The following is a 72,089-nucleotide window of genomic DNA, read 5'->3' as shown; positions in this document are numbered from 1 at the left end:
TATATCTCTCCATCTAATTGTATCATCTTTAATTTCTTTCATCAGTGTCTTATAATATTCTGCATACAGGTCTTTTGTCTCCTTAGGTAGGTTTATTCCTAGGTCTTTTATTCCGTTTGTTGCAATGGTAAATGGGAGTGTTTTCTTAATTTCACTTTCAGATTTCTCATCATTAGTGTATAGGAATGCAAGAGACTTCTGTGCATTAATTTTGCATACTGCTACTTTACCAGATTCATTGTTTAGCTCTAGTACTTTTCTGGTAGCATCTCTAGGATTCTCTATGTATAGTATCATGTCATCTTCAAACAGTGACAGCTTCACTTATTCTTTTCTGTTTTGGATTCCTTTTATTTCTTTTTCTTCTCTGATTGCTGTGGCTAAAACTTCCAAAACTATGTTGAATAATAGTAGTGAGAGTGGGCAACCTTGTCTTGTTCCTGATCTTCGTGGAAATGCTTTCAGTTTTTCACCCTTGAAGACGATGTTGGCTGTGGGTTTGTCATATATGGCCTTTATTATGTTGAGGTAAGTTCCCTCTTTACCTACTTTCTGGAGGGTTTTTATCATAAATGGGTGTTGAATTTTGTCAAAAGCTTTCTTTGCATCTATTGAGATGATCATACGGTTTTTCTCCTTCAGTTTGTTAATATGGTGTATCACGTTGATTGATTTGCGTATACTGAAGAATCCTCGCATTCCTGGGGTAAACCCCACTTGATCATGGTGTATGATCCTTTTAATGTGCTGTTGGATTCTGTTTGCTAGTATTTTGTTGAGGATTTTTGCATCTATGTTCATCAGTGATATTGGCCTGTAGTTTCCTTTCTTTGTGACATCCTTGTCTGGTTTTGGTATCAGGGTGATGGTGGCCTCGTAGAATGAGTTTGGGAGTGTTCCTACCTCTGCTATATTTTGGGAGAGTTTGAGAAGGATAGGTGTTAGCTCTTCTCTAAATGTTTGATAGAATTCACCTGTGAAGCCATCTGGTCTTGGGCTTTTGTTTGTTGGAAGATTTTTAATCACAGTTTCAATTTCAGTGCTTGTGATTGGTCTGTTCATATTTTCTATTTCTTCCTCGTTCAGTCCTGGAAGGTTGTGCATTTCTAAGAATTTGTCCATTTCTTCCAGATTGTCCACTTTATTGGCCTATAGTTGCTTGTAGTAATCTCTCATGATCCTTTGTATTTCTGCAGTGCCAGTTGTTACTTCTTTTTCATTTCTAATTCTATTGATTTGAGTCTTTTCCCTTTTTTTCTTTATAGTCTGGCTAATGGTTCATCAATTTTTTTATCTTTTCAAAGAACCAGCTTTTAGTTTTATTGATCTTTGCTATCATTTCCTTCATTTCTTTTTCATTTATTTCTGATCTGACTTTTATGATTTCTTTCCTTCTGCTAACTTTGGGGGTTTTTTGTTCTTCTTTCTCTAATTGCTTTAGGTGTAAGGTTAGGTTGTTTATTTGAGATGTTTCTTGTTTCTTAAGGTAGGATTGTATTGCTATAAACTTTCTTCTTAGAACTGCTTTTGCTGCATCCCATAGGTTTTGGGTCATCATGTTTTCATTGTCATTTGTCTCTAGGTATTTTTTGATTTCCTCTTTGATTTCTTCAGTGATCTCTTGGTTATTAAGTAGTGTGTTGTTTAGCCTCCGTGTGTTTGTATTTCTTACAGATTTTTTCCTGTAATTGATCTCTGCTCTCATAGCGTGTGCTCGAAAAAGATACTTGATATGATTTCAATTTTCTTAAATTTACCAAGGCTTGATTTGTGACCCAAGGTATGATCTATCCTGGAGAATGTTGCATGAGCACTTGAGAAGATCTGTTGTTTTTGGATGGACTGTCCTATCAATATCAATTAAGTCCATCTTGTTTAATGTATCATTTAAAGCTTGTGTTTCCTTGTTTATTTGCATTTTGGATGATCTGTCCATTGGTGAAAGTGGGGTGTTAAAGTCCCCTACTGTGATTGTGTTACTGTCGATTTCGCCTTTTATGGCTGTTAGTGTTTGCCTTATGTAATGAGGTGCTCCTATGTTGGGTGCATAAATATTTACAATTGTTATATCTTCTTCTTGGATTGATCCCTTGATCATTATGTCGCGTCCTTCTTTGTCTCTTGTAATAGTCTTGGTTTTAAAGTCTATTTTGTCTTGATATGAGAATTGCTACTCCAGCTTTCTTTTGATTTCCATTTGCATGGAATATCTTTTTCCATCCCCTCACTTTTAGTCTGCTTGTGTCCCTAGGTCTGAAGTGAGTCTTTTGTACACAGCATATATACAGGTCTTGTTTTTATATCCATTCAGGCAATCTATGTCTTTTGGTTGGAGCATTTAATCCATTTACATTTAAGGTAATTATCGATATGTATGTTTCTGTTACCATTTTGTTAATTGTTTTGGGTTTATTATTGTAGGTCTTTTCCTTCTCTTGTGTTTCCTGCCGAGAGAAGTTCCTTTAGCATTTGCTGTAAAGCTTGTTTGGTGGTGCTGAATTCTCTTAGCTTTTGCTTGTCTGTAAAAGTTTTAATTTCTCCGTTGAATCTGAATGAGATCCTTGCTGGGTAGAGTAAACTTGGTTGTAGGTTTTACCCTTTCATCACTTTAAATATGTCCTGCCACTCCCTTCTGGCTTGCAGGGTTTCTGCTGAAAGATCACCTGTTAACCTTATGGGGATTCCCTTGTATGTTATTTGTTGTTTTTCCCTTGCTGCTTTTAGTATTTTTTCTTTGTATTTAATTTTTGATAGTTTGATTAATATGTGTCTTGGCGTTTTTCTCCTTGGATTTATCCTGTATGGGACTCTCTGTGCTTCCTGTAGTTGATTATTTCCTTTCCTATATTAGGGAAGTTTCCAACTATAATCTCTTCAAGTATTTTCTCAGTCCCTTTCTTTTTCTCTTCTTCTTCTAGGACCCCTATAATTCGAATGTTGTTGTGTTTAATTTTGTCCCAGAGGTCTCTTAGAGTGTCCTCAATTCTTTTCATTCTTTTTTCTTTATTCTGCTCTGCAGTAGTTATTTCCACTATTTTATCTTCCAGGTCACTTATCCGTTCTTCTGCCTCACTTATTCTGCTATTGATTCCTTCCAGAGAATTTTAAATTTCATTTATTGTGTTGTTCATCACTGTTCGTTTGCTCTTTAGTTCTTCTAGGTCCTTGTTAAACTTTTCTTGTATTTTCTCCATTCTATTTCCAAGATCTTGGATCATATTTACTATCATTCTTTTTCAGATAGACTGCCTATTTCCTCTTCATTTGTTAGGTCTAGTGGGTTTTTGCCTTTCTCCTTCCTCTGCTGTGCATTTCTCTGTCTTCTCATTTTGCTTAACTTACTGTGTTTGGGGTCTCCTTTTCGCAGGCTGCAGGTTCGTAGTTTCCATTGTTTTTGGCGTCTGTCCCCAGTGACTAAGGTTGGTTCAGTGGGTTGTGTAGGCTTCCTGGTGAGGGGACTAGTGCCTGTGTTCTGGTGGATGAGGCTGGATCTTGTCTTTCTGGTGGGTAGGTCCACGTCTGGTGGTGTGTTTTGGGCTGTCTGTGGCCTTATGATTTTAGGCAGCCTCTCTGCTAATGGATGGGGTTGTGTTCCTGTCTTGCTAGTTGTTTGGCGTTGGGTGTCCAGCACTGTAACTTACTGGTCGTTGAATGGTGCTGGGTCTTGGCATTGAGATGGAGATCTCTGGGAGATTTTCACCATTTGATATTACGTGGAGCTGGGAGGTCTCTTGTGGACCAGTGTCCTGAACTTGGTTCTCTCATCTCAGTGGCACAGCCCTGACACCTGGCTGGAGCACCAAGAGCCTGTCCTCCACACAGCTCAGAATAAAAGAGAGAGAAAAAAGAAAGAAAGAAAGAAGGAGATAAGATAAAATAAAATAAAGTAAAATAAAATAAAGTTATTAAGAAATAATTATTGAGAAAAAATGTTTAAAAAAGAAAAAAAGGGCAGACAGAACCTTAAGACAAATGGTAAAAGCAAAGCTATACAGATAAAATCACACACAGAAGCATACACATACACACTCACAAAAAGAGAAAGAGGGAAAAATATATATTTATCGTTGCTCCCAAAGGCCACCTCCTAAGTTTGGGATCATTTGTTGTCTATTCAGGTCTTCCACAGATGCAGGTACATCAAGTTGATTGTGGAGATTTAATCCACTGCTCCTGAAGCTGCTGGGAGAAATTTCCCTTTCTCTTTTTTTTGCACAGCTCCCGGGGTTCAGCTTTGGATTTGGACCCACCTGTGTGTGTAGGTTGCCTGAGAGGCGTCTATTGTTCGCTCAGACAGGACGGGGTTAAAGGAGCAGCTGATTCGGGGGCTCTGGCTCACTCAGTCTGGGGGTGGGTGGGAGGGGTACGGAATGCGGGGTGAGCCTACGGTGGCAGAGGCCAGCGTGACGTTGCACCAGCCTGAGGTGCGCCGTGCGTTCTCCCAGGGAAGTTGTCCCTGGATCCCGGGACCCTGGCAGTGGTGGGCTGCACAGGCTCCCGGGAGGATTGGTGTGGAGAGTGACCTGTGCTCGCACACAGGCTTCTTGGTGGCGGCAGCAGCAGCCGTAGCGTCTCATGTCCGTCTCTGGGGTCTGCGCTGATAGCTGCGTCTCGCGCCCGTATCTTGAGTTCCTTTAAGCAGCTCTCTTAATTCCCTCTCCTTGTGCACCAGGAAACAAAGAGGCAAGAAGAAGTCTTTATCTCTCTCTCTCTTTTTTAAAATTTATTTATTTTTTATTTTTATTTTATTTTTGGCTGCGTTGGGTCTTCTTTGCTGTGCGTGGGCTTTCTCTAGTTGTGGCGAGCAGGGGCTACTCTTCGTTGTGGTGTGCGGGCTTCTCATCGCGGTGGCTTCTCTTATTGCAGAGCACGGGGTCTAGGAGCACGGGCTTCAGTAGTTGTGGCACGTGGGCTCAGTATTGTGGCTCGTGGGCTCTAGAGCGCAGGCTCAGTAGTTGTGGCGCACGGGCTTAGTTGCTCCACAGCATGTGGGATCTTCCCAGACCAGGGCTCGAACCCATGTCCCCTGCATTGGCAGGTGGATTTTTAACCACTTACCCACCAGGAAAGCCCAAGAAGAAGTCTCTTGCCTCTTCGGCAGCTCTACACTTTTTCCTGGACTCCCTCTTGGCTAACTGTGGTGCACTAGCCCCCTTCAGGCTGTGTTCATGCAGCCAACCCTAGTCCTCTCCCTGGGAACTGACCGAAGCCGGGGCCTCAGCTCCCAGCCCCCACCTGTCCCAGCGGGTGAGCAGACAAGCCTCTCGGGCTGGTGAGTGCTGGGCAGCACCGATCCTCTGTGCAGGAATCTCTCCGCTTTGCCCTCTGTACCCCTGTTGCTGCGCTCTTCTCTGTGGCTCCAAAGCTTCCCCCCTCCACCACCCACAGTCTCCACCCACAAAGGGCCTTCCTAGTGTGTGGAAACCTTTCTTCCTTCACAGCTCCCTCCCACTGGTGCGGGTCCTGTCCTAATTCTTTTGTCTCTGTTTTTTCAATTTTTTTTGCCCTACCCAGGTACGTGGGGAGTTTCTTGCCTTTTGGGAGGTCTGAGGTCTTCTGCCAGTGTTCAGTAGGTGTTCTGTAGGAGTTGTTCCACCTGTAGATGTATTTCTGATGTATTTGTGGGGAGGAAGGTGATCTCTGCCTCTTACTCTTCCGCCATTTGAAGCTCCTCCTCTCAGCATCTTTATCTATAAAAAATTAAGATGGAATTCATGCTGAATTCTACAGATTATGGTAATAAATAGCATTTATAATTTATAAATACATGCTACAATTTTTTTAACATCTTTATTGGAGTATAATTGTTTTACAATGGTGTGTTAGTTTCTGCTTTATAACAAAGTGAATCAGCTATACATACACATATGTCCCCATATCTCTTCCCTCTTGCATCTCCCTCCCTCCCACCCTCCCTATCCCACCCCTCTAGGTGGTCACAAAGCATCGAGCTGATCTCCCTGTGCTATGCGGCTGCTTCCCACTAGCTATCGGTTTTAGGTTTCGTAGTGTATATATGTCCATGCCACTCTCTCACTTTGTCCCAGCTTACCCTTCCCTCTCCCCATGTCCTCAAGTCCATTCTCTAGTAGGTCTGCATCTTTATTGCTGTCCTGCCCCTAAGTTCTTCATGACCTTTTTTTTCTTTAGATTCAATATATATGTGTTACATGCTACAATTTTTCAAACGAATTTATTTCATTAAGAGAAGCTTTTGCAATAAATTTGTATTTTAATGTTTAATAATTATACACCGACATTTCAGTACAATTATGTTGTTTTGATTGTTTCTGTGTTAAAAAAATGTAATCACAACTAAATGCAGCAGAATTTTTTTTTTTTTCCAATACGCGGGCCTCTCACTGTTGTGGCCTCTCCTGTTGTGGAGCACAGGCTCCGGACGCGCAGGCTCAGTGGCCGTGGCTCATGGGCCCAGCCACTCCGTGGCACGTGGGATCCTCCTGGACCGGGGCACGAACCTGTGTGCCCTGCATCGGCAGGCGGACTCTCAACCACTGCGCCACCAGGGAAGCCCCCAGAATTTTTATTTAGAATTAAAAATTGAGGTAAAATAAAATTTTAAATGGAAATGAAAGAAAAAAAATATAGGCTTTTCTCTTCCAGGCTGGAATCAGCCATTTATCTAAGGAATCCTGGTTCTTTTTGTAGAGAATGGTATTTAGAAACTAATATCTCAGCACTAAATGAGTTTACTGCTTCTGGGGTGTCATTGCTTTTAGATTCTCAAATCAGTGAGAGCCACTTACACACACACACACACACATCTATATGTCCATGTCTCTATTTATCTGTCTATTAAAATCTATGAATTCATACTGATACTTCCAAATCCAATTCAATATCCCAGGGTTCCCTTTAATGGCTCTCTTCCATACTTTTAACTCTCTTCTCTCATAGTGAGAAATCTGTCTCCCAGCATATTTACTCAGTCCTAGAATACACTGAAGCTTTAACCAGACGATCAAAGTTAGCCTTATCAATGGTGGAACTAATTGACATTCTTTGTCTCTGATATAATACATTGAGAAGAATTTTTTAAATGCCTAACTCTAACTCTTCTAGATTTGTTGTTATTAACATTTCTATTAGTGCACAATCAAAATAAAATGATCATAATCACAATGAATTGTTGGTAAATAATTATTAAACATAAATGTACAATTTTATCAGAAAAGCCTCTTAATTAAGTGCGTTGTACTTTAAAAAATGATGGCATGTATCATAATGGAATGTTAATTATTATAAAATCAGAAAAACTTTTACAAAGTAACTGCCAGACACATTCTTCAAAAGTAATATACCCACAGGAAATTGGTTCAAGATGGCGGAGTAGAAGGACGTGTGCTCACTCCCTCTTGGGAGAGCACCGGAATCACAACTAACTGCTGAACAATAATCGACAGGAGGACACTGGAACTCACCAAAGGGGATACCTCACGTCCAAAGACAGGAGAGAGGCCATGGTGAGAGAGTAGGAGGGGCGCAATCACAATAAGATCAAACCCCGTAACCACTGGGTGGGTGACTCACAAACTGGAGAACAATTACAACACAGAAGTCCACCCACTGGAGTGAAGGTTCTGAGCCTCACGTCGGGCTTCCCAACCTGGGGGTCCAGCAACGGGAGGAGGAATTCCCAGAGAGTGTGACTTTGAAGGCTGGCGGGATTTGATTGCAAGACTTCAGCAGGAATGGGGGAAACAAGGAGTCTACTCTTGGAGGGCACACACACAGTAGTGTGTGCATCAGGACCCAGGGGGAAGGAGAAGTGACCCCATGGGAGCCTGAACCAGACCTACCTGCTAATGTTGGAGGGTCTCCTGCAGAGGCGGGGGGTGGCTGTGGCTCACCATGGGGACAAGGACACAGGCAGCAGAGGTTCTGGGAAGTGTTCCTTGGTATGGGCCCTCCCGGAGTCCACCATTAGTCCCACCAAAGAACCTGTAGCCTCCAGTTCTGGGTCACCTCAGGCCAAACAACCCACAGGGAGGGAACCCAGCCCCACCCATCAGCAGACAAGGGGATTAAAGTTTTACTGAGCTCTGCCCACCAGAACAACACCCAGCTCTACCCACCACCAGTCCCTCCCATCAGGAAGCTTGTACAAGCCTCTTAGATAGCCTCATCCACCACAGGGCAGACAGCAGAAGCAAGAACTACAATCCTGCAGCCTGTGGAACGAAAAGCACATTCACAGAAAGATAGACAAAATGAAAAGGCAAAGGACTATGTACCAGATGAAGGAACAAGATAAAATCCCAGAAAAACAACTAAACAAAGTGGAGATAGGCTACCTTCCAGAAAAAGAATTCAGAATAATGATAGTGAAGATGATCCAGGATCTCAGAAAAAGAATGGAGGCAAAAATTGAGAAGATTCAAGAAATGTTTAACAGGGCTTCCTTGGTGGCGCAGTGGTTGAGAGTCCACCTGCCGATGCAGGGGACACGGGTTTGTGACCTGGTCCGGGAAGATCCCACATGCCACGGAGTGGCTGGGCCCGTGAGCCATGGCCACTGAGCCTGCACGTTCGGAGCCTGTGGGAGAGGCCACAACAGTGACAGGCCCGCGTACCGCAAAAAAAAATGACACATGTACCCGAATGTTCATTGCAGTACTATTTACAATAACCAGGTCATGGAAGCAACCTAAATGCCCATTGAAAGACAGTGGATAAAGAAGATGTGGTACTAGATATATACAATGGAATATTTCTCAGCTATTAAAAGGAATGAAATTGGGTCATTTGTAGAGACATGGATGGACCTAGAGATTGTCATACAGAGTGAAGTAAGTCAGAAAGAGAAAAACAAATATCATATATTAACACATATATGTGGAATCTAGAAAAATGGAACAGATGAACCGGTTTGCAAGGCAGAAATAGAGACACAGATGTAGAGAACAAATGTATGGACACCAGGGGGGGAAAGCGGGGGTGGGGGTGGGGGTGGTGGGATGAACTGGGAGATTGGGATTGACATGCATACACAAATATGTATAAAATAGACAACTAATAAGAAAAAAATAATATACTCAAAGACAAAGATGGCAGAACTACTTCAGATTAAAGGGGACTAAACAGACATGGCAACTAAATAAAATGACATTGCATAATAGACCCGGTGGTAGTAGAGTGGGTGAAGAGAATATTTACATATTCTCCAAGCATCTTTTCACAAATTACTTAAGTACACAGTGGAGAAACCTGGGAGACATCACTTAACCAAGTGATCAAAGCAACACCTGGTCTGGGATTTTCTTTTGCTGCAGAAGACATTATTGAGAAAATTAGCAAAATATGATTAAGGTTTGTAGATTAAATAAGAGAATTGTACCCATGTTAATCTCCTGATTTTGTACATTTCTCCTGATTTTCACAATTGTACTGTGTTTGTGAAAGAGAATGTTATTATTTTTAGAAAACACACACACACACACACACACACACACACAAAACAGGAAATACTTCTCTGTTTTATGGAGATATTTAGGAGAAAATGAACAGTATGTTTTCTACTTCACTTTCAGATGACTGAGAAAATAAAATGTGTGAGAATATATGTACCCAATTGGTAACATGTAAATGTACATTCATTCTCCAATTTTTTTCCCCCATTTTTTGATATCAGGCCAAGGCTATTCCTTTTTTATTGGTTTCACTGACTATAGTTCTGCCTCCTTATTCTGGAATAATCTTACATCTATAGAGTCTAAGATAACCAGTTTTAGATTCTTTCAAATAGAGTCTGAGCTTAAACACATTTTTCAAGCAATCTGTATGTAGGGTCTGTATAGATTTTTAGGTTTTTTGCTAATCTTTTTCAATTTCTATTCACATTTAATCCAATAACATCTTTTTAGTCACTCACTTTTCCGAGATGATTCCCTCTTATAGAAACAACTCTTCATTGAATTCATATTTTATCCATTTGTGAAATGTTTGTTAACTATGTAGAGAACGTAAGGGTGCAGGGCCTAAAATGTCTCGACTAGTGACGATGTCTGTAGATAAATATTTTTGGAAGAAGGTTCCAAAGGATATTACTAATAATAAAATTAAAATAATGACGTTCACACCCACCAGCGCTGTGACGTTTCCAAGGCTGACCATAAAAGGCCAAAAAGTGGGCAATGGCCCAATTTCTGGAAATCTTGACCCCTTCTCCAAAACAGTTGGAATATTCTACAACTTATTAGCCTATGAAATTATCCAGCCCATAAAAACTAACCACCACATATTTCAGGGCCTCTCGCCTTCTGAGATGGTCCATACTCTGTGGAGTGTATTTCTCCCAGGGCCTCTCTTACCTTTTGAGACGGACTGCATTCTGTCTATGGAATGTGTGTCTCTCTAAATAAATCCACTTCTTACCTATCAAAATTAATTAATGAATTGATAATGTTCCAAAAGTGAAGTAAGGTGCAGTGTTACATGGATCTCCCCATCACTCCCAACCAAGTGATAATAACAATGAACAGCATCAGTTGTTTTGTATACTGGGCAGACTGTTATGAATGATACTAATTAGAATATTTGGCACTAACCTATTAAGAAAAGTTATAATTGAATCTCATTAGTCTACTCAGAAAATGTACCAAGCAGTTTTCTTTTCTTTGTTGAAATGTAGTTGATTTACAATTCTGTGTTAGTTTAAGGTGTACAGCAAAGTGATTCACTTATATATATATATACATTTGTTTTCAGATTCTTTTTTTTTTTGCGGTACTTGGGCCTCTCACTGTTGTGGCCTCTCCCATTGCAGAGCACAGGCTCCGGATGCACAGGCTCAGCAGCCATGGCTCACAGGCCTAGCCGCTCCATGGCATGTGGTATCTTCCCGGACTGGGGCACGAACCCGTGTCCCCTGCAACAGCAGGTGGACTGTCAACCACTGCGCCACCAGGGAAGCCCTGTTTTCAGATTCTTTTCCATTATAGGTTATTACAAGATATTGAATATAGTTTTTTGTGCTATACGGTAGGTCCTTGTTTATCTATTTTATATATAGTAATGTATATCTGTTAATCCCAAACTCCTAATTTATCCCTCCTTCCACTCAAGTAGCTTTCTAAGTGCCGGGAATATATCAGAGAACAAATTCTCTCCTCATTATGGAGCATATATTCAGATGTGGCAAGTGGGGGAAGGGAAATACTGATAGCCAGGAAAAAATATGCCAAATAAGTAAGTAAATTATACTGTATGTTAGAAAGTGAAAGTTATATAGATTAAAAGCAACCTTTTATAACTCGCTGAGAAGCTGTCTGAGTTGTGATTTGAAGAGGGTGAGGGAATTAATGTTCAAGACAAAGGAAACAACTAGTACAGTGGTCCCAAGACAAGCCTATGTTTGGTGTGCTTGAGGAATAGCAAGGTGGCCAATATGGGTGAAGATTAATGAGTGGGGAAGGAATTGAAGTAGATTCAGAGAAGTAAGGAGGGCGGTGGTGGTGGGAGCTGGTCAGCCCCCTGCAGACCACTTTAAGTAGTTCAGCTTTTACTCTGAGTGAGATAGAGAGCCTTTGGAGAATTTCAAGTAAATGAATGACACGATCTGATTTAAACTGTAAAAGATTTACTCTAGCTATCTTGTTTAGAATAGATACTAGGGAGGGGTAAAGAGAGTTAGAAGGCTGAGGCAGGATTCTAGGCATCAGATAATGATGACTCTGACCAGGGTCATTGTAACAGATGGAGATATATTTCTAAAATAATGCAAATAGGATTCCCCAAAGAACTGGATATAAGATATGGGAGAAAGAGAGGAAACAAGGACGACTCCAAGAATTTTTGTCAGAAGAACTGAAAGTTGGTGGTGTTTCCATCAAATACCTTTACTGTGACAGTGAGTGCTTGCTTTGGCAGAACATATACTAAAATTGGAACGAAACAGAGAAGATTAGCATGGCCCCTGCACAAGGATGACACACAAATTTGTGAAGCATTCCATATTTTTGGTGAAAGACTTATACTCAGAAAACCATAAAACACTGATGAAAGATATCAAAGGTGACATAAACAGATGGAGGAATATGCCATGTCCTTGGATTGGAGAATCAATATTGTGAAAATGACTATACTATCCAAAGCAATCTACAAATTCAATGCAATCCCTATCAAACTACCAATGGCATTCTTCAGAGAATTAGAACAAAAAATTTTACAATTTGTATGGAAACACAAAAGACCCCAAATAGCCAAAGCCATCTTGAGAATGAAAAATGGAGGTGGAGGAATCAGGCTCCCTGACTTCAAACTATAACACAAAGCTACAGTAATCAAGACAGTATGGCACTGGCACAAAAACAGAAATATAGATCAATGGTACAGGATAGAATGCCCAGAGATAAACCCACACACATATGGCCACCTAATTTATAACAAAGGAGGCAAGAACATACAATGGAGAAAAGACAGTCTCTTCAATAAGTAGTGCTGGAAAAACTGGACAGCTACATGTAAAAGAATGAAATTAGAACACTCCCTAACACCATACACAAAAATAAACTCCAAATGGATTAAAGACCTAAATGTAAGACCGGACACTATAAAACTCTTAGAGGAAAACATAGGAAAAACACTCTTTGACATAAACCACAGCTCTTTTTTGACCCACCTCCTAGAGTAATGAAAATAATAACAAAAATAAACAAATGGCACCTAATGCAACTTAAAAGCTTTTGCACAACGAAGGAAACCATAAACAAGATGAAAAGACAATGCTCAGAATGGGAGAAAATATTTGCCAACGAAGGAACTGACAAAGGATTAATCTCCAAAATATACAAACAGCTCATGGAGCTCAATATCAAAACAACAAACAACCCAATTAAAAAATGGGCAGAAGGCCTAAATAAACATTTCACCAAAGAAGACATACAGGGCTTCCCTGGTGGCGCAGTGGTTGGGAGTCTGCCTGCCGATGCAGGGGATGCGGGTTCGTGACCCGGTCCGGGAGGATCCCACATGCCGCGGGGCGGCTGGGCCTGTGGGCCTGCGCATCCAGAGCCTGTGCTCCGCAACGGGAGAGACCACAGCGGTGAGAGGCCTGCGTACTGCAAAAAAAAAAAAAAAAAAAGACATACAGATGGCCAAGAGGCATATGAAAATCTGCTCAACATTAGTAATTATTAGAGAAATGAAAATCAAAAACTACAATGAGGTATCATCTCACACTGGTCAGAATGGCCATTATCAAAAAATCTAGGCAATAAATGCTGGAGAGGGTGTGTTGAAAAGGTAACCCTCCTGCACTGTTGGTAGGAATGTAAATTGATACAACCACTATGGAAAACAGTATGGAGGTTCCTTCAAAAACTAAAAACAAAACTACCATATGACCCAGCAATCCCACTACTGGGCATATACCCTGAGAAAACCATAATTAAAAAAGAGTCATGTACGACAATGTTTATTGCAGTTGTACTTACAATAACCAGGACATGGAAACAACCTAAATGTCCGTTGGCAGATGAATGGATAAAGAAGATGTGGCACATATGTACAATGGAATATTACTCAGCCATAAAAAGAAATGAAAGTGAGTTATTTGTAGTGAGGTGGATGGACCTAGAGTCTGTCATACAGAGCGAAGTAAGTCAGAAAGAGAAAAACAAATACCGTATGCTAATGCATATATATGAAATCTAAAAAAAAATGGTACTGCTGAACCTAGTGGCAGGGCAGGAATAATTATGCAGACATAGAGAGTGGACTTGAGGACTCAGGGTGGGGAGGGGGAAGCTGGGGTGAAGTGAGAGAAGCATCGACATATACACACTACCAAATGCAAAATAGACAGCTAGTGGGAAGCAGCCACATAGCACAGGGAGATCAGCTCTGTGCTTTGCGATGACCTAGAGGGGTGGGAAAGTGAGGGTGGGAGGGAGGCTCAAGAGAGAGGGCATTTGGGGATATATGTATGCATATGGCTGATTCACTTTGTTGTACAACAGAAACTAACACAGCACTGTGAAGCAATCATACTCCAATAAAGATGTGTTAAAAAAATCTGACAGTGAAAACCTAGAAGCCATATTGGTAACCCATGGACTTTCCCTGTTTACCTCCTGTAATGCCTGGTATTACTTTGGTTAGAAAAGTTCCACTGAAAACTTTTAATATCAGTTTCAGATTGCCTTCTTTATGGAGTTGGCTGTGCTCAAAGAATTAGAGCTGAGTTTGAATCTGAATTCGAATCGGTCCCCAGAAATACTCCATCCAGAGTTACACAGCAGTCCATTTGGCACATTTCTTGGTGGCTGGTCGTACTTGTTCTCTAACAATTTTTTCCTAGCATCTAAGTCAAGTTTTTGATCTGGTGGTCAACATAACAGATGTCATTTATCTTGATCATAAAAGCTGTCACACAATAATTACAGTAAATTATTTTTTTGTTCGTTTGTTTAGGGCTTGTTTTTTAGCCACTGACCTTTGGTGGTTACTATCTAGGCACTTGTTTCTCTGTGTATTTATAAGTTGAGCTGATTGACAGGTCATGATCTATATGAATGATTCTTCTTTCTTTTTATCCATACTCGGATGATTTTCGTGTACCGATCATTGCAGTCAATGTCGAATCTCTCAAAATTTCTTCCTCTCTGACCTAGTTGCTTGGCAGAAAACCTAGGAGTCATCCACACCATTCCATTATCACTCTTATCCGTAACCAAGTCTATTTTCTTCTTTATTCTAATATCTGTTAGCTACAGTCTCCTCTCAATGTGCACCACACCTGTTTCAACTCATCCTTAACCTTTCTTTCTTGAATTACTTGTGTAGCAAATACAGCAAAAAATACTTATTTAAAAGCCGTCTCTAGTTACTTCAACATTCTTGGAATTGCAGAAGTCATCTTTAGGGGCTCATTTGTTTGGACAAACCCATTAATGGACCTCTGATTATAAAAGCTAAAGACAAGTAGCTGAAACTAGTAGGAAAGCTCTACAAACAAAGCAAAATAATCATCCTCAATGTGTGTCAAGATTATTATTTGGCTAAATTATGATGGATTATTACTATTTTTATGTTTCTTACTCTTTGAAGCCCTGGGACCTGGTAAAGAAGTAATATTAGAGCGAGACATCTGATTTGAGTAGAAACAAGTTCCAGAAACATGACAGAATGTTAGAGGAAGCCCTGTGACAGGGCAAGGTTAATGGACACAAGGGAAAGTACTATCTGAAACTCAATTTTAAGTTTTCAGTTTTGTTTTCCTAATGATTTCTTTAAATCTTTATTTAAGAACTATCTGCAGTAATATTAGGAAGAGACATGGACAAGAGAACAGAAGTAATCCTAAATAAGGGGGAGAGGTAGTTTGAGAGGTGATCAAAAGATGTAAACATCCGCCGAAAGTTTGAGAACTTTTAGGCACCGGGACTGAATTCCTTGATAGATCGCAGGGGAAAGTCTCAAATTACAGATGTTTGGGTATTAAAAGGAAAGTTAGCTTTAGATGTGTGGGTATTTTGTGCCCACTTGGGATACACAGCCTGCTTTCAATATTGTTCTTTGTTCTCTTTCTGAGCGATCATTCTGTCTTTCGTATATAACCCTATTTCCCTCTTGACTAACCTCTTTCATTAAATCCCCGTTATCTTCCATACAAAGCCAAGACTGCTTGCTTGTCCTTTTCTCCTTAACTTCCAAATGTAAATCCTTCCATATCTTTAGATAACCTATATTTTATTCATCCAGGTTCCTTAGTGTGTCATATTTTCACATGCTTCAGAGTCTTTGCACTAATTATACCTGTGATGGAAAGATTTCCTCCCTTATCTGAGTGACGATTATTGATGCAGTTACAGATTTAGCCCAAGACAGAGCTTTCTTGATCCCCTTTATGTCGAGTTAGGAGATACTTACCATGCTCTCATAGTATCCGTGTACACTGCCATCAAAACCTATGCCAGACTCTGCCGTAGTTGCTGATTTTCTTGTTCATGGTGTCATGTTCATCTATGAATTCATACCAACTATCCCAGATACTAGCATCTACCGGGTGTTCAGTAAATATTTCCTAAGTAATCAAATCAATAAGTTATAGTAGTTAGGGAGCCACATGATGTTATAAAAAATACTCATTTAGGGCTTCCCTGGTGGCACAGTGGTTGAGAGTCCACCTGCCAATGCAGGGGACACGGGTTTGTGCCCCGGTCCGGGAGGATCCCACATGCCGCGGAGCGGCTGGGCCCCTGAGCCATGGTCGCTGAGCCTGCGCGTCCGGAGCCTGTGCTCCACAACGGGAGAGGCCACAGCAGTGAGAGGCCCGCATACCGCAAAAAAAAAAAAAAAAAATACTCATTTACTTTTAATATAAAAATAAAATATTTAGTATAGATCAGTCATAAATTAAATACAATTCAATTTTTGTTTTATCACTTCAGAGCTTTAAGTATATGCATAGATGTATGTGTACAAATACAAGTATTTTCAGATATTTGTAAAATTTTATCATATTGTATCATAATATTCCTGCTTCTCTCACTTATAAAATAGTATGGATTTTCCCAGTCAGTACATAGAAAGTGAATTATTATTTTTAACAGCTACATACAATTCCATTGAATGGATGTTCTAAATTTTATTGACAATTGTCTCTTGTTAGACATATGCTTATTTGAAAACTTTCACTATCCTAAATGACTATGCATATTTACATTTGCATACTTGTCCTCTTGTTTCCTCTGGATCTATGCCTATGAGTGAATTCGTAAATATCTTGGACTTAAGTGTTTAATAGTAAACACAGGGGGAAGTCTGTGCTGTGTACACTTTGTACCCTTCTTATGGATATAAAAGGCTGAGGTTTTCTGCAAGTAACTGGGTGTGATGTTCCTGGTTTTTGCAACAGCTGCTTTCAGAAAGGGAAGAACATTACACTCTTTCGAAAAGAATCCATTTATGAAAACATTCCTCTCTATGCTGACAACATATAAAGCAACTTTACCAGAATGAACATAGCTCACATACCACTTTTGGAATTCAACAGGAAGAATAATTTTGGTTGTCACCTAACTTACTACTCTTTTCTTTTTTCTAGAAAGAATAAGAGAAATGATTCGTTTTACCATAAATAAGTGACAACATCCTTACACTGGGAACATTAACAATAAAAAAAGATACAAATATCTCAGAACCCCACCAAGTTATATTTGCCCACTTGTACTGGCACCTTATTAAGGATTTAAGTTTTGCTTGAAGTTCAAATTTTCCCTTCTTTCCAATTTTTTCATCCCAAATGCAAGTTTCTGGCCTCTGGGACTATGTTCTTCATGCTGGAAAGACATTGTATGATTTGCTTTCCCTTAAGGATTTCTGGGATCTCTTGATAAAGAGTTCAAAGAGTTTTCTAACTCTGAAGTAGGATATGCTTAAATGGAAAGGAAAGTGGGCATGGAGTAAAAATGTCACTGTGTTAATCCTTGTTCTTCTACATAATAAACAATGTTGGGTAAACCATTTAACTTACTTAAGTCTCAGTATTCTTATCTGCAAGATGAAGAAATTATTAATTATTTCACAAGGTAGCGGGCAAGAGTAAATGAAATGTACAGCACATTACCTGAGTAAAGAATGAGTCATTTGTGACTGTTAGCAGACGAGATTAGCTTGCCTTTCACAAAAGCCTTAGTTTCCTTCTCTTTGTTCTTTTGATGTCAGGATTCAATATTTAGTATTCCTCTTTGTCCCTGGGAATAGGTTTTCCTTCCTCATGTTCAATATCTGATTTTTAGAGTAACTTGTCCTTAATTTTAAAAGAAGAAGTCTAATTCTTTCCAATTTTGATACCCATTTCCCAGACCTTATGATTTTGTGGAAAGGAAAAAGACTTCTGCAATGTCTGCTTTCTCTTCTGGATATCCTATTCTGCAGCCCCCTCATACTGGCAGTCCTGCTATTTTGTGCATGTATAACAGCACCAGCAAATTTTAATAAACCAAAGGAAGTGCCCTCTTTCCTGCATTCTTGCCTAATGGCTACAACTGGACTCTACTCCTGCCTCATATCCTATGTTTCTGTTTTTAATACTCAAGGGGATGCTTGCTCTGTCCTGTGTCCTAATCCTCTCTCATTTGGTCAGCCTGCTATTTTCCCCCCCACTTTGATCATTCTTACACCTTCACTGTTTATTGGACCTAATTTTAAAATGACCTGCTTTTTTATTCTTTTAAATTTAAATCGTATATGCTTGAGTTTATTATTGTGTGCAACCTGACCACAAAATAATCCAGCTGAGAAAGCCAAAGCATCCAGCTCGGAAGACAGTTTTAGAAATGCAGTGAGGGGCTTCCCTGGTGGCGCAGTGGTTGGGAGTCCGCCTGCCGATGCAGGGGACACGGGTTCGTGCCCCGGTCTGGGAGGATCCCACATGCCGCGGAGCGGCTAGGACCGTGAGCCATGGCTGCGAAGCCTGCGCGTCCGGAGCCTGTGCTCCGCAACGGGAGAGGCCACAGCAGTGAGAGGCCCGCGTACCGCAAAAAAAAAAAAAAGAAATGCAGTGAAATTCCACTATCTGGGAGGGTCTCTGGGGTCAACTTCTAATAGAATAATATCCTCAGCGTAAATATTTTCCATTTATTACTTATGTACTCATATAATTAGTTAAAATAGGGTTATCTGACATTATTGGACTGGAATTTGTTTTGAACCTCCAAGTAGAGTACCAAGAGCAGAGTTAATAAGTTCTGCTTTTTGAATGCTCTCATAAAACTTTCTTTTGGTGACTCTCTAAGTTCTAAATTAGATAGTAAATTCTTCGAGGGCAGGGATCATATTTATTTTTATTTTGCACTTACGACAGATCTGGTATACACTGAGCTGCATTAGCTAAATTACATGGACTAATAGATCCATTAAATGAACATTTTCTCCATGGTATACGCAGACATTATCTTAGAACAAGACTCAAATGAGAGACTGTATAAAAAAAACTTTTAAACAAAATATTTGGAAACTACAATATATTCTTTTATTCATTTACTCAGTAAACATATTTTCATTTCGTGCCCAGTATTATGTGCCAGGCTCAAAAAAATTACTTACATTGGAGTGGTTTTTAGCTTTATCCTGTGACTTGTTTTGTTAAACTAAACTTTGTTTTTGATAATTTATCCTAAGATTCATATTCTACATGTCTATTGATATTTTTCTGTCTCTTGCAATTTTCCTTATGGGCCTTAATGACACAGTTTTACCTAGTATTTCATTCCCAAATCTTGACATTTTTAGAACTATGTTTTTCTTTACCTTTCCTGGGAGTTCCACATGCTATTACCTATTTATCTGGTAAAGAAATTTCTGCTAGATTGATTATTAACAGATCTTAACGAGCTCATATGCAATTACTCTCTCCTATGATGTTTGCGTTTTTGTCTAAGAATCATCTCATTAAGTTTTTTCACCATAATAGTTCATAATGCAGATATAGTTTTCCCCTAGGTCAAGTTGCTTTCTGTGCATACACATTTTACTCTTATGTTTGAAGAAGTAAATTTTTGATACATATTTCAATAATCCTTTGATCCAGTTGGTTAAATTTTATAAATATCTTCTCACCCAAAGGTGAAATTTTCAACATCTGAAAGTAATTCTAGTAAAAACTGTTGAAATGTATTTCTTACATAGTCATAAAGTAAATCGTAGGAAATGCTTTGGCAAAAAGTGACTAGAAGACAGAAATTCATGTATGATTGGAAAATTTTGAAAGGGGCTGAAATCAGAGAAAAATCAAATAAAAATCAGTGGAACTATTTTTCTAAATGAAAAATAAAAGTAAACAGTCAAAACATTCTAGAATATGTTTCTCACATACTGAGAACTAAGATTTACAGTGTTGCGACGCCCAGTATAAACCTCAAATATGCAGGAAGATTTACAAAGGTGTTTTTTAAGATGCAAGAAACTTGAATGAACTTTCAGGTACTGTAGCAGAATAGCAGGGCTCACACTTCTCCTTTCTCATCTTATCAGTTCAACCGAGAAGGTCCTGAATTCAAACTCATGTTGACCGTGATTCCCTTTACTTCTCAGAAAAGGGGATCGGTTAAATCCATAAATCATTTCTTGTTTCTTGGAGCCATAGATGCATGTGCTATGTCAATAGAGTACTGAAATTAACAACGCTGTAGGGCTTTCATCTGCGCTACATTGCTGTTTTTTTCTCTTCACTTGTCTAGTGTCCAGTTAAGTAAAAAATTATCTTTCTTGCCTAATTTCTAAGGCAATACAAGTTGAACTTTCTTATGTTCCTTCAAGATACATATTATTCCTGGTTTTGAAACCACTAACCCTTAACTCTCCTTTCAGTCAAACTTTTACTGTATCTGTTCCTGGAAATTGCAGTGGCCAGTTGCACAAGAAGAGAATTGTCATCTATCACATTTCTTTAGAACATTTTCACAGGGGCTAGAAGCAAATATTTACACAATGGTCTGGTGAAAAAAAAAATGGGATGGGAATAATGGGAAGTGGCCCCTTTCTTGTAGGATTGCGGTGTAATTGCTTCTGAGATGAGTAAGAATGATGAATCGTTACACAATGGTGGGGAAGTTCTGAGTGGGTGACCCAGAGAGACATTGTCGTTGGATTTTGTTCTGCTCCAGCTTATCTCCCCTGGCTGTGATCACTGCTGAAAAAAATGAACAGATAGGAACCATTGAAAATGACCTCAGTCCTCACCTGGGCCCTCAGTTCTGTCATTAGGCTCATTCTACCACAATCTGTGCTACGTCACTTTCTCACATTTCACAGGAAAAAAAAAAAAAATCACTTCACGGAAGTGCTTCTCACCAAATTCCTTATTGACCTCTACATCACAAATCAAAAAACTCATATCATTTTATTTGATATGTCAACATTATTTGACACATGGACTATTTTCTTTTTGTTTGTTTGTTTCTAACATTTTCTTGGGTATAGTGTTTCATTCTCCAGGATTTTCTCGTATATACCTGAGCATTTCTCCTCTTTGTTTTTTTGAAAACATTTTCTGCTTTATTTAACCACTCCAGACTGGAGTTTCTTGTATGTTCATCATTACCCATACTCTCGTGGTAAGTGACCTCTTTGATTTCTGTGTCTTCAGTTGCCATCCGCATACTCCCAAGCTTACATCTCCAGTCCAGTTTTCTCCTCCCTGATTCTTAATTGCACATGTATTGTTTACTCATTGCCTCCTCTTGGATGTTTCAAAGAGATTTCAAATGTCACACGCCCCGTTTTGAACTTGCTACCTTTCATTCCAAATCTGTCCTTTTTCCATCCAGTGTCTTTATCATAGTTAATGATAACCTTATCTGTTGTGCAATCCATAATCTTGAATTCTTTCACCCCTTCATCATCAATCATCAAAGTGTATCTTTTAGACTACCAGAATGTATTTTGCCCATATCCACGTGTTTTCTTCTCCCTCTATTCTTGGATCTCAAGAAGACATAATAGAATCACTGATATCCTTGAGCTGTGGCACGCCGTCATTATCCGTACATGAGTACACCTTATTTAGTTAGTCAGTCAGTCGTTTATTTCTAGGCATAATGAAATGTTGTTGAACCCACCACTACATCCAACATCCATCCCACATGTCATTTATTACTGAGCATCATTAAAGCCTCCTATCTTGCATTATTACATCTACTTTTGCCCTTTTGCAAGCTCTTTTTATCATGTGGCCAGAGTAATTGTTGAAAACAGAAATTTGACCATATTACTGTCTTGTTGGCTACCACTCAGGATATTCTTTATGCCCTTAAGAAAAAGCTCTTAACATGGCTTTGAGTATTCTGGGAGATCTGTCCCTGCCCTGCCTCTAAACTCATCAAATGCCAATCTCATCCTCAGTTTCTATGTTGCAGCCATACTGCATTTGTAACTCCTTCAATGAAACAGTCTATTTCTTACCTCATGAACTAGAAACATGCTTTCCCTTCTGCCTGGAGAACCTTCTGCTCTCTTACGGTAGCTATATAACTCATCCTTCAGAGCTCACCTTATAGGACAGTTTCCCTAGGATGTCATACAAACCCTCTAGAATTGGTTGTAAGAGGTTAAGTCCACTTGCTATGTTCTTGCTCTCTGTATCACATAGAACAATTTATTTGCTTATGTTTATGTCTACCATCCCTCCTAGACTATATGCTCAATGAAATGAGATGCCTTGAATGAATGAATTCCTAATGTATCCCAAGAAACTAACAGTATTTAATACAAGTAGACATTTAAATATATTTGTTTATTAAATGCAAAAATATAAAATATGGAGTGGAAACCATATTGTATTGAGTTCAACTGGATGAAAGGAAAAGCAAATTGTGAACATAAACTGCTTTCTCACAGAGAACTCTGAAAAGGGAAAGCTGGAATTGCAAGTCTTAACTGAAGAATATTGCAGAACTCAAATATCAGATACTGAGGAATGTCAAGTACGAACATGAAATCTCAGCTACCAGGAATAGATCAGAGTCTAGAGTTAAAGCAAAGAGTTTATATTACAGGATGTGTGGTGGGAAAAGAGCAAGAAAAGATTGAGAGCAAGAAGAAAGGTCAGTGTCGGATTATCCATAAAGTATTCAATAATTGCTGTGTACAAAAAGTGTAGTTGTGTTTGACTAGCTTAAAGAACAAATGCAAGGCTAAGCAAATGATCATTTTCAAGGGGATAGTGAACATGGAGGGGCATCCATAACGTAACTTGGTAGAGAAAAATAATTTATACTCAATATGGGTGTAATCTAGGCCAGCTATAAACCATAAAAGTGTGATATTAGGTAGGTTAGCCATAGCAATTGTTGGATGGGGTAAAGAGAAAGATAAGCAGTCTGTGGCTGGTGATAAAATGGTTCAAAGACAACATATTGCTTTTGTCTCATAAATATCTGTTGGAAGGCAGGACCCCCAGTTTTGAAGCACTCATTGATTTGGAGAGGAAGTGAAGACAGTAAGTGAAGCACAAGTGGATCATCTGGAACAAATGACTGGAACTGTTACATGACAAAAACTATCACAAAGCATGAACAATAGTAGAAGTCCATTTACTAGAATTGGGGGAAAAGAAAATCGGTGTATGATGGAATCAAAGCCAACTATTTGTCAATAAGCAGCCTGTAATGAACTATTTGTACACAACAAGCATCACATTATGCCACCATCCACACTTTATATGTTCAGTGTAAATGATGAGTTTACAAGTGTGAAGCTTAAATTTGTACTTAATGTGCTAGAATATTAGGGAAAATAATCTGAGAAAAATGACGATCTTGAGTTAATTAAGGTGAAGAGCACAAAGGAATCAGAACACCTTGCACTCTGGGGTTTTGACGGGGAAAAAAAATCAGATATGAGGGGCAAAGAACTTTCCAGAAAAGTTGAAAAATAATAGTTGAAGAATTTGAAACCAAGAGAGTCCTGGCACTCTATCACAAAGGATAGCTAGGTCTAGATGACCATTCTCCATGAACTGCAACAGAAGACTAGATAATTAATGGACTGTTTATTCAGTGATTGGTAGCGCCTAAAAAAAGAAAAATTGATCAACATTACAAAGAGACTATAACTCAGGCAAATTAGAAAGAGAACACAGATATTCTCAACAATTGGGTGGTGGAAAGCTGAGTAAGGCATGGGTGTGTTCCATGATTTGTATAATAATACTATAAATCTGCAATTTGTATGTAGAGATTTTTTAAAACAGCAATACAGAAGTTTATTTCATTGTAAAAACACTAGGTGATCTAACAAAGCTAATTACTTCATTTAGAGAAGGAATAAATGGGAGAAAGGACACAAGGACTTTGCTAACAAGCCCAAAATCTGTTCCAAAATCCAAAATGAGTTCCAAAATCTGGTACCACCTGTTTCTGTATTCCTGTTCCTTCTTCCTTTTGCCATGCACAAGCCCATATAAAAATATACAAGTTTTCCTACCAAATTATCTTCTAACTTTCAGGTCCACTCAAAATTTTTCACATCTTCAGTTTTCCCCAAAATGGTTCTCATTGAAGGGTTTGCCTTGCACCATGTATTGCTGTAAACCTGAAAGATGGGGCCAATGCTAGAGTTTTCCCTTTTCTTTATCCTCCATCAAAAAGCATTCACTGCGACTTCTCTGTTGGTGCAGTGGTTAAGAATCTGCCTGCCAATGGAGGGGACGCGGGTCCGAGCCCTGGTCCGGGAAGATCACACATGCCGCAAAGCAACTAATCCCGTGCGCCACAACTACTGAAGCCTGCATGCCTCTTGCAGAACAACTAAGCCTGTGTGCCGCAACTATTGAAGGCTGCGCGCCTAGAGCCCATGCTCCACAAGAGAAGCAACCACAATAAGAAGCCCGCACACCGCAACAAAGACCCAATGCAGCCAAAAATAAATAAATAAATTAATTTATTTATTTTTTAAAAAGCTCACTAAGATTTTTTTTTTTGAACATCTTTATTGGGGTATAATTGCTTTACAATGGTGTGTTAGTTTCTGCTTTACAACAAAGTGAATCAGCCATACATATACACATGTTCCCATATCTCCTCCCTCTTGCGTCTCCCTCCCTCCCACCTTCCCCATCCCACCCCTCCAGGCGGTCACAAAGCACCCTGTGCATATTTAAAGTTTTTTTTTTTTGATCAACAGGTGTGTACCTGTGAAACTATCAACACAATCAAGACAATGAACATATCAATTACCCTCCGAAAGTTGTGTCATTTTTATCCCTTGGTGTAATCCCTCCTTTTCACCCTTCCCAATCTATCCCTAAGCAACCACTCCTTCCAGTCACAATACATTAGTTTGCATTTTGCAGAATTCTATATAAATAAGATCGCAAAGTATAAGATTCATGGCTGTTGTAACACATATCAACAGTTCATTCCTTTGTAATGCTGAGTCGTAGTCCCACTGTTCGTTTACCCATTTACCAGTTGAAGGACATTTGGTTTGTTTCTAGTTTTTGTCCATTACAAATAAAAGTGGTGCAAACATTCATGTACAAGTCGCTAAATGGATATATGTTACCATTTTTCTTAAGTAAAACGTTAGAAGTTTGTTTACTGTTCAAAAAATAATTGCCAAATTATTTTTGAAAGTGCTTACGTCATTTAAATTCCATTAAGACTGTAGTATCTAGGAATCCTTTGTCTAGCCTAAGGTCACGAAGATTTTCTCCTGTTTTCTTTTTAAAGTTGTGTAGTTTTAGGTTTCATATTTATGTCTGTGATTCCTTTTAAGTTAATTTTTGTATATGGCTTAAGGATTGAAATTTACATTACTGCATATGGATAGCCAATTGTTCAACACCATTTGTTGACAATATTATATACTTTGTCAAAAATCAGTCATCCATATATGTGTTGGTTATGCTCATACAACAGTGTCTTCATTATGGCAGCTCTATAAATAAGTCTCAAAATAGGCTAGTGTTAATCCTCCAACGTGTTCATCACTTTCAAATTTGTTATGGCTATTCTAGACCCTTTGCAGTTCCAAATAAAATTTAAAATCAATTTTCCAGTTTTTATGAAAAAATGCCCACTGGGATATTGGTTCCGGTTACATTGAATTTAGAAATCAAATTGTGAAGCATTGAAATCTTAATAATATCTTCTAACCCAAGAACGCAGTATACCTCTCAAATTATTTAAGTCTTCTTTAATTTCTTTCAGGAATATTGTGTAGTTTAGAGTGTATAGGACTTTCACATTTTTGGTCGAATTTATTCCTAAATATTTTGTATAATTTTGATACTACTACAAATGGAATTTATTTTTTCAATTTCAATTTCTGATTTTTTTGTTGCTTGACTTTTGTGTATTGATCATGTATCCTGCAACCCTGCTAAACTCAATTACTAGTTCTAGTAGTCTTTTTGTAGATTCTATTATATTAGATTGTAATCGTCCTACACAGACGATTGTGTCATCTGCAAAACAAGACTGTTTTACTTCCTTTTCAATATGGATGCTTTTAGCTCTTTACCTTGACTGATTGTACTGGTTAGTATCTCCAGTACCATGTTGAATAGAAATGATTAAAATGAACGTTTTTGTCTTTTGATCTTAAGGAGAAAGCATTCAGTCTTTCAGCATTAAGTATGATTTTAGCTGTAGGTTTTTCATAGGTGCCCTTTATGTACCTAGTTCACTAAGAGTTTTTATTGTGAATTGATATAACACTTTGTGAAAGGCTTTTTTACATCTATCAAGTTGATTGAATTATTTTTCTGTTTAAGTGTCTTAATATAATGAGTTGTGTATAATGATTTTTGAATGTTAAATTAACCTTACATTTCTGGGATGAACCTGCTTGGTCATGATATATTATCATTTTATATATTGTTAGATTTTATTTGCTAACGTTTTGTTTAGAGTTTTGCATATATGTTTTCGAGAGATATTCATATGTAATTTTCCTTCCTTATAACGTCTTTTCTGGTTTTGATATCAAGTCATGTTGGCCTCATAGAACATGTAGGAAAGTAGTCACTACTTTTTATTTTCTGGAAATGTTTGTTTAGAATTTTTTTTTTTCCTTAAATATTTCTTAGAATTTACCAGTGAAGCCAATGGGAATTGGAATATTCATTGTGGGAAGATTTTTAGTAATTTTAATGCATATACATATATATGTATTAGATGTAAGTTTATATTTTTTCAGGTTGTTTCTTCTTCAGTGGTCTTTTGTAGTTTGTGCTTTTTAAGGAATTTGTCCATTTGATATAAACTGTCAATTTATTGGCAAAGAGTATTTATACTGATTTATACTATACCCTTACTTTCATTTAATTCTGTAGAATTTCCAGTGATTCCCATTCTTAATATTGGCAATTTGTGCCTTTCTTTTTCCTAATCAGGCTAGTTTTAGTTTTAACCATTTTATGCGCATTCTCAGAGAACCAGGTTTGGGTTTCATTTATATTCTCTATTTTTCTGTTCTTTATTTCATTGATTTCAGCTTTGATTTTTAGTAATTTCTAACTTCTACTTACTGGGTTGAATTTTCTCTTCTTTTTCTAGTTTCTTAAATTGATGCCATTAATTGAGACCTTTCTTCTTTTTTAATGTAGGTGTTTAGTGTCATAAATTTCCCATTAAGTACTGTTTTAGTGACATCCCACAAATTTTGATGTGTTGTATTTTCATTTTTATTCATTCCTAAATATTTTTTAATTTCTGTTTTGATTTTTTTCTTTTTGAACCCAACAGCACATTAAAAGGTTCATACACCATAATCATGTGGGGTTTATCCCAGGGATGCAAGGATTCTTCAATATATGCAAATCAAGCAATGTGATACACCATATTAACAAACTGAAGAATAAAAACCATAGGATCATCTCAATAGATGCAGAAAAAGCTTTTGACAAAGTTCAGCACCCATTTATGATTAAAAAAAAAAACCTCCAGAAAGTAGGCATAGAGGGAACTTACCTCAACATAATAAATGCCACATATGACAAACCCACAGCCAACATTGTTCTCAATGGTGAAAAACTGAAAACATTTCCACTAAAATCAGGAAGAAGACAAGGTTGTCCACTCTCACCACTATTATTCAACATAGTTTTGGAAGTTTTAGCCACGGCAATCAGAGAAGAAAAAGAAATAAAAGGAATCCAAATCAGAAAAGAAGAAGTAAAGCAGTCACTGTTTGCAGATAACATGATACTATACATAGAGAATCCTAAAGATGCTACCAGAAAACTACTAGAGCTAATCAATGAATTTGGTCAAGTAGCAGGATACAAAATTAATGCACAGAGGGCTTCCCTGGTGGCGTGGTGGTTGAGAGTCCACCTGCCGATGCAGGGGACACGGGTTCGTGCCCCGGTCCGGGAAGATCCCACATGCCGCGGAGCGGCTGGGCCCGTGAGCCATGTCTGCTGAGCCTGCGCGTCCAGAGCCTGTGCTCCACAACAGGAGAGGCCACAACAGTGAGAGGCCCGCGTACCACAAAAAAAATATTAATGCACAGAAATCTCTTGTATTCCTATACACTAATGATGAAAAATCTGAAAGAGAAATTAAGGAAACACTCCCATTTACCACTGCAACAAAAAGAACAAAATACCTAGGAATAAACCTACCTAAGGAGACAAAAGACCTGTATGCAGAAAACTATAAGACACTCATGAAAGAAATCAGTGACGATACAAACAGATGGAGAGATATACCATGCTCTTGGATTGGAAGAATCAACACTGTGAAAATGACTATACTAGCCAAAGCAGTCTACAGATTCAATGCAATCCCTATCAAACTACCACTGGCATTTTTCACAGAACTAGAACAAAAAAATTCACAATTTGTATGGAAGAACAAAAGACGCCAAACAGCCAAAGCAATCTTGAGAAAGAAAAACAGAGCTGGAGGAATCATGCTTCCTGATTTCAGACTATACTAAAAAGCTACAGTAATCAAGAGAGTATGGTACTGCAACAAAAACAGAAATGTAGATCAATGGAACAGGATAGAAATCCCAGAGATAAACCCATGCACCTATGGTGACCTTATTTTTGATAAAGGAGGCAAGAATATACAATGGATAAAAGACAACCTCTTCAATAAGTGGTGCTGGGAAAACTGGACAGCTACATGTAAAAGAATGAAATTAGAACACTTCCTAACACCATACACAAAAATAAACTCAAAATGGATTTCTTCTTTGACCACTGGATTATTAAAAGTGAGCTATTTTGGCTTCCAAATATTTGAGGTTTTCCAAAGATATTACTGTTATTGATTTCTACTCGCATGTGATCAGAGAAGATATTTTGTACGATTTGAATTACTTTAATTTGTTGAGAATTTATTTATGCCCCCAAACCTTATCTAAGGAAGTGTTCTGTAGGCACTTGAAAAGAATGTAAGTTCTGTTGTTATAGGAAGAAATATTCTATATATGTTGTTCAGGTTATGTTGATTGATAGTGTTGTTCAGTTCTATTCCTACTGATTTTCTTCCTACTTGTTTTACAAATTGTTGAGAGAGATTTTGAAACCTCCTACTATAATTCTGGATTTTCTATTTCTCCTTGCAGTTTTGTAAGTTTTTGCTTCATGGATTTTGAAGCTCTGACATTAATTTCACAAACGTTTAGGATTGATATGTACTCTTGATAAATGCACCATTTATCATTATGAAATGATTTTCCTTATTTCTGGACATATTTATTCTCTGAAATCACTTTGTGCTAATTTTAACATAGTCACTCTGTCTTCCTCTAAATTGGTGTTAGCATGGCATGTCTTTTTCCAACCTTTTACTTTTATTCTACTTTTTCTTTATATTATTTAGACATTATATAGTTGAATTTTGATTTTTAATCCAGTCTGACAATTTCAGCCTTTTAATTGGGTGTGCTCTATTTACATTTAATGTGATTATAGATACAGTTGGGTACAAATCTACTATCTTGCTCTTTATTTGCTACTTCTCCAATCTATTCTTTGTTCATTTTACCTCTCTTTTATGCCTTCTTTTGGATTAATTAAATACTTTTTATGATCTCATATTATCTACTTTATTGGCTTATTAGCTGTAACGCTTTGTTTTATTATCTTAGTGGCTGCTTTAGGTTTATAGTATACGATTTTAGCTCACCATAGTCTGCCTTTGACTACTTTACATAGAGTAAATAAACTTTATAATAATATTCTTTCATTTGTGTTTTCACCCTTTGTGTTATTATTTTCATACATTTTCCTTTTACATTGTTATAAGCTCACCTTGTATAACTGTTATTCTTGCTTAAACAATCAATTATTTTAAAAATATGATAAAAACCACATATTTACCTATGTAGTTACCATTTCTGGTGCTCTACATTCCTTGTGTTGAACCGTATTTCTATCTAATACCATTTTTATTCTGCCTGAAAGACTTCCATTAACATTTCTTGTGGTGTGGGTCTACTGGTGATGAACTATTTCAGCTTTTTAAAGTGAAACCAAAAAATCTTAAAATTTGTATGGAAACACAAAAGACCCCGAATAGCCAAAGCAATCTTGAGAAAGAAAAATGCAGCTGGAGGAATCAGGCTCCCTGACTTCAGACTATACTATAAAGCTACTGTAATCAAAAAAGTATGGTACTGGTACAAAAACAAGAAATGTAGATCAATGGAACAGGACAGAAAGCCCAGAAATAAGCCCACACACCTATGATCAAGTAATCTATGACAAAGGAGGCAAAATTATACAATGGAGAAAAGACAGTCTCTTTAATAAGTGGTGCTGGGAAAACTGGACAGCTTTGTAAAAGAATAAAATTGGAATGCAACTTCTTAACACATTGATTGAAAGTCTTACCTGAGCAGGTAACTTCTTGTAAAAGAATAAAATTAGAACACTCTCTAACACCATATATAAAAAATAAACTCAAAATTGATTAAAGACCTACATGTAAGACTGGATACTATAAAACTCTTAGAGAAAAACGTAGGCAGAACACTCTTTGATATAAATCGCAACAATATCTTCTTTGATCCATCTCCTAGAGTAATGGAAATAAAAACATAAACTAATGGGACCTAATTAAACTTAAAAGCTTTTGAACAGCCAAGGAAACCATCAACAAAACATAAAGGCAACCTACTGAATGGGAGAAAATATTTGCAAATAATATGACCAACAAGGGGTTAATATCCAAAATATATAAACAGCTCATGCAGCTCAACATAAAAAAAAAAAACATAAAAAACCCTGATTTAAAAATGGGCAGAAGACCTAAGTAGACATTTCTCCAAAGAAGACATACAGATGGCCAACAGGCACATGAAAAGATGCTCAACTTTACTAATTATTAGAGAAATGCAAATTAAAATCACAATGAAATATCACCTCACACCAGTCAGAATGGTCATCATCAAAAAATCTACAGACAATAAATGCTGAAGAAGGTGTGGAGAAAGGGAACCCTTCTACACTGTTGGTGGGAATGTAAATTGGTACAGCCACTATGGAGAACAGTATGGAGGTTCCTTAAAAAAATAGAGCCACCATGATCCAGCAATCCCACTCCTGGGCATATATCTGGAGAAAACCATGGTTCAAAAGGATACATGCACCCCAATATTCATTGCAATACTGTTTACAATAGCCAAGACATGGAAGCAACCTAAGTGTCCACCAACAGATGAATGGATAAAGAAGATGTGGTACTTATATACTATAGAATATTACTCAGCTATAAAAAAGAATGAAATAAAGCCATTTGCAGCAACATGGATGGACCTGGAGATTATCATAGTAAGTGAAGTCAGAGAAAGACAAATGTCATATGATATGGTTTATATGTGGACTCTAAAAAGAATGGTACAAATGAACTTATTTACAAAACAGAAATAGGCTCACAGACATAGAAAACAAACTTATGGTTACCAAAGGGACAAGTTGGGGGAGGGAGGGATAAATTAGGAGGTTGGGATTAACATATAAACACTATTATATATAAAATAGATAATCAACAAGGACCTACTGTATAGCACATGGAACAATATTCAATACTTTGTAGTAACCTATATAGGAAAAGAATCTGAAAAAGAATAGATATATGTATATGTATAACTGAATCACTTTGCTGCACACCTGAAACTAACACAACGTTGTAAATCAACTATAAGCCAGTATAAAATAAAAATTAGAAAAAAAATACTATTCAACCTCCTTTATTCCTAATGCAGAAAAAAAAACAGTGAGAATTGTCTTTATTTCTATTTTTTTTGTTTCTTATACCTTAAATCCCTTTCTCTTTTTTCCTTTTAGCAAAGTGCTTCTCATACTTTAGGATACAATTTAAGCATCTTATCACAGAAAAGAGTTTTCTAACTGTTTGTTCCTGTCTTCTAGTTGGTATGACTAGTTCTTTGTTTTTCACACTGTGCTTTGAAACTATGTTCATTATTGCTATTAGATGTATTTCTCTTACTTGAATTTGACTTATTTAGAGCTAAAATCAAGTCTTGTAAATTTTTATTTCACAATTTGTAGAATTTGTAACAGTCTTGGCTAATTTTATTGCTTCATCCCATTAGAAAAGAAAAAGGAATGAAATAATGCCATTTGCAGCAACATGGATGGACCTAGAAATTGTCATACTGAGTGAAGTAAGTCAGATAGAGGAAGACAAATATCATATGATATCGCTTATTTGTGGAATCTAAAAAAATGTTACAAATGAACTTATTTACAAAACAGAATAGAGTTACAGATGTAGAAAAAAACTTATGGTTACCGGGGGTAAGGCGTGAGGAGGGATAAATTGGGAGATTGGGATTGACATATACACACTGCTATATAAAAAATAGATAACAAATAAGGACCTACTGTAGAGCACAGGGAACTTTTCTCAATACTCCATAATGACCTATACAGGAAAAGACTCTAAAAAAGAGTGGACATATGCATATTTATAACTTATTCACTTTGCTGTACACCTGAAACTAACACAACATTGTAAGTCAACTATACTCCAATAAAAATTTTGAAAAAGGAAAGAAAAGAAATGCAAGTGCTGTCTATAGGTAATCTGCACAAAATTATTCATTAGACACATTTGATTATGCAAATAATATTAAAAGTTGTTATAACAATCAAGCTTTAGTGATTTAATTATATTTTGCCTATTTTACTTTAATTTTTTGACATAATTTAACTACAAAACAATAGCTATTTTATGCTTCTAATATATTAGTCCAAAACAAGGTGCAGAAATTTAAAATATTCAATTCAATAACAACAGTATATGAGTCAATATTTCCCCTTTAATTTTTATAAATCTGTAGTGAATGTTTCTCAGTTTTCTTTGGTTGTTTCATGTCCCAGATGGAAGAAAACATGAGCACGAAAGAGAACCTCGCTCTTTTAATTACTTCCCTTTTCTGGTTGACTCCACCTCCATTATGAAGTCTTCCTGTTTTTTTGTGGATGTGAAATGATTTTTAGAATTCTTAGTGGTCCTCTTCTTTAGGAGACCATTCCTAGGGAATAATACAAGAAGACTTAAGTATCATAAAACTTTGGAATGGACAAACTCAGAATGGTGCTACATGGAAACTCTGGATCTACTGGTAAAAGCTTCTCATTTGTTCTATTTACCCTTTAATGGAGTATAGCAATATTCTGGAAGTCAGTGGATCTGATTTAATAGTGATGGGCATCAGGTGGGTAAGTTATAGGAAAAGGGCAATAAGCCTGTAAGGCAGTACGTTTTATGTCCCATAGATTCGAAATTGAAGATGTGAGATAAGGATTAGATTTGGCATCAAGTCTGTACAACTGCTGAGGTGCAATTAAGTAAGGAACTAAAATTAACTGAATTGTATTGAGTTTGAAGCTAACGGTTGTTAGAAAAATAGAATAAGGAGGAATGCGTATTGATTGAAAGTTGCTTCCCTAGAGGACATGTAGAATAACACGCCTGAGTGTTGAAATCTACTTCGTAACCTATGTGGATGCATTAAACTTATTTAGCATTCTTACTCTTTTTTTTTTCAAGCTTTTAGACTGAGGTATAACATACTACATGAAAGCATAGGTCATAAATGCACAGTTCAGTGAGTTATCGCAGAGAAGTGACTATCATAGCATTTTTACTTTTAAATTACTGTTGGGTGAGAGTAAGAAGGAGAATTGAGTGATAGAGCATTTTATGCTATTCTTGGAGATAAGGCCCAATAGTGGGGTTTTCAAATATGATCTTTGTCACTTTTTCCTCCAATGTATTGTTCAACTACTATTTAGCAGCACTGTGCCAGGTACTGGTGAAACTGGTGAACATGATAGATATAATTCATTCCCTCATGGAACCTGCCATCTAATAATGTGGATCTGGTAGGCTTGGAGATAAGGGTATCCGTGGTTGAATATTGCTCTGTGCCTGAAGGGAGAACTGCCCGCTTCTAAGTTTCATCAATGCCTTTTCAGTTTTCCAGGTTTTAAGGCTCAATCTTGCAATGCTTTTCCCATCCCCAACTCTCTTCTAATTCCTCACCCCTAGATTGCCTATAAACATGAACGTTTTCAAAGCTACTTCACTGAGGCTGTATGATCCTGGGTACGAATTTTTCCTGCCTGCCTTGCCGTTTAGGGGGAAGGATATTCTGTCTTGGTTTGACCTTCTTTGTTAACCTCAAACCTCTGAAACTATCTGTCTCCTCCAAAGCCTCTTTTTGGGAAGACTCTACTTTTGCTCTCTTTCGTCTTTTCACAGAATTTAGGAGATGTTCTGCCCGCTTAAGTCCCTTCACTATTGCTGTGGTCTCAGTTCTCAGTGCCTGTTTGGTCACCAGTTCTCTTGGTGAGTACACTGTCAAATTTACTCACAACCTTAGCCCACTGTGGCAAGAGTCACTAAAAAGCAAATAATTCTCCTGAAGGCTAAATAGCATCTAAAAACATGCTTCATGGTTTCAAAGTAGAAGATAATAGGAAAATATCTCCATTTCAATTTCCATTTGAGTCAATAAGTTTCAGTCAGATTTTAACTAGCATTTGAAAAATTCATGGTATTTTCCATATATGTGTGAAATAGGCACTAAATTCCTTACAACTGGCCTTTTCATCCTCACCCTCAGCCTTCTTTCTACAGATCTTAGGATCCTGGAGAAACTTACATAGCTTATCCCTATAAAATTTTGTAATATCTTTTTCTATAGTAAACTATCCATGAGAATATATAGATTGACGTTACAAAGAATATCAGCCATTAAATAAAGAGATCGTACAGTATTGGATTACCCGGATTTACTGGGTTTATGTCACTGCTTAATCTGAAGCCTGAGATACTGAATGAAATAACATTCTCCTGTTGTACCATGGATAGGTCCAGAAATATTTCTCGAATCTGGCTTTGAAAAATAAATAAGTAATCGAAAGAATAATAATTTTCTACTTGCTCTTTGGATCTTGACCGATTGCTGCCCTTACCTGTTGTTACAGGAGGAACAGAGAAGGAGCTGAGGCTAACAGCTGGTGAAAACAAGTGTTCTGGGAGAGTGGAGGTGAAAGTCCAGGAGGAGTGGGGAACTGTGTGTAATAATGGCTGGGACTTGGCCGCAGTCTCCGTTGTTTGTAGGCAGCTGGAATGTCCAACTGTTATCAAAGCCACTGGATGGGCTAATTCCAGTGCAGGCTCTGGACGCATTTGGATGGATCATGTTTCTTGTCGAGGGAATGAATCAGCTCTCTGGGACTGCAAACATGATGGGTGGGGAAAGCATAACTGTACTCACCAACAGGATGTTGGAATCACCTGCTCAGGTAAGACTTGCGTAAGTCAAGCCTTAACATGAAATGCTTTGTGAAAAAAAATCTATGGGTTAAATTAAAATCTATGGGTTAACAATTAATAAAATCTATGGGTTAACAATTAACAATCTATGGGTTAACAATTAAAAAAAATCTATGGGAGCCAGTTTTCTGTAAGTAATCTAGTCCACGTATAAAATTACCCAATCCATTGCTAAAAGACCAGAAAACACGTGACAAAGCCCATATTTTAAAAAAAATCAAAAGAGATTCTGAGTACTACAATCAATGAGGAAGCGACTAGCTTCAATTTCATATTAAGTAATCCTACGATAACTTTCTACTTCTACATAAAAATATCATAATATCTAAGTTAATTCCTTGTCCCCTTTCCCCGTAAAATGCAGCTTTCATGCATTGGCCCATAAATCATGACCCTTTTGCCCATTAATTGATAATCAACTTTATCAGGAAATAAATATTCTTAGCACTAATCCTTTTTTGTTGGAGGAAGGATGTTTTGCAAAGTAGAATTGCTTCTTCCACTGTACAATGCTATTCATTTACTATTACAAGGTAGTTTTAGTTTTAATTTATAAAACATTTTATAAGTTTCATCTCACTTGTCCTTAGAATAGCCCAGACATTTCTGCTGACAAATCCCAAGGTCATGTTTCTGACCCAGTTCAGATTCCCGGGCTTCCAATTTCTCTTTGCTCATGTCGTTGACCTTTATGCAACTTTATCACCACCCAGCCTTTCTAGGAGAGATCATCTCCTCCGTAGGACTGATTTTAGAAAGGACTAATCTCTATCCAGGCATGGTGGTGTAATGGGAGCAACATAGGCTAGTATCTAGAAAATTGCTCAGCTGCTCATTAATGCTATTATTTTGAGCAAGTTGCTAAATCTTTCTAAACTTCAGTTTCTGAGCACCCAATGATATAATACACGTAAAGCTGCTGGTACACTGGTAGGTAATAGGTGTTAAAAATTAACATGAGTTTCCTCGTGGCTCACTGCTTCTCATTACCTAGACAACTCATTTCTCTTTCTTCTTCCTTCTCTTCCTCCATTCTTCTCCTCTTCCCCCTTCTTCTCTTCTTGTCTTTTATTGTTAATCATTTTGCAGGGAAAGATAAGAAATAACAACTGTAACATCTACGGCAAAGTTAAAAATGATGATAAATCTTGCCAGGCTCTTACTATAATTATTGCTGTCTATAGAGTTGACTGTTGAAGCTAAGACATCAGTGTAGTACTTTTTTTTTTTTTTTTTTTTGCGGTACGCGGGCCTCTCACTGTTGTGGCCTCTCCCGTTGCGGAGCACAGGCTGCGGATGCGCAGGCTCAGCGGCCATGGCTCACGGGCCCAGCCGCTCCGCGGCATGTGGGATCTTCCCAGACCGGGGCACGAACCCGTGTCCCCTGCATCGGCAGGCGGACTCTCAACCACTGCGCCACCAGGGAAGCCCCAGTGTAGTACTTTTAACTCGTGTTCTGGTTTTCATACCTTTACATAAGGATCCTTTATATAAGGAGGACATTAATCAAACTTGGTTTTTGAAGTTTATACACCTAAACCTCCAACTGGCGTGTAATAATAGAAAGGGATGTGTAGCCACTCAGGGACTCAGGAGTTTCATGAGGTTTCTGAATTCATATGTCTGAGGTTTCAGAGTCTGTATTTCTGAGATTCTCTACCCTGGTCAGTGCTCAATCCTCAGAGCATCTGCTTGGGAAATTCTATTATTGGGAAATTCTATTATTATCACATGCATAATAGTAAAGAGGATAGACTCTGGTGCTAGATTGCTTTTTGTTTGTTTGGGTTTTTTTACATTGTCTCTACTGTTTTCTGGGTGTTGGATCCTGTGTCAATTATTTAACCTCAGTTTGCTTATCTGTGAAGTAGAGATAGTGGTAATGACACATAATGCTTAATGTTGTTGTGAAGACTGAAGATAGCATAGGTAATACGTTTGGAACAGCATATGCACATTTTGATTGTAAGCTATTATTACTATTCATGATACAAAATCTTGTTGAGTAGAGGTCCTTGTCTGGAGTTCAGTGCTTTTAAAATTGAATTACTGTTTCAGAAAAGAACTTCCAAGCATTTTATTCAACCACCAACAGTTTCTGGTTTTTAGGTGTCCCAAAATTTCATCCCAAGTGTCTTTTTCTCAGGTATTTTAGTCATCATAGAAAATCTAAGGATAGCTTATAGAGAGAATTTTCCTTATGAAAAAGCCATTCTTTGCTAAAAATGGTAGCAGGTGCTTCGGGGGAGGGAAAAGAAAGCTTTGATTCAGAAAAAAATTGGTAAGAAATAAATTATCTTGATTAACTTTTTTCCCCCAATTTTTAATGTTTTTTTAAAATTTTGTTTATTTATTTTTGGCTGCATTGGGTCTTCATTGCTGTGCATGGGCTTTTCGCTACTTGGGGCGAGCAGGGGCTACTCTTTGTTGCAGTGTGCGGGCTTCTCATTGCTGTGGCTTCTCTTGCTGTGGAGCACGGGGTCTAGGCACGCGGGCTTCAGTAGCTGTGGCACGCAGCTTCAGTAGTTGTGGCTCACGGGCTTAGTTGCTCCTCAGCATGTGGAATCTTCCAGGACCAGAGCTCAAACCTGTGTCCCCTGCATTGGCAGGCAGATTCTTAACCACTGCGCTACTAGAGAAGTCCTAATGTCTAATGTTTTGTATACCACTTTTGCAAACTATCGTGCATGCTTATGCATTTTTTTTGCTTTTTCCTGTTTTCTAATTTCAAATTCAACTTCAAGCAATCATTCATGCTCTAAACTGATGATCATAAAAAAAGATTAAAATAAAAATTTTAACTGTTCAACAAATGACTGGTTTTTCATTTTTGCTTCTTTGTAGTATGAACAAATTTTATTTTTTCAAGCTTTTTAAATAAATACTTTGAGGCAAACGTATCTATTTCTACATAGAAGTGTTTATTATGCTTCAGTAATGGAAGGAAACAAAACAAAGCACAAAGTAAAGTTTAATCTGTAAAAGATGTTTTTACAGATTAATCGTTGGTTGGTTTTCAAAAGATTAAAATTCTCCAAAGTGTGAACAGGGGCAGCATCCAAAATGAAGCATCATTTTTAAGGATAGGATCAAATCTCAAGTGACTAGAGGAATATTATTTTCTAAAATCACTTCTGAATAAATATTACTTCTGAATTCTGGTCTTTTCTCCACTCTAGATGGATCTGATTTGGAGATGAGGCTGATGAATGGGGGAAACCGCTGCTCAGGAAGAATAGAGGTCAAATTCCAAGGACAGTGGGGCACTGTGTGTGACGATAACTTCAACATAAATCATGCCTCTGTGGTTTGTAAACAACTTGAATGTGGAAGTGCTGTCAGTTTCTCTGGTTCAGCTAATTTTGGAGAAGGTTCTGGACCAATCTGGTTTGATGACCTTGTATGCAATGGAACTGAGTCAGCTCTCTGGAACTGCAAACATGAAGGATGGGGAAAGCATAACTGCGATCACGCTGAGGATGCTGGAGTGATTTGCTTAGGTAAGGACTGGCCTGTGCTTTTTCTGTTCTCCATGAGAGGACAAAAAAAGGGGACAAAAGTCTCAAAAGGCTGAACTCCTAAAAACATAATGAAGTCTGCTTCTTTTATCGCCTTATTATTACCCCATTTCAGGATGCAGTTCTGATACCTGTGGAATTTTTACCTTAACTGTAATTAGGATAAGTAGGTTAGGGGGGGATGATGACAGTGAAATTGAGATCCAAGTCAAGAGGGTAGAAGGAAGTGTTTAGAGAATAGTCCACTCCCCCCATCCCTCCAAAAAAAACGAAAGAAAAAGAAAAGTTAACTGTTAAAAACAGGTTAAAATTTTGCTTTCTGTATGTTTCAGAGCACCCCCTTTATCTCCCTCTACCTACAAAAGTCTCCTCTTTAGCCATTTTGACCCACCCTTTCTTAAACCCACCTTTTCTTAAATTCACAGAATCAAATGATTAAAAAAATTGGTTTCCTATTAAAACCTCATTTATGCTAGTGCTATGTTATGAGCAGGCACTGTGTCTGTCTAGAAACTTTCATGTTTCACGCTTGATTACGGGACAGGGACCTGGCTTTGCGTGTACAAGACTGTCACTCTCCTTTCTTCACTTGAGTGCCGAGTTTGAAGACCTAGTAAGTCTTGAACCCCAGGGAATATTTAGGAAAATATAACTAGGGTAAAAATGTCCCTGTATTCACCAGGTAGTTTTTTTTCAAATGAAGGAAATTCAATCCAAACTAACTTTAAAATGAGATAATACTGACTCAGAAAAGCGGGAAATCCAGGAGGTACAGTTGGCTCCATCCAAGCACTGCGCAGCTTGCGGGATCTTAGTTCCCCGACCAGGGATCGAAGCCCGGTCACAGCAGTGAAAGCACGGAGTCCTAACCACTGGACAGCCAGGGAATTCCCAAATTGGCTTTTTTCTTGTTGAATAATGTGACCATCTATAGTCTAAACCACAAAGGATGGGATTCCTACAGAAAAGATGGATTCTGTTAGCTGAAGAAAGTGAAAGGGATTTGGCATAGAAAAAACACAGTATGTACCTTCTGTTTCCCTTTACCCATCAAAATCTTTCTAGGTCCCCAATCAGCACGTTTCTTCTCAGTGTGTTTTATACATCCTGAGTAATCACAATAAACAGCACTGTGACAACAAGAACCAAAACTGCCTGAGGAAAAAAGCAATTTATTTATTATAGGATATTACTTAGAATCAAGTTCTGTTCTTTGAGGAATATTGATTGGGGGAAGTTCAAAGTAGTAATGGTGAGGTCCCTTTTCTCTTTGCTTTGCGTTTAAACTACAGAAGTGGTCAGAAAGGGGTCAGGCATGTAATACAAACCAGGTAGTCTGGGTAGACAATGAAGTCAGAGGCAAAAGTGAGTATTGAGTATTGAGGCAAACAGGAGTGTGTAGGTCCCACCTAGACACCTGCAAACATATATTTAAAAGGGAAAAAACCAAACAATTCCAACGAAAAATCTGTGGTGATCAAAAAGCGAATCTCTAGATAAATTTCAGTCCCTGGGCCTCCTGTTAGGAGCTCTTCCTATAATGCATGCTCTCCGTGGTGAAAAGCCCCGTCTTCTTTTTTGTTTTTTTAATTTTTATTGATTGATTGATCTTTTCCATTATGGTTTAGTACAAGATATTGAATATAGTTCTCTGTGCTATACAATAGGACCTTGTTGTTTATCCGTTCTATATATAATAGTTTGCGTCTGCTAGTCCCAAACTTCCAATCCGTAGAAAGTCCTGTCTTCTTGCCTGATCCACTCCTCCTTCCATCTTTAACGATTTTCAGTGGTAATATATCACTGTTTTCTCTATCTCTCCTTATATCTCCCCCCTTAACTCATCTCAGGTACAGCTGTTTAGAGCGCCTTCATTCTTGTTTCTTTATCACTGACTTGTTTTGTTTCCCTCTTACAGAGGGAGCAGACCTGAGCCTGAGACTGGTAGATGGAGTCACTGAATGTTCAGGAAGATTAGAAGTGAAATTCCAAGGAGAATGGGGGACAGTGTGTGATGATGGCTGGGATAGTAACGATGCCGCTGTGGCATGTAAGCAACTGGGATGTCCAACTGCCGTCACTGCCATTGGTCGAGTCAACGCCAGTGAAGGAGTTGGACACATTTGGCTTGACAGTGTTTCCTGCCATGGACATGAGTCTGCTCTCTGGCAATGTAAACACCAAGAATGGGGAAAGCATTATTGCAATCATAATGAAGATGCTGGTGTGATATGTTCTGGTAAGTTAAAACAAAACAGAACAAAAAGAAAAACAGAGGAGGAAGGACCTGTGTTCTTTAGGAGTAGGAATAGGTGTGAGATGTGAGAGAGAGAAATATCTAATAATTTCCTTGTTGGGAATTCTTTTACTGTTGTGAAGAATCTTTAACACATTCTTTATATGACTAGTTTGGTGGGTTGTCTGACTCTATTTTCTATAATAATTTTTCCGACTGCTGTTAGGGACCACATTTCAAATTCTAAATCTACCTGGAGCTCCAAAAGACAAAATGATATAAGTCTTTTCTTTATATCTGATTTGCTCGTATTTTTTAGTCACTGACAATTTTTATTAAGTTTTGAAACTGTAATCCCATTTCTAACCAAATTCATGGTTTATACTGACTCTTCAAAAAGCCAGGAGATGGGTAAGCCAGAATTTTCAGTGTCTCAGTATCTGGGAAGGAAGAAGATTTTTAAAATACCCTTTGGGAGCTAACCTCCGTATATGTATCTATGGCCTAAGTTTATGTTTCTTTTGCAGATGGATCAGATCTGGAACTGAGACTTACAGGTGGAGGCAGTCACTGTGCTGGGACAGTGGAGGTGGAAATTCAGAAATTGATAGGGAAAGTGTGTGACAGAGGCTGGGGACTGAAAGAAGCTGATGTGGTTTGCACGCAGCTGGGATGTGGATCTGCACTCAAAACATCCTATCAAGTTTATTCCAAAATTAAGGCAACAAACACATGGCTGTTTTTAAGCAGCTGTAATGGAAATGAAACTTCTCTTTGGGACTGCAAGAATTGGCAATGGGGTGGACTTAGTTGTGATCACTATGATGAAGCCAGAGTTACCTGCTCAGGTAAGACTTTCAATCAACGTGTTAAGTTGCATTCCAATGTTATTCTTTTACATGTAGCTGTCCAGTTTTCCCAGCACCACTTATTGAAGAGACTGTCTTTTCTCCATTGTATATTCTTGCCTCCTTAGTCATAGATTAGATGATCATAGGTGCATGGATTTATTTCTGGGCTGTCTATCCTGTTCTATTGATCTATGTGTCTGTTTTCGTGCCAGTACCATACTCTTTTGTTGATTGTAGCTTTGTAGTATAGTCTGAAGTCAAGGATCCTGATTCCTCCAGCTCCGTTCTTCTTTCTCAAGATTGTCTTTGGCTATTTGGGGTCTTCTGTGTTTCCATACAAATTTTAAATTTATTGTTTAGTTGTGTGAAAAAAATGCCATTGGTAATTTGATAGGGATTGCATTAAATTTGTAGATTGCTTTGGGTAGTATGGTCATTTTAACCATATTGATTCTTCCAGTCCAGAAACATAGTATATCCTTCCACCTGTTTGAGTCATCTTCAATTTCTTTCATTAGTGTCATAGTTTTCTGAGTACAGGTCTTTTGCTTCCTTAGGTAGGTTTATTCCTAGTTATTTTATTCTTTTTTATGTGATGGTAAATGGTATTGTTTCCTTAATTTCTCTTTCTGATAGTTCATTGTTAGTGCATAGAAATGCAACAGATTTCTGTATATTAATTTTGTATCCTGCAACTTTACTGAATTTGTTGATGAGTTCTAGTAGTTTTTTGGCGGCGTCTTTAGGACTTTCTATATACAGTATCATGTCATCTGCAAACAGTGACAGTATTACTTCTTCCTTTCCAGTTTAGATTCCTTCTATTTCTTTCTCTTGTCTGATTGCTGTTCCTAGAACTTTAGATACTATGTTGAATAAAAATGGCAAGAGTGAGCATCCTTGCCTTTGTTCCTGATCTTAGAGGAAATGCTTTCAGCTTTTCACCATTGCGTTTGATATCAGGTAGATTGCCTATCTGCACTTCACTTAGTTCTTATTCTGGGGTTTTATCTTGTTCCTTTGTTTGCAGTATGTTCCTCTGTTGCCTTATTTTGCCTAACTTGCTGTTTTCAGTTCTACATATCTGGTAGATTGGTTACATTTCCCAAACTTAGAGAAATGGCCTTTTGTGGGAAATGTCCTATGTTTCAGCAGCACACTCCCCTCTGGTCACCAGAGCTATATGCTCTAGGGTTGCCCCCCATGTTGACTGCACAAGTCCTTCTGATGTGTTTGGCATGGGGTAGCTGGCTGCAGAGACCAGGGGTGTCCCAGGACTAGTGCTGTTTCACTGTGGGTTGAGCCAGGTTCTACAATGGGTGATTGCAGAGCCAGAGTTCTCAGATCTAGTGTCATACTGCTGGTGGGTAGAGCTTTTTCCTGACATGGCTGGCTGTGGGTTCCGGGGTGTCCCAAAGCTAGTGTTGGCCTGCTGGTGAGTGGAGCTGGTTCCTGGGGCAGATGGCTGAGGGGTCCAACATGTCTCAGAGTTGGTGTCCACCTGCTTGTCAGTGGGACCAATGTCCAAGGGATCCTGGGGCTGGTGCCCACCTACTGATGCATGAAGCCATGTCCTGGGGCTAATGCCAGCCACTGGAAGGTAGACAGGTCCTGGGGTCCCAGCTATAGGGCCCAGGAATCCCAGAGCTGGTGTTGGCCTGCTGATGGACAGGGCCAGGGTCCCAGAGGTGCTGGTACTGGCCTCCTGGTGGGTGGGCTGTGTCCTGACAAGGCAGGTTGTGGGGCTACGGTGGTCCTAGGGCTGGGGTCTGTCCACTGGGGGATAAGGCTTGTCCCAGGGCCAGCACCAGCCCTCTGGTGGGTGGAGCCGGGTCCCAGGGGCTCTGGCTGCAGGGCCCTAGTGGTCCCTACGCTAGTGCCGGCCCACGGTCGTGTGGGGCTGGGTCCTGGGCCCTCTGGTGGGCAGGGCCATGTTCCAGGGTAGCTGTGGGCTCAGGATGTCTCAAGGAAGCCTGCCTGCTGGTAGGGGCAGTAGTGGGGGAGGGGTGTTGCTGCCTGATAAATTGGTTGGTCTCACAGTACTGGTGCTGACAGGCTGGTGAGTGGGTCTGAGTCCTGGTGCTAATAAGCTGAAGAGAGGATTCCAAAAATGACTTTTTCTAACACCAGTATCCTTGTGGTAGAATGAGCTCCCCAAAATGACTGCTGCCAGTGTCTATGTTCTCAGGGTGAACTCCAGTCACCTCCTGCCTCTCCGGGGGGCTCTCCAAGGTCAGCAGGTGGATCTGACCCAGGCTTCTTTCAAATTACTGCTTCTGCCCTGTGTCCCGGAGAGGGTGAGATTTTGTGTGTGTCCTTTATGAGTGGAGTCTCTATTTCCCACAACCCTCGGCTCTCCCAAAAGTAAGCCCTGCTGGCCTTCAAAGCCAAACGTTCTGGGGGTGCAGGACCCCTGCGCTTGTCTTCCTGGTGCAGGATCCCTGGGCTGGGAGCCCGATATGAGACTTAACTTCTCAAGTTGGATGCTTAATTAATTTTGATTCTTTCCTGTTTATTAATATAACCATTTGAGGTTATAGGTTTTCCACTGAGTGTACCAGTAGCTATATCGTATAATTGATGAATTGATGCTCTGTGAATCTGGGACACAGAACTTCCTATGACTGTTATGTGGTCATTGTGAATTGCTCTTTTTAGTATTATAAGGTTTCCATCTTTTATGGTTGAACAATTTTTTTTTTCTGGCTATGCCACACAGCTTGTGGGATCTTAGTTCTCCGACCAGGGATTGAACCTGCGCCCTCGGCAGTGAAAGCGAGGAGTCCTAACTACTGGACCGCCAGGAAATTCCCCCCAAATTTTTGTTCTGAATCAAATTTGTCTGATGTTAATATCTCACCTGTTGCTTTATTTTCTATTCTCTTACTTTCAACCTTTACAAATAATTTTGTTCCAGGTGCGTCACTTGTACTCATAATAGAATTGGGATTTATGTTGAAAAGGACTCTGATAGAGTTACTTTTTTGAAATGGGAGATGTATTTGACCTTAACTTAGTCATATTATGCGTTATTATGTTGTCATAACTATATATGACATAATATTTATTGTCGTGTAATATGCTACAACTGAAAACATATTTCACTCTATGACCTTTATGGGGCCTTTGCATGTGTTTGGGAATGTGTAAGCATGTTTGTATGTCTGATAATTTCCTTCTAAATTTAGAAAGGGTTGTCTATTTTCCTATTAATTTATTTTATTTAATTAGTATGAAGTTCAGCGGCAACTACAAGAAATACCACCTGAGTGGCTAAAGAAAAAAACATTTTTTTTCTCATTTAAAATAAGTCAAATAGGTAAGAAGTTTAAGGCTGTTTGGGTGGTGCTGTGGTCACCAAGAAACACCTAGAGTTGTTCTTCTGCAGTAATTTATCAAATGCTACTGGACAAGGATAATGAGTTGCCCTGCAAGTGATGAAATGTGTTGGTGAGCCAGTTAGATAGACCTGGTTCTGCCCTCTGAGAAGCTGCTCTCTGCGCGCTGTCCTTCATGAGCCCAGGTGCTCTTCTCAGGGCAGTACTTCCTAGTGCGTCTTTCTCATAGTCAATTCTAAGTTCAGTTTGGAGAGTATACCTGTCCGGGGGCTGCACAGCTTTCACAACCCACTCTCTGCTGATACTGATTTAGGGACCCTTGGATCGCTTTTAGGGTTGAGTAATCATTAGCCGACGTCGGCTGCCCTCAAAGTGAGCAAAAAATTCTCTCCAAACTTAGTAGGCTTCTAGTCTGTTTGCTTTAACCCAATGCCATGTGAAGGTAGCAACAAAGAATCAATTGCGTACTTTGATCTGTCCTGTGACCAGGCCCTTCCTCTTAATTTATTTGCCACTCCCTCACGAAATTAGTATTTATCCTTCCATTTCTTCTTGCAGTCTAGCTTCTTCTAGACTGAGCTTACCTCTCTCTCAAGTGTTAAAAGTGGCAAGGAGGATTCATGCCATGTCAACATTCTGATATTTTTCTTTCTTTATACCTTTATAAAAGTATACTTTTCTTTTTTTACACTTTTCCCAGTATGTTCTCAAAGTTTTCGGCTTTAGTAAGCACGTGGTTTTCTTTTCAAGGTGACATTTGTCCAAATATCTTACCATGGATAACATGACTTATTAGCTTTCCGGCCTACAATATCTGAGTCATTAGTATATTCTGCCCATGAATTCCATTCAACCACATCCAAAATTTAGATTTTATTACTAGAGTACCTCACTTACGATAACACATTCTGAATTATTTAGGATTCTATTAAGCCGCCTATAATAGAAATCGCACATAGCATTAATCTGCAACTTAAGGTGGGCCCCTCTCTTTACAAAATTATATTTTTGTTTGCTATCTGCCGTATGTGCACTTTGCTTCCTTTTGTAAACTCTCTTACTATATTTCTGTAGCTTTTTGGAAGCTCTTCTATTAATACTTATTTTGGGGCCTAGATTTTAGCTCTCTCCTTGTTTTTCTAGAAATAGAGTTTGTAATTTTATTTTTTGATTACTTGATACTTTCAGAAGATTTCCAGGAAAAAGTTATGGAAATACCGTCTCTGTGCCTGTCAAGTTCAAACTACGAATTCCATAATCTGTTCAAATTCTTAGACTTTTTATAAAGCACAAGGTTTTATGGCTGATAGAGGCCAGAACTAAGTAAAGCTGGAAGACTAGAAAGACAAAGTAACAATTTATCCCTGACACGTAGTTTAGACAAGCCAGCTACGAAGAAGTCTAAGAATTTTGGTCACAAAATTGCTTTGAATCCCGGACATTTTGTTTGTGATGACTGTATATTTGCTGTAGAGGACATCTGAACCTAAGAAATAGTTCATTTGAGTTGTGTTTTATTTTACTAAAGTCTAAAAAATAATTTTGGGACTAGAATGATTTATACTTCTTCAGAGTCTGGAAAGGAATAAATGATGAAAATGTATCAATGCTTCTTTAAAGCATATTGTGTATTTTATCTATTACTAAACGAAAGGAAGTAACTCTAATTAATTATTTCTTATATTTGTTCTTCATTTCTCCATTTCTTCATTTCTTCATTTCTACAGAAAGAAATGGATACAGATTTAGTTACTGATGTCAGGGAAAGTTTAACTTATTGATTAAAGGAGCTAAATCCAGGCACAAAAATTCAATTAATGGCTTTTATGTTAAAATGCACTCATAGGTTTAACAGGAAAAAAAAATCCCTTAAAGGGGTAAATTACCAATATTCTAACCATGTACACAGAGTAAATGGTATAAGGAAGCCAATCTGTGGTACAGATTAATGTTTTACAAGCAGATTCATGAAATAAAGGCTGAGGATACAGTCTCCAAGACATTTCTGGGTGGAAGAATTTCTCTTTTGCCCTGAACTCAAATATTTTATGACAAAGGAAATAAGAGGATACTTACAGAAGGGACTTGTTTTCAAGTGCTTCACAGGTTTTCACCATTAAAGAGAAAGTTATTTGTTTTTGCTTTTTTTTGGTTGGGGGGAGGTTGTTTTTTCACTGGTTGTGTTTTATTTTGTTCGAGATTGATCTAGATGAGAGAGCAAGAGGTTAAAAGAAAGCTGAATTCGGCTCAATCTAAGAAACTGTTTTTATTTCAAGGTTTAGGTCTGTCCAAAAGTGGAATAGGATTATATGAATATTAGCTAATGATATCTTGGAGGAATTTCATGCTCAAATAATGATTCAACAAGATTAAATCAAGGACTTGACTCAAGAATCTCATTATTTGTGTTGTAGAGGCATTATTTGCTTTAAAGTCTTAGCTGTGTTTAGAAAGCAACGTGTTCTTCAACTCAAATTTGGATAGAACTTGCTTTGTACATATTTAATGGATAAGTGGTGAAATTTTTGCGTGCTGAGTTATTTTATGCTTCTATAATAGAGAATATAGTAAGATCTAGAACACTTTAGGAAATTGGCGAGGGCTGATAGTATATCTGTGTCATGCTGATAGTAATGTTGAGGGATCGTAAAAATTAGTGATATCTAACAGCAGGCATCTCTAAAAGACTTATACCTTTTAGAAAGTCCAATTTCATATGCATTTCCTTTCTTTCCTCTCTTTTAAGATAAATTAAAGGAAATAGTTTGTATCTCGCACGTAACTTGAATTACCGCTGAATATGTTAAAAGAAACTCACACTTATCTTGATGAGTGTGCTCTCAACCCGGCAAAGAATGTCCTTAAAACCTGAGCCCCATTTCTTCAGCTTTATTTCTGGTGTGTCTTTTCTTTACGTTTGAAATTCCAACCATGGTAAATTATCCATAATTTCTCAATGACATCATGCTATTTCATGACTGTATTCTTTAAATGCCGTATCACACATTATTTACTTGGCAAACTCCTCATCTTTTTATCAAACTCAGTTCAGATTTAATAGAGCTGGTGACTCCTTCATTTGTTAGTTTTGTATCTAAAATATGTATCTAGTTTTGGACTCAAATTATTATTTGAACATGTGTATCTTCTACTAAATTATGTGTTCTTGAAGGAGAGAGCAATTAATGAGAAACTGAGCAGCCTTGAAAAGAAGTAATTTTTTCCCAGGTACATAAGGTTGGGAAATACGTAATAAGTAGAGAGAAAAGTGTCTGCAGAGGTACAGAAGCTTGAGAAAGCACATTTAGGCTGAGGTATCCGGTATGATTGGTAGAGTAATAGATGTTAAGGCTTTTCAGGTGACATCATAGAGTATTTTCAAGTATGCTAAGAAAACAATGCTTATTACCCCCCCTTAATTTGAATAGATGGGTGATATTGGGGAAGCTGCCAAAGCTCTCTGTGCTGCAATTTCCTCAAAAGAAAAAAATGGTGATAATAATAATAATAATATCTACTCCCTCATGGGAATTACACAGCAAGTGATCAATACATGTTAGCTACTGTGGTTATGATTATTATTAGTAGTACTAGAATGATCTATCCTCACTGATAGACTGAACTCTGTGCCCATCCAATGCCTAAAATATTGTAGGTTCTTAATAATATTTGTTAAAAAGATAAATTATTATATAAGTAGTAAAGAAACACCGACTTACCTTGAAGACAAAGAAATTACATGAAAATATTTGAACTTCAATAATACACTCTTGGTCATGGTGTAGATTTATTGGAAAGAGGATTTAGAAGCTAGGAGACCACTTAGGAAGCTATTGCAAAAGTCTACATGACAGGGCTTCCCTGGTGGCATAGTGGTTAAGAATCCGCCTGCCAATGCAGGGGACATGGGTTCGATCCCTGGTTGGGGAACTAAGATCCCACATGCCGCGGGGCAACTATGCCCGTGCGCCACAACTACTGAGCCTGCGCTCTAGAGCCCATGAGCCACAACTACTGAAGACCATGTACCTAGAGCCTGTGCTCCGCAACAAGAGAAGCCACTGCAATGAGAAGCCCGTGCACCACAACGAAGAGTAGCCCCCGCTCGCCGCAACTAGAGAAAAGCCCGCGTGCAGCAACGAAGACCCAATGCAGCCAAAAATAAATAAATTAAATAAATACATAAAAAGTCTACATGACATATGATGACAAATTACATCAAAGTAACTGTAAATATGGAGGAAAAGTATGCTGGAGGACTGACACATACTGGTGGCTTCTTCATGTGTGGTGTATTGTAGGGGATCACGATTCTAGGCTCTCTAGTATACTGCCTGGCTTCAAATCCTTGCCCTTCACTAATTTGCTGTGCGACCTTAGCAAATTACTACAGTTCTCTATGTTTTAGTTTCCTTGTCTGTAAAACTGGAATGTTATTAATAGTTATACCCTAAGGCAATTGTAAGGATGAAATAATGTTTGTTAAATACTTACTAAAATGCCATATATATATATATATATATATATATATATACACACACACACAAGATAAGTGTTCACTTTAATATTCACTACTATCATTATTACCATGATTTATGGGGAGATAAAAAGGGGGTCCAATTTCAGGTGATTCTAATTTGGTCCTGGATACCATTAATTGAGTAAGGAATATCATGGGCTTGTCAGTACATAATTCATTCCATTTTGAACACCTTAAGTTCCAGATGTCCAAGTAGATCTGCTTATACATATAAATTTAAAGAGAAATGTATAGATGAAAACATATTTATTGGCAGGTAAGAGAAGATGTCCATTGAGAAGATGAGAAAGGAGGATAGAACTTTGGTTGGGGAACACACGAAAGGTTCTGTCAGGCAGGAAGGAGGAGAAAACAGGGAAAAGGAGCATCTCGGGTCAAGTGTGACAGGGAAGAAGAGGTCTGCTGTTCATTTTAGAAACAGGAAGTGTTGATATATTAAAAATCCTTACCTAGAACCATTTGAAATGGTTGGGGCAGACCGCTTGGGTGAAGGACTGCATATAGGGCTAAAAAGTAGAAAGAATGGACACCCATTATCTGTGGTCTCCAATGTGATGCTTAATATAGGCAAAATACTGAAAGGAAAGAGTAATCATGCTCCAGGAATTACAGGTTCCAGGAGGCAAAGTTCCAGAACTGTCTCTGATGAAGTGGTCCAATGAAGGATGGGGAGGTCTGGAATTTGCTAAGCCGAACTCTAGGCAGAAAAGCCAAGAGGAGAGAATAGCTTCCCTTTCTCACTTTTCACTCCCTGCCTCACTCTCATCATGAAGGAAAATCTTGGAATCATGTTGTCTCTCACTGAAATATTATTTTTCAGCCCACAGGGAACCCAGACTAGTCGGAGGGGACATTCCCTGCTCTGGTCGTGTTGAAGTGAAACATGGCGACACCTGGGGCACCGTCTGTGATTCTGACTTCTCTCTGGAAGCGGCCAGCGTGCTATGCAGGGAATTACAATGCGGCACAGTCGTCTCTATCCTGGGGGGAGCTCACTTTGGAGAAGGAAACGGACAGATCTGGGCTGAAGAATTCCAGTGTGAGGGGCACGAGTCCCATCTTTCACTCTGTCCAGTAGCACCCCGCCCAGACGGGACTTGTAGACACAGCAGGGACGTTGGAGTAGTCTGCTCAAGTGAGGCCCAGAGCACATGTTCAACGTGTTCCCATACTGTGAAGAGGGTAGGGTTAGGTAGTCACAGACATCTTTTTACAGCCCTGTCTCCTTTCAGGATACACAGAAGTTCGCTTGGTTCATGGCAAGTCCCCATGTGAGGGAAGAGTGGAGCTCAAGATTCTTGGGACGTGGGGATCTCTCTGCAACTCTCACTGGGACATGGAAGATGCTCATGTTCTCTGCCAGCAGCTTAAATGCGGAGTTGCCCTTTCTACCCCAAGAGGAGCACCTTTTGGGAAAGGAAGCGGGCAGGTCTGGAGGCACATGTTTCACTGCACGGGGACTGAGCGGCACATGGGAGATTGTCCCATGACTGCTCTGGGTGCGTCGCTGTGTTCTGTGGGGCAAGTGGCCTCTGTAATCTGCTCAGGTAAGAGAAAAAGGCCAACGATGAGCCTCTCCCACGGTGGTGTGCCTTAAGAGAGGGCGTAACGATAGCGAAGAACAGAAGTAAAAGGGAGTGATCCGTTTTGAGGGATCGTGAGAAGTGTGCCAGAATAGTAACTTCATTTATCTTTTCAGAGGGAAAGTAAACTTAATTTTCATGGGCCTCATCATTATTTAGTGCTTAACCATGTGCCTTCTCAGAGTACCTGATTCATTCCCAGCCTGGTTGACCCACCCACCTTTCTCTAAAGCTATGTTTGTCCTAGCGCACCTATTTAACACTCCAGCTGACCTCCTTTCCTCACCCCAACTTTTTGTATCTCTTGTGACTGATGACGTTTGGTGTTTGCAGGAAACCAGAGTCAGACGCTACCCCCGTGCAATTTATCATCCTCGGACCCAACAAGCTCTCTTTTTTCAGAAGAAAGTGGTGTTCCCTGCATAGGTAAGAATCAGTGACCAGTCTATGAAAATGATCTCAAAATCCTTAGAAATGCATTTATATTTTATTTTCTCTTTGCAGGGAGTGGTCAACTTCGCCTGGTAAATGGAGGCGGGCGTTGTGCTGGGAGAATAGAGATCTATCATGAGGGCTCCTGGGGCACCATCTGTGATGACAGCTGGGACCTGAATGATGCCCACGTGGTGTGCAAACAGCTGGGCTGTGGAGGGGCCATTAATGCCATCGGTTCTGCTCATTTTGGGGAAGGAACAGGGCCCATCTGGCTGGATGAGGTGAACTGTAATGGAAAAGAATCTCGTATTTGGCAATGCCATTCCCATGGCTGGGGGCGGCATAACTGCAGGCATAAGGAGGATGCAGGAGTTATCTGCTCAGGTAAGTTCTGCATAATTACAATTGATTATAATTGTATAAGAAAGGACTGAGGTGGGGCAAAGGGTAGTGAAGGATATTAATCTGAGCAAATTCCCTAAAATACAGGTTCAGAGGGAACACTTGTGAGATTCAGGCTGCCAGAAGTGTGGATTTGATGAATTAGTGCTACCTCATGTGCAAGGTAGTATCATATCAGAAAGAGAAAAATTCAGAAGTGAGTTTGCATATCATGAAAATGACAGCAAAACTAATCATAAGTTCTTTTATAAACATATGTGGAGCTGGATGTTGGGTAAGGATTTAGTGTACCACTTGACGATAGCTGTATTAATAAAGTAGATTAAAAAGGACAGCAGAAGTACATTTGGTGCTACATTCTACAGAGAAGAAGATAATCACCACGCCCAAGTCATTTTTAATGACAGATAAATTACCATAACAGGACACTGCTCTTGTTTTGTCTACATGGTAAGATTTTAGAAAGCATTGTGAAGTACAGAAATGTACTCAGTTGTAGTGTATGGGAAAAAAAGAGTGCTGTGACTTAGGGAAGTGACAAATTCTGTACGCCAGAAGAGATTTTACTATCGATCACATTCAGTGACGTAAATCTGGTAGAGGACATACACAACAGAACTGTGAAGTGTCAGAGAGGGAAATATTTCATTTTAAGGAAATGTATATAAAACATTGGTTTTAGTGGCTGAGTATCTCAATAAATTTTAACTATCAAGGACAACTGCCCAAAAATGAACAGAATAGGGTTAGAAAGCTAAAAGTACAGTAATTTAGGGAGAAAAAAAATCCAAACTATGTAATTCATAAAAGGCTCTGAGCCTTTGATTAAGGTTTAGAAGTCAACTTAGAATCACTGTTGGCATTCTAAAGAGGTCTCTAATTACAAAATCCAAGACTAGAAAACCAGAAATATTTATAGAACAAATACTATATTTTAACAAAATCTACCAAATCATCCAGAAGTTTCTAAAGAATTACTAGTAATGAAATTACTAGTGTATCGTACCTATTTTTAAATCCATTTTCACATCAGAGTAAAGAGAGAGAGTCCTCTGAATCTTCAGAAAAGATTTAAAACTGCTAACTCTCTATCTCACCCCAGAGTTCATGTCTCTGAGACTCATCAGTGAAACCAGCAGAGAGACCTGTGCAGGACACCTGGAAGTTTTTTACAATGGAGTTTGGGGCAGCGTTGGCAAGAGTAACATGTCTGCAGCCACGGTGGGAGTGGTATGCAGGCAGCTGGGCTGTGCGGACAAAGGGAGCATCATCCCTGCATCTTCAGACAAGACGATGTCCGGACACATGTGGGTGGACAATGTTCAGTGTCCTAAAGGGCCTGACACCTTATGGCAGTGCCCATCATCTCCATGGAAGAAGAGACTGGCCAGCCCCTCGGAGGAGACCTGGATCTCGTGTGCCAGTGAGTATCTGTTGGACTGTATGAAACTTCCATTCTGTAGCTCCACTAGCATCTTCTGATCTAACTAAGCAAGAATGAGTAAACTTTGGTTAATCCTTATTCTACCTGGATAATGTAATGGGTTGTATTTAAGTTGGCCTGCAGGTACTCAGGATCAGTGATCATTTCCCCAAAAACTATCATACTCTGACGGTCTTCTCAAAATTTTATTCAGTTGCTATCTCTGTGAACAAATGAGGAGAAGAGAATATGTAATTCAGCATTTGACTATTGAATCGCCCCATTTTTCTTTCAAATAGTATCTCGTCACACTTAATATAAAGCAGTCAGAAAGATCAATCCTGAATTATTTTCCCATTCTACACCTTTTTAAGCTGGAAGAAGATTTCTATCTACCTGGCAGTTTGAGAGAATTTAACATTATATATTTACAATGTTAACTTTATCTATTTGACATTTCCTAAGTCACACTAACATTCTTTTTTAAAAAATTTTATTGGAGTATAGTTGACTTACAATGCTGTGTTAGTTTCACGTGTCACACTAATATTCTTATGTCCAGGACGAAATACACCCAGTTTGCTGGAGGGACATATACTTTCATAAAAGATGAATTTTGTAAAAATGTAAAATTTAGGGCTTCCCTGGTGGCGCAGTGGTTGAGAGTCCGCCTGCCGATGCAGGGGACACGGGTTCGTGCCCCGGTCCGGGAAGATCCCACATGCTGCGGAGTGGCTGGGCCCGTGAGCCATGGCCGCTGAGCCTGCACGTCCGGAGCCTGTGCTCCGCAATGGGAGAGGCCACAAAAGTGAGAGGCCCGCATACCGCAAAAAAGAAAAAGAAAAAAAAAAGTAAAATTTAAAATACACATTAAATAAGCAAAGTTTTAAAACATATTTTTTTATATCATAATCCTTTTATTTTTAAACATCTTTATTGGAGTATAATTGCTTTACAATGGTGTGTTAGTTGCTGCTTTATAACAAAGTGCATCAGCTATACATATACATATATCCCCATATCTCCTCCCTCTTGCGTCTCCCTCCCACCCTCCCTATCCCACCCCTCTAGGTGGACACAAAGCACCAAGCTGATCTCCCTGTGCTATGCAGCTGCTTCCCACTAGCTATCTATTTTACATTTGGTAGTGTATATATGTCCATGACACTCTCTCACTTCTACCCAGCATACACTTCCCCCTCCCTGTGTCCTAAAGTCCATTCTCTACATCTGTGTCTTTATTCCTGTCCTGCCCCTAGGTTCTTCAGAACCATTTTATTTTTTTATTCCACTTATATGTGTTAGCATATGGTATTTGTTTTTCTCCTTCTGACTTACCTCACTCTGTAGGACAGACTCTAGGTACAACCATCTCACTACAAATAGTTCAATTTCGTTTCTTTTTATGGCTGAGTAATATTCCATTGTATACATGTGCCGCATCTTCTTTATCCATTCATCTGTCAATGGACACTTAGGTTGCTTCCACATCCTGGCTATTGTAAATATAACTGCAATGAACATTGTAGTACATGACTCTTTTTGAATTATGGTTTTCTCAGGGTATATGCCAAGTAGTGGGATTGCTGGGTCATATGGTAGTTCTATTTTTAGTTTTTAAGGAACCTCCATACTGTTCTCCATAGTGACTGTATCAATTTACATTCCCACCAACAGTGCAAGAGGGTTCCCTTTTCTCCACACCTGCTCCAGCATTTATTGTTTCTAGATTTTTTGATGATGGCCATTCTAACTGGTGTGAGGTGATACCTCATTGTAGTTTTGATTTGCATTTCCCTAATGATTAGTGAAGTTGAGCATTCTTTCATGTGTTTGTTGGCCATCTGTATATCTTCTTTGGAGAAATGTCTATTTAGGTCTTCTGCCCATTTTTGGATTGGGTTGTTTGTTTTTTTGATATTGAGCTGCATGAGCTGCTTGTAAATTTGCTTGTAAAATTTGTAAATTTTAATCCATTTCGAGTTTATTTTTGTGTATGGTGTTAGGGACTGTTCTAATTTCATTATTTTACATGTAGCTGTCCAGTTTTCCCAGCACCACTTATTGAAGAGGTTGTCTTTTCTCCATTGTATATTCTTGCCTCCTTTATCAAAAATAAGGTGACCATATATGCGTGGGTTTATCTCTGGGCTTTCTGTCCTGTTCCATTGATCTATATTTCTGTTTTTGTGCCAGTACCATAGTGTCTTGATTACTGTAGCTTTGTAGTATAGTCTGAAGTCAGAGAGCCTGATTCCTCCAGCTCCATATTTCTTTCTCAAGATTGCTTTGGCTCTTCGGGGTCTTTTGTGTTTCCATACATATTGTGAAATTTTTTGTTCTACTTCTGTGAAAAATGCCAGTGGTAGTTTGATAGGGATTGCATTGAATCTGTACACTGCTTTGGGTAGTATAGTCATTTTCACAATGTTGATTTTTCCAATCCGATAACATGGTATATCTCTCCATCTATATGTATCATCTTTAATTTCTTTCATCAGTGTCTTATAGTTTTCTGCATACAGGTCTTTTGTCTCCTTAGGTAGGTTTATTCCTAGGTATTTTATTCTTTTTCTTGCATTGGTAAATGGGAGTGTTTTCTTAATTTCACTTTCAGATTTTTCATCATTAGTGTATAGGAATACAAGAGATTTCTGTGCATTAATTTTGTATCCTGCTACTTTTCCAAATTCATTGATTAGCTCTAGTAGTTTTCTGGTAGCATGTTTAGGATTCTCTATGTATAGTATCATATCATCTGCAAACAGTGACAGCTTTACTTATTCTTTTCTGATTCGGATTCCTTTTATTTCTTTTTCTTCTCTGATTGCTGTGGCTAAAATTTCCAAAACTATGTTGAATAATAGTGGTGAGAGTGGGCAACCTTGTCTTGTTCCTGATCTTAGTGGAAATGGTTTCAGTTTTTCACCATTGAGAACGATGTTGGCTGTGGTTTTGTCATATATGACCTTTATTATGTTGAGGTAAGTTCCCTCTTTACCTACTTTCTGAAGGGTTTTTATCATAAATGGGTGTTGAATTTTGTCAAAAGCTTTTTCTGCATCTATTGAGATTACCATATGGTTTTTATCCTTCAGTTTGTTAATATGGTGTATCATGTTGATTGTTTTGTGTATATTGAAGAATCCTTGCTTTCCTCGGATAAACCCCCTTGATCATCGTGTATGATCCTTTTAATGTGCTGTTGGATTCCGTTTGCTAGTATTTTGTTGAGGTTTTTGTTTTTGTTTTGTTTTGTTTTGTTTGCAATATGCAGGCCTCTCACTGTTGTGGCCTCTCCCATTGCGGAGCACAGGCTCCGGACGCACAGGCTCAGCAGCCATGGCTCACGGGCCCAGCCTCTCCGTGGCATGTGGGATCTTCCCAGACCGGGCCACGAACCCGTGTCCCCTGCATCGGCAGGCAGACTCTCAACCACTGTGCCACCAGGGAAGCCCTCTCATAGCGTTTTGGTCAGAAAAGATACTTGATACGATTTCAATTTTCTTAAATTTACCAGGGCTTGATTTGTGTCCCAAGATATGATCTATCCTGAAGAATGTTACATGAGCACTTGAGAAGAGAGTGTATCCTGTTGTTTTTGGATGGAATGTCCTATAAATATCAATTAAGTCCATCTTGTTTAATGTATCATTTAAAGCTTGTGTTTCCTTATTTATTTTCATTTTGGATGATCTGTCCATTGGTGAAAGTGGCGTGTTAAAGGCCCCTACTATTATTGTGTTACTGTCGATTTCCCCTTTCATAGCTGTTAGCATTTGCCTTATGTATTGAGGTACTCCTATGTTGGGTGCATAAATATTTACAATTGTTATATCTTCTTCTTGGATTGATCCCTTGATCATTATATAGTGTCCTTCTTTGTCTCTTGTAATAGTCTTTATTTCAAAGTCTATTTTGTCTGATATGAGAATTTACTCCAGCTTTCTTTTGATTTTCATTTGCATGGAATATCTTTTTCCATCCCCTCAATTTCAGTCTGTATGTGTCCCTAGGTCTGAAGTGGGCCTCTTGTAGACAGCATATGTATGGGTCTTGTTTTTGTATCCATTCAGCCAGTCTATGTCTTTTGGTTGCAGCATTTAATCCATTTACATTTAAGATAGTTATCAATATGTACATTTCTATTACCATTTTCTTAATTGATTTGGGTTTGGTATTATAGGTCTTTTCCTTCTCTTGTGTTTCCTGCCTAGAGAAGTTTCCTTAGCATTTGTTGTAAAGCTGGTTTGGTGGTGCTGAATTCTCTTAGCTTTTGCTTATCTGTAAGGGTTTTAATTTCTCTGTCAAATCTGAATAAGATCCTTGCTTGGTAGAGTAACGTTGGTTGTAGGTTTTTCCCTTTCATCACTTTAAATATGTTCTGCCATGCCCTTCTGGCTTGCAGAGTTTCTGCTGAAAGATCACCTGTTAACCTTATGGGGATTCCCTTGTATGTTATTTGTTGTTTTTCCCTTGCTGCTTTTAATATTTTTTCTTTGTATTTAATTGTTGATAGTTTGATTAATATGAGTCTTGTCATGTTTCTCCTTGGATTTATCTCGTATGGGACTCTCTGTGCTTCCTGGACTTGATTGTTTCCTTTCCCATATTAGGGAAGTTTTCAACTATAGTCTCTACAAATATTTTCTCTTCTTTCTCTGGGACGCCTATAATTCATATGTTGGTGCATTTAATGTTGTTCCCGAGGTCTCTGAGACTGTCCTCAATTCTTTTCATTCTTTTTTCCTTATTCTGCTCTGCAGTAGTTAATTTCCACTATTTTATCTTCCAGGTCACTTATCTGTTCTTCTGCCTCAGTTATTCTGCTATTGATTCCTTCTAGAGAATTTTTAGTTTCATTTATTGTGTTCTTCATCATTGTTTGTTTGCTCTTTAGTTGTTCTACGTCCTTGTTAAACGTTTCTTGTATTTTCTCCATTCTATTGCCAAGATTTTGGATCATCTTTACTATCATTATTCTGAATTCTTTTTCAGGTAGACCACCTATTTCCTCTTCATTTGTTTGGTCTGGTGGGTTTTTACGTTGCTCCTTCATCTACTGTGTATTTCTCTGTCTTCTCATTTTGCTTAACTTACTGTGTTTTAGGTCTCCTTTTTGCAGGCTGCAGGTTCGTAGTTCCCGTTTTTTGTGGTGTCTGCCCCCAGTGGGTAAGGTTGTTTCAGTGGATTATGTAGGCTTCCTGGTGGAGGGAACTGGTGTCTGTGTTCTGGTGGATGAGGCTGGATCTTGCCTCTCTGGTGGGCAGGACCACATCCGGTGGTGTGTTTTAGGGTGTCTGCAATCTTATTCTGATTTTAGGCAGCCTCTCTGCTAATGGGTGGGGTTGTGTTCCTGTCTTGCCAGTTCTTTGGCATAGGGTGTCCAACCTTGTAGCTTGCTGGTCGTTGAGCGGAGCTGGGTCTTAGTGTTGAGATGGAGATCTCTGGGAGAGCTTTCACCGTTTGATATTACATGGCGCTGGGAGATCTCTGGTGGACCATGTCCTGAACTCAGCTCTCCCACCTCATAGGCACAGGCCTGACTCCTGGCTGGAGCACCGAGGGCCTGTCCTCCACATGGCTCAGATGAAAAGGGAGAAAAAGAAGAAAGGAAGAAAAAAATAATAAAATAAATTAAAGTTATTAAAATAAATAAAATATCATTAAAAATTATAATCATGAAAGAAAGAAAGAAGAGAGCAACCAAACCAATAAAGAAATCCGCCACTGATGACAAGTACTAAAAACTATACTAAAAACAAACAAAAAAGACAGAAAGCAGAACCCTAGGACAAATGGTAAAAGTAAAGCTATACAGATAAAATCACACAAAGAAGCATACACATACACACTCACAAAAAGAGAAAAAGGAAAAAGCAATGTATATCTATACACAAAGAAAAAGAAAGAGAGCAGCCAAACCAATAAACAGATCTACCAATGATAATAAGCTCTAAATACTAAACTAAGGTAAACATAAAACCAGAGACAGATTAGATGCAGAAAGCAAACCCCAAATCTACAGTTGCTCCCAAAGTCCACCGCCTCTATTTTGGGATGATTCCTTGTCTATTCAAGTATTCCAGAGATGCAGGGTACATCAAGTTGATTGTGGAGTTTTAATCCACTGCTCCTGAGGCTTCTGGGAGAAAATTTCCCTTTCTCTTCTTTGTTTGCACAGCTCCTGGGGTTCAGCTTTGGATTAGGACCCACCTCTGCGTGTAGGTCATCTGAAGGCGTCTGTTCTTTGCTCAGACAGGACGGAGTTAAAGTAGCAGCTGATTCGGGGGCTCTGGCTCACTCAGGCCGGGGGGAGGGAGGGGCACGGAGTGCGGGGCGAGCCTGCGGCGGCAGAGGCCAGTGTGATGTTGCACCAGCCTGAGGTGCGCCGTGTGTCCTCCTGGGGAAGTTGTCCCTGGATCCCGGGACCCTGGCAGTGGCGGGCTGCACAGGCTCCCCGGAAGGGGGATGTGGACAGTGACCTGTGCTCGCACACAGGCTTCTTGGTGGCGGCAGCAGCAGCCTTAGCGTCTCATGCCCGTCTCTGGGGTCTGTGCTGATAGCTGCGTCTCACACCCACCTCTGGAGCTTGTTTAGGCGGTGCTCTGAATCCCCTCTCCTCGCGCACCCCGAAACAATGGTCTCTTGCCTTTTAGGAAGGTCCAGACTTTTTCCCTTACTCCCTCCCGGCTAGCTGTGGCGCACTAACCCACTTCAGGCTGTGTTCATGCAGCCAACCCCAGTCCTCTCCCTGGAATCTGACTTCCGAAGCCCAAGCCTCAGCTCCCAGCCCCGCCCGTCCCGGCGGGTGAGCAGACAAGCCTCTCGGGCTGGTGAGTGCCGGTCGGCACCGATCCTCTGTGCGGGAATCTCGCCGCTTTGCCCTCCGCACTCCTGTTGCTGCGCTCTCCTCCGCGGCTCCGAAGCTTCCCCTGCCCACCCCCCGTCTCCACCAGTGAAGGGGCTTCCTAGTGTGTGGAAACCTTTCCCCCTTCACAGCTCCCTCCCAGAGGTGCAGGTCCTGTCCCTATTCTTTTGTCTCTGTTTATTCTTTTTTCTTTTGCCCTACCCAGGTACATGGGGAGTTTCTTGCCTTTTGGGAAGTCTGAGGTCTTCTGCTTGCATTCGATAGGTGTTCTGTAGGAGTTGTTCCACATGTAGATATATTTCTGATGTGTCTGTGGGGAAGAAGGTGATCTCCATGTCTTACTCCTCCGCCATCTTGAAGTTCTCTCCTTTATTGGAGTATAATTGCTTTACAATGCTGTGTTAGTTGCTGCTGTATAACAAAGTGAATCAGTTATACATATACATATGTTCCCATATCTCCTCCCTCTTGCGTCTCCCTCCCACCCTCCCTATCCCACCCCTCTAGGTGGTCACAGAGCACCGAGCTGATCTCCCTGTGCTATGCAGCTGCTTCCCACTAGCTATCTATTTTACATTTGGTAGTGTATATATGTCCATGCCACTCTCTTACTTCATCCCAGCTTACTAAAACAGAGATTTTTAAAAGAGTTTCAAATCTCTCTTTTCCCCTGTGACCTCCTGGGAGTTTTATCTTCTCAGAAATGATCTAGGTGTCTCTCTCTGGCTTTTCAGACAAAATAAGACTTCAGGAAGGAACCACTAATTGTTCTGGACGTGTGGAGGTCTGGCATGGAGGTTCCTGGGGCACAGTATGTGATGACTCCTGGGACCTTGACGATGCTCAGGTGGTGTGTCAACAGCTGGGCTGTGGCTTAGCTTTGGAGGCAGGAAAAGAGGCGGCGTTTGGCCAGGGGACGGGGCCCATATGGCTCAATGAACTGAAGTGCAAGGGGAATGAGTCCTCCCTGTGGGATTGTCCTGCCCTGTCCTGGGGCCACAGTGACTGTGGCCACAAGGAGGACGCTTCTGTGAAGTGCTCAGGTGAGTGCAGGGAGTCTGGACTGAGCTTGGAATCTCTGGCAACAGAGAGAGGGTGGGCCGTGAAGTGCATTATGGAAGGCCTGGAAGGACCAACCCAGGGATCTAGTGGGGAAAGAATCATGTATGTTTCAGTCTGAAGAATGATGAAAACACGTGTTGTTATACATTGGCCTTCACCGAGGACAAGCACATAACTTACATGTATCTGTGTGCAGAGAGACGAAAAACTAGGCACCTCTAGTTTTGGGTGGGAAGGAGTAATTTTCTTGGTTGAGAGGCTAAAGCCTCAGACAGGAAACAGACGTAGTGGTTCCATATGTTACTCCCAGAACTGAGTCTCTCCTCTTTTCTCCTACAGAAATTGCAAAGAACAAAGGATCACTAAATGCCACAGGTATCCAAGGGGATTATGAGCATGGGGCTAATTGTCTGCACTGTTCAGAATCCCTCTTATTAAGATACTTGGGGTCAGAAGTTCTGAGGGTTTGAAATATACTTCAGCAATCCTGTATCTGACTTAAGAGAGGGATAGTAACTGGTGACCCAGGTCATTTAGCTACGACGTCATTACCTCTTGTGATGTTTACCTGTGCCCAGGTCACTCATCCGTTGTTGCATTTGGGATCCTTGGGGCCATTCTGTTCGTCTCTCTCACCGTACTCCTCTTGTGGATTCAGAAGCAAAGACAGAGACAGCAGCTTACAGGTCTGAGCCACATTATGTTGTCTCTAACGTTTCTATGGGATAAGAAGTTTCTTGGGATAATCAAACCAAAAAAAAAAATGAGATTCAGGTATCAAATGGCCAGAAAGAAGAAACCTAGTAGAGATCTAAGCAGTTTCCCAAAAGAGGGAACAAGAATTCAGAGAAGAAAAGGGGCACTGCTTGTACTGATGATTGCTATACATTATCCACATGTATAATTGGGACATTATAGAATTGATAGTTTAGAATGAGTATGCTTGTACGGTTCAGGATGACCCCTTTATTGCCCAAACATTTATTTGCTCCTACTATATACTTATTACTGATTTCACTGTCCCATCAAGAAATGTGCTAGGTTCTGAAGATGGTTCAGACTCAGATAATCAAGTGTTTTTGTCTTCATGGAATTTCCAGTCTAGTGGAAGAGATATATATGTAAACAAATAAATTGCAATGTATTATTGTACAGTATTACGAATAAGGAGCAAAGGGGCACAGAGAATAATTTACTGAAAGGGGAAGGAGAGTATTGGAGGCTTCTAGGAAGTTTTGAGACAAATTTTGAAGATAGAGATCAAAGAACTGGGTAAAATGCATTCCAGGGAAAGAGAAAAAAATGTACAAGTGTAGAGAAGCTTAAAGGATGGAACGTTTATTGTTTTGGGGGGAAGTAAAAGTTGAGTTCAAGGAGAGAAGCTCCTGATAAGGCTGAAGAAGAGGGAGGAAACAAGTAATGAAGTTCTGTGTTGCCCAGTAAGGTTAGTAGTCATTAAAGAGTATAGTGTAGGGGAGCGAAGTAGTCAGGCAGGCTCTTACAAAGTTCTGTTTGGCAATGGGATGTCTGAGGGGTTGAAAGAAAACCACGTTACTGACAAGGATAGGATTTTGAAATTGTTGAGACGAAAGATGAAAAGGACTTTACAGTGAGAGTGAAAGGGAAAGGATAACTGTTATAAAGATGCTAGATAAATTGCCAGTGAATTACAGAAGACTGCTGGCTGCCTCGGGGGAGAGACTGGGTTGTTATAAGATGGCAGCTGGAGACCCAGTTTAGCCTCACCCTATTACATTTGAGTTTGTGGCATCGTGAGGGTAAAGCTTGGTAGTAGGATGGAATGGAAACAAGACTAGGGCATGGGTCACGATTAGCTGTGTTTGCACTGCTGGGAAAAAGCACACATAGGGAAGGAAAGTTTTATTATGGCCCTCTGATCCCTAAACTACAACCTCTGTTGCCAGTTTCCTCAAGAGGAGAGAATTCTGTCCACCAAATTCAATACCGGGAGATGAATTCTTGCCTGAAGGCAGATGATCTGGACCTACAGTATTCCTCAGGTCTGTGAGTTCTTTGAGGGTCTGTAGCCCTGGGGTTCAGACCAGTAGCTGCAGTCGAAGCTGAGGCATTCTACTTTACATAGTAGTGGAAAGAAATCTCAGACATAATAGGAAGTCTGTGATGTACAAAAGGAAGAAAAGCAGGAATGAACTAAAAATTATTCTTAGAGAACATAAAAACTGTAGTCAAGAGGAGACCTCTGGCTAAGAGGTCCATGATTATTTCTGACAGAGGAACCATGTGGTAGAATATTATGACTTGGACCTCTTTTTATTAAAACAGAAATTAATCTTCTAAAAGTTAAACTTTTCATATCTCTTTCATAGTTTCTTCCATTCCCACTCCCTGCTACTTTCCTTTCTCTAACATATTTATTATATTTTTCTAAAAGTTTAAACTTTCTATATCTTCATCCCATCAGAAGCCATCCTTATGCACAGGACTAGCCTTATTTCCCATTGCATAATAAGTCTTTCTTTGTCCTCTGACTTCTATTTAGCACCAATTCTACCTCTAGGAAGCGTAACTCTCCTGGGTTGTAAGAAATATCGCAATAGCCACCTCCTCTATGAAGGCTCAGTGCCTTCTCAATAGTCCCTACCTTCTGAGAGGGACCTGCCTCACTTCTTCAATCCAAGGGATTTGGTATTTGCCAAAACTAACGCAGGGAAATATATATAAGGCGTAGGAAAGACTTTCTGTGCCTCTTAAATCACACTGTTTGTCTTCCTAATTGTGAACATTGTTTTGTTTTGTTTTTAACGTCTTTATTGGAGTACAGTTGCTTTACGATCATGTGTTAGTTTCTGCTGTATAACAAAGTGAATCAGCTATACATATATATATATATATATATATATCCCCATATCTCCTCCCTCTTGCGTCTCCCTCCCACCCTCCCTATCCCACCCCTCTAGGTGGTCACAAAGAGCTTCTAAGGCACTTGAGGGGAGGTCTGATTTATTTCCCAGTAATTATTTTCTTCTTTTCAGAAAATTCCAATGAGTAAGATGGTTTTAATGATGCTGGACTAATTTCTATGTCTAAATCTCTTCCTATTTCTGGATGAAAGAAGGAGACCACTCTGAGGTACAATGAAAAGGAAAATGAGAATTATAACCCAGTGAGGTGGGTGAGAAGAATTTATTCATCATTGTTCAAAACAGATTCCTTTTGAGAATTGAGAACACCTCTGGTATTAAAAAGAAAGAAAGAATGTATATACACATGTATTTCCATATATATGTTTATGTTTGTATGTATATCCATACTCAGAATATGCAACAACTTTTTATAAATATGACTCTTGTCCATCCCTTAGTTACATATATTTTAAGCAATAGCAATTGTACATCATGTTGCTAAGGAGAAGCTGGGTAAGTAAATATAAATAACTTTTCTAAAGATATAATGAGTCATTTCAGAAAAGAGATAAGACATATCTACAGTTGCATAATGCCTGCTAGGGTAAAGATAGTATAAGATACTATAGGAGTATAGAAAGCTTGACAGTTTGGAGACAGTTTGGAGAGATTGTGAAGATGTGATGTTCAAGATAAACATCACATGACTGAAAGATAGACCATTCTAGGGAAAGGACATAGCATGTACAAAATGTGGCATAGAAGAGAATCACACCTTTGGGGAACAGTAAGTTTTTCATTCAAAAATATATTATGTTAAAAAAAATATTGAACATATTGGTGATGACAAGTGGTGGCCTGAGCACTGAAGATACAGATATAAAAGATGCTATTGACAATGACATGATTGTTTAACGAAAGATCTCACAGTCTTTGTGTGGGAGTGTGGAGAGGCTACGTGGAGGGAGGGGAGTGATGAGAAGCTAGGCGGGGAAGGCTGGGTAAAGCCCAATGACAAATGGTCTTATCTGTTGTATTTCATGTTCATACTTTATTTTAGGGACTGTTGGGGAGATGGTGGGCTTTGGAAGATAAAGCTGGGGCAAGATAGGATCAGATTTGCATTTTATAATTTGCTTTCATGAGGAACGTGTAACAAAAAAAGTGAATAAGGCAAAAAATTTAAGGTATACATCAAAAATAAAAGATGGTGAAATGAGTTAGTAGGTACATCTTCTATTTTTTTTAATTAATTTATTTATTATTTATTTTTGGTTGCACTGGGTCTTTGTTGCTGCGCGCAGGCTTTCTCTAGCTGCGGTGAGCGGGGGCTACTCTTCATTGCGGTGAGCAGGCTTCTCACTGCGGTGTCTTCTCTCGTTGCCGAGCACGGGCTCTAGGTGCACGGGCTTCAGTAGTTGTGGCACACGGGCTCAGTAGTTGTGGCTCTCGGGCTCTAGAGTGCAGGCTCAGTAGTTGTGGCACACGGGCTTTCTTGCTCCACAGCATGTGGGATCTTCCTGGACCAGGGCTCGAACCCGTGTCCCCTGCATTGGCAGGTGGGTTCTTAACCAACTGTGCCACCAGGGAAGCCCCACGTTTTCTATTTTTTAAAGCGATTTTGGGAGGACTACACATTTGGAAATGATATATGGCAAAAGTATGGGGTTTTTTGTAGGGATATTTTACATGACATATGAGAAATACAGATTGAGACAGAAAAAATTCGGAATTCTTAAAAGTATATAAATGTAAAGTGTAATATATTTATATACACATACACATAGAGCTGTTATAAATTGTATACAGGATAAAGTGTTAATATATGTATAGAAAACATATATAGTATTATAATATATATATATACATAAAACCAATTGTTAAGACAAAGACAAAGACAACATCTAATAATTGGGCAAAGTTATGAAAAACGGTTCACAAAAAATGAATTTTAAATGACTACTAAATATTTTTAAAATGCTCAGGTTCACAGTATGTCTGGGAAATTCAAATTATGATTAACAATGAGATATTGCTTTATATAAATCAGACAAAAATTTAAAACAGCACCAATATTTCTTGTTGGTGGGAATACAGAGAAAAATGTAATTTCAAACATTGCTGTTGGAAATGAGAAGTGTGGTAGCCTTTGGAGAAAGCAATTTGGAAACTTCTATTAATTTTTAAAAACATACTTCACAGATCCTTCGATCCAATAATTCTACCCCTAAAAATTTCTTCCTTACAGATAAAGCTATTAGTATGTAAGAACAAATATACAAGGTTCCTTTCTGCAGCCTTGTTAGTACTGCCCAAAAGCTGGAAACAAAATGAATGCCAATCAGTGGGGTAGTGGCTGGAAAAATTATAGTGCAGCCAACTAAAAAAGGAAAAATCATGCACAAAATTTAATATGATTCCAATTTTGTGTTCATGTTATTGAATACAATTAAACATATTTACATCTATAAAATTATCCTGTGTATACATGTAAAGAAACATTAAAAAATTCTAACAGACTGTAAACTAAGGACTGTGAATGACTTTTTAAAAAAGTTTTATTGGAGTATAGTTGCTTTACAATGTTATGTTAGTTTCTACTGTACAGCAAAGTGAATCAGCTATACATATATCCCCTCTTTTTTGGATTTCCTTCCCATTTAGGTCACCACAGAGCATTGAGTAGTTTTGATTGATAATCTCAACTATATGAATATTATTCTGATGTAATAAATGATGATTAAACTACCTTTTCCTTAAAGAGTAATCACTACTGAGCCACTGCTTCAGAATCACATGGGGGTGCTTTTAAACATGGCATTTCTCCACTGTAGTTCTCTGGAATAGAAAGAATTCTTACGCACACTGAAGTTTGAAAACCTTTGCATTTAAGTTTTCTGTTCAGGAAAGTAGTATGATTTTTAATATATGTGAGTGAGAGAGCATGTGTGTGTGTGTGTGTGTGTGTGTCTGTGAGAGCGAGAGGAAGAGAGAGAAAGAGACCGAGGGACAGATGTAATGTAATACATTATATTACATTATAATGTAATTCTTCTAGTATGTGCGTATGAAGAGAAAAGTAACACTCTTTCTATTTATGTCTTTAGTTCAGCATTTAAGATACCTTGATGAAGACCTGGACTATTGAATGAGCAAGAATCTACCTGTATACTGAAGATTACAGTACAGTCCTTTGTCTCCTAGTATTCCAAAGACCGCTGATGAATTTCTAAAAATTAAATTGGTGAATGTGACTACTAAAAATTGTATGCAAGACTTTCAAGGGTATTAAAAGGAATACCCTTTTAATAAATAAATAAAAAGGAATATTGCTGATTTGAATTTGTCTTCACTTCTTGTTCTTGATTTTATGAATTTCTGAATGGGCTTTCTGACTTTTTTAGGATTTTATAAATATGTATTTTTATTTGACAATGTTTTCATTTGCATGTATCTTTTTCTAGTTTGGTTTAAATAATAATTTTCTTCTTATTACCAAATCAAACTTATTTTTCCTGTACTTTTTTAATGAAGGGAAAGTTAATGATTTTTGAAGGTTTTATTAATAACGTACGGTTATCTCTACAACGCATGACGCTCTTGGGTTCTTTCATTTCTTTCTGTCACTGTAACTCTGATCACTGACAAAAAATGCACAGCAAAGCCTGCTAAGGGTACAAAGACTCAATGGCTCACTTCCTCGTTTCTTAGGGCAGCATAACTAAAGCTGAAATGAATGCATAAATTATGTCTTTTCTATATAAATATATACTCTTACAGTAAAAGTTTATATTTTACTAAAAATCACTTATCCATGTAACATATTAATATAAAGAAAGGTTAACATTTAAAGAAAGATATATAGTAATTCAAGACTGTTTAGAGTTTATTGACTTGTTGAATATCCAAGTGTTGGATGCAACTCGATTTCTAACCCTTTCTCAGTATTTGAGTACTGCAGGCACCCTTTTCTAGCACTTAGGGCTTCAAAGCAACTATCATGTAGAAACATGACATTTGTCTCATTTCCCTTTTCTTTTGCACCTCTCGTCAATTTCAAAGACAGATCTTCCTCGACTTACAATGGGGTTACCTCCTGATAAACCCGTGGTAAATTGAAACTATCCTAAATCGAAATGCTTTTAATACTCAACCTCCCGAACAAGATAGCTTAGCCTAGCCTACCTTAAGTGGGCTCAGAACGCTTACATTAGCCTACAGTTGGGCAAAATCATCTAATACAAAGCTTATTTTGTAATGTTGAATATCTCACATAATTCATTGAATGCTGCGCTGAGAACGAAAAATGGGATTGTTGTCTGGGTACAGAATGGTTGTCCGCCCTCGTGATGGTGTGACTGATGGGGGGCTGTGTCTCGCTGCCACCACTGCCCAGCATCACGAGAGTATCCAGCAGCACGTCACTAGCCTGGGAAGAGATCAAAATTCAAAACTAGAAGTACAGTTTCTACTAAATGTGTATTGCCCTGTCTCACCTCTACACGTGCTTGGGTCCTTTTATCCTTAATCCTATTTCAAAATCAAATTTATAACGACGGACTGGAAAAGATTCAGCGTCACCTTTCCTTTTACTGTTTAGCATGTAATGTGAGGATTTCACCCCTGAGTCAGTTGAAAGCAACTTCTAATAGAAAGAGGAACAGCACAGAAATAGACAAAAAAGAGCAACATTTCCACCTACAGGAACTAATGAGCGCTCAGAATGAAACGTAAGTTTGATATATGTTCTCCCCAGAGAGAAAGCTTAGAGGCTTAGCTGAGAGTAAGGGGGGGGGGGGCCCATGCAGAACACGAGGGGGCTGTCCCACTGGGACCACATTTGTGTATGATGTCTCAAACTATCTAGTGCATGGACTGTGGACCTGACTAGAGCTGCCAGCTTATGGGCAGAAAAACCCAAAGGTGAAGGGTAGAGAATACTCACCTGGCCTTCCTAGATGGCCCATCTTTATAATACTGTCATCTTTATCCTTATATACAGCACAGAGAATATCTGTATCTGAGCAGCTAAGATAAAGTTCTCTGGGTCAGAGACAAATATCTGGAAACTCTTTCACAGATCCTCAGATTCTATAGGGTTTCCCATATCCTTATACCTAGGCATTAACCTCAGCTCAGTTAGGGCCCCAAATACTTCCTCATGCTCACAGGTATACCAGGAATGGACTTCCTAACCCAGTCCTGACCTGTGTCCCCCAGGTATTTCTATCATACATGAAAGTGAGATTTTTAAGAACTCTTAACCCAGGGTCATTGAAAAGTCTCTAAAGCCCAGAGAGGAGGAATTGTTTCCCCAGACCATGTAGTAAGGAACATATTTTTCAGTACCTCACGTTAATGGAACCCCTCCCTTCCATATCTGTATATATATATTTTCTAGGCTCCACATTGAGATAATGTGTTCATTAACCTCACTGAAAAGGGGGGGAAATGAGAAAAATACACTGAAAAGGATACATTGAAAAGGATGGTCATTGCAGATAGGACATATAGCCAAAAGGCCACATTTAAGGGTACACTGGTGCCTGATTCAGACTCACACATGAAGATGCAAATAAGGATAAAGGAATTCTCTGCCCCAGTTCTGTCACCTTCTGAGTTATCAGGATGATGAAGCCACAGGAACAATGGGATTAATGAATGTCTCAGTTGAATTAGCCAGGCCTGATCCTATATATATCATAAAGGAAACGTTTAGTAAAATCAGATAGCTTCATTTCTATGAAAGCCTCAATGGTCCCTTAACTCCAACACATCTTCCTCCTCCAAAATAGCCCTTTCCTCCTTATGCAGAACTCTGTTCAAATATTTTTATCCTTTTTCATATAAAGTCTGTTTATTTCTCCTTGTATGAACATCAGGGGAAGATAGCATTTTAATAATCATGCGTGAGATATTTTTAAAGTATATAAATATTTGCCTTTCCATTTAAAAATGTTTGAAACTTTAAGATTAATGACTCAAAATACTAATATAAGTAGCTAAAGGAGTAATATGTGGGTTTGTTGATTTTAAATGATATATGAAGATCACAGGGAAAGACATTAATAGTACAACGGAACCATCCATTTTTTATTTCTATATTGAGCATTATTTTATCAAGGGAGTGACAATTGAGGGGTTTCTGGAAGTTTTAGTCCATAGCATCCTTAGCATAAGAAACAACTCCTTTTGACTTTGGAAATTTTTTATACAAATATAAGGGAAGTAACCAACCACTGTCCATGAAGAAAACTATCTATTCAAGGCTATCTTGAATTTCAGTTTAGGTCCCAGAGATTGGGTAGCAATGTGTATTTTTAAATAAATAGATTAGGCATATTCCTTGCCAGGGAGCATCTTTGAACAGCAATGGTTTCCTGGGCAGGAAATTAAGGCTGGAATGTTGGTGCCTCACACATGAAGATATGTAAGTTGAAGTAAGCAAGATTTGGAGGAAATGAATGAAAAACTATTGTGATGGTAGTATACTTTTAGAAAGCTAAGAGGATGGTTTCCATTCTTGGAATTAATTTCTAAAAGAATGAACTCTTAGAATAGTACGTGACCAGTGTTTAACCCTCCTGACCCAGCACCCTGAAGAATCCCCGTGAAGAAAAGAAACAGAAGTAGCTAGAGGAGTCCTGTGGTGTGATCACTAGGTTTTCTGCTGAAGGTAAACAGAGTGCTCCCCTTTGCACTACATAGGCAACAGAGCTGCATTTCCTATTATCAGTTCCTCACTGTTTCTGTCTCCTTTTATGCTCTAAATGGCGGGGGCTGGAAGACTTACAATTTCCCACAATCACTTGCAGGAAGAAGCTGAGGTAAATTCCACCAATGATAGGTTCTCCTATTTAGGGGAGATTTAGTTTTGCAGGGGCCTTTGCACTTGCCTGAAAATTGCTAGCCTTGGTGTTGGTGCATCCTTCAGAAGTGGTTTCCTGGGGTATTTGAAACTTTCTGATGAGGATTTTGTAAGCACTTGATTTCCTGTAGGAAACCACTTCCTGCTTTAAATACCTACAGGGCTTTTTGTTTGATGCCTGATTTTAGAACCCCAGGTCTCCTTGAATTCACTTAACCCTTAGAAAAATGACATTTCAGGAGCAGGACAATCAGGCTTTAGAGTTGTATCCTCTCACCCCAGAGTAGTGAAAGATGAAGAATAAAACGACATTTACAAGGAATTTGTTGGGCAGGTAGACCAATGAGAGAGAGACAGACAGAAACACAGACAGAGAGACAGAGACAGAGAGAGACAGAGTAAAAGGAATTATACTCGGGGGGGTTGGGGAAAAAAATTATTATACTCAATAAGAAATAATCAGAAACTTAAGAAACAAAACTACAAAAGAAATGCACAAGCCTAGAGATGAAGAAAACAAAAACTTTTGATACAATCAAGCTATTAAGAAAAATCAATAAAATTTAATAAATAACATATTAAAAAAAGAACAATAAAAATAAAATGAAAAAAAAAAAGAAGAAATGTGCCCCCAGAAACCGCAGGAGCACCTATGAAGAGAAAAAGAATATACAAACATAGAAAGTGACACACACCCCCAAAGAAACAGGTGCAGACAGAAAAGACCAACATCCCACAGATATTTTGAATATCACCTTAATAGACATCCACACAGTT

General features: G+C 38.9%; 1 protein-coding gene and 1 non-coding gene across 4 annotated transcripts; both read left to right on the top strand.

Annotated features, from left to right (window-relative positions):
* Positions 1-11,873: 11,873 nt before the first annotated feature.
* Positions 11,874-11,980, top strand: LOC113613034 (U6 spliceosomal RNA). Its single transcript, XR_003430057.1, has one exon. It is a non-coding gene; the product is annotated as a U6 spliceosomal RNA (small nuclear RNA).
* Positions 11,981-32,958: 20,978 nt separating this feature from the next.
* CD163 (CD163 molecule) lies at positions 32,959-67,786 on the top strand. Of its 3 annotated transcripts, none has more exons than XM_027093107.1 (17): positions 32,961-33,078; positions 34,221-34,307; positions 34,949-35,269; positions 38,480-38,800; positions 40,737-41,057; positions 41,582-41,902; positions 50,604-50,918; positions 51,016-51,330; positions 51,700-51,792; positions 51,871-52,185; positions 53,306-53,626; positions 61,232-61,540; positions 61,899-61,934; positions 62,138-62,245; positions 63,485-63,580; positions 64,657-64,709; positions 67,552-67,786. In XM_027093107.1, the coding sequence occupies exons 1-16, from the start codon at positions 33,033-33,035 to the stop codon at positions 64,677-64,679; spliced, it is 3,348 nt and encodes a 1,115-aa protein (XP_026948908.1). In that variant the 5' UTR covers positions 32,961-33,032; the 3' UTR covers positions 64,680-64,709; positions 67,552-67,786. The 3 variants fall into 3 exon arrangements, with proteins under 3 accessions (XP_026948909.1, XP_026948908.1, XP_026948910.1); XM_027093109.1 differs by having other exon boundaries at positions 64,574-64,709; XM_027093108.1 differs by lacking the exons at positions 61,232-61,540; positions 61,899-61,934; positions 62,138-62,245; positions 63,485-63,580 and having other exon boundaries at positions 32,959-33,078; positions 64,574-64,709.
* The last annotated feature ends 4,303 nt before the right edge of the window (positions 67,787-72,089 follow it).

This window comes from Aethalodelphis obliquidens, unplaced genomic scaffold (genome assembly GCF_003676395.1).
Source record: "Aethalodelphis obliquidens isolate GAN/ISIS:26980383/991018 unplaced genomic scaffold, ASM367639v1 scaffold83, whole genome shotgun sequence".
NCBI classification, from domain to species: domain Eukaryota; kingdom Metazoa; phylum Chordata; class Mammalia; order Artiodactyla; family Delphinidae; genus Aethalodelphis; species Aethalodelphis obliquidens.
This window is presented reverse-complemented; position numbering and strand designations above follow the sequence as displayed.

Coding starts and splice junctions, on each gene's coding strand:
- CD163 (XM_027093107.1), top strand. CDS start 33,033: ATGGACAAACTCAGAATGGTGCTACATGGAAACTCTGGATCTACTG. Junction 52,186..53,305: donor TGCAGGAGTTATCTGCTCAG/GTAAGTTCTGCA, acceptor ATCTCACCCCAG/AGTTCATGTCTCTGAGACTC. Junction 63,581..64,656: donor GGACCTACAGTATTCCTCAG/GTCTGTGAGTTC, acceptor GGATGAAAGAAG/GAGACCACTCTGAGGTACAA.